Raw genomic sequence first — 72089 nt, forward strand, 5'->3', positions numbered from 1 at the left:
CAAAGTGCTGGAATTACAGGCGTGAGCCACTGCACTGGGCCTTATTTTTTAAATGTATGATTATTGTGAAAATTTCATTAAAATTGTGGAAAATGTTTTTTTTTCTTTTAATGTATAGGTCACTTAAGAAATCCGTACTGGCCAGGTGTGGTGGCTCACGCTGGTAATCTCAACACTTTGGGAAACTGAGGCAGGTGGATAACTTCAGGTCAGAAGTTTGAGACCAGCCTGGCCAACGTGGTGAAACCCAGTCTCTACTAAAAATACAAAATTAGCCAGGCGTGGTGGCCCATGCCTGTAATCCCAGATAATTGGGAGGCTGAGGCAGGAGAATTGTTTGAACCCGAGAGGCAGAGGTTGCAGTGAGCCAGGATCACTCCACTGCACTCCAGCCTGGGTGACATGAGTGAAATTCTGTTTCAAAAAGAAAAAAAAAATCCTCATTTAGGCTCAGAAAGGTCCATATGTACCCACCTATGTGGAGGACATTTCCACATGAGTCTCCTGCCAGCCTGCAGGGCTCAATTAAAACTCATCTTTGTCTTCCCAAATACACTCTTTTAAACTCTTTTATCTTCTATTTTCCATGGCACTTTTAGAATTCAAAGTCCAGAGATTTGAACTCATCTCTTTAACAACTAATAACATAGACCTGTTGAGTCTATATTTTAGATGTTTCTCAACTGTGGTTTTCTCTTCCTTTTCAATATCGTAAGACTGGTTGAATCTTTTGATCCCTCATGCCTTCAGTATCAGAGATGCTTCCAAATCATTCTCCCCACCTCCAGTCTCTCCCTTATTTCCATCCCAGACTTTACGTAGACAAATAGCCCTAAAATGTCATGGCCATCATGCAATTTTTTTGTTCATTGCATTTTAGTCTACCGAGGTTGAAAGAAATGTTAAAGGCTACTTACTATAATATCCTTTCTGAAATTTGAATTTCTAATTTCTAGAGTTCTACAGATTTATAACTGAAGCTTCTTTTCATTAGGGTAAAATTAGCTGATAACTATATAGCTGGTTCAGAAAGGAAAAGGATCGAATTCATGAAAGAGGACACCAGGTTTTTGAAAGGTGGGAAAGAGGGATATCATATCTTTGTCTAAGTGGATCTGTAGACAGGAAAATCCATCTGTCCATGAACTCTCTTTACCTAGATGAGTCTTGTTTATCTTCCAGACCTAATTTTAGTCTTCCCTTCCTTTGAGAAGAGTTATCTCACAACCTAAAGCAGGTGCCACTAAGACATGGTCTTATACCTCTCAGGAATTTTTCTCCATAGCCCTGTGAAGCGATTAACCAACCTCTCACTGTATCAAAGTCTTCAATGTGATACCCAACAGGGAGATTGTCTATGCCCTTTACCATTTTCTCACCAGTACTTAGCACAGTCCGTGTGTGTTCAATACTCATTAAATGAATGGATGGATGAATGAACACATTAAGGGAAAAGGATAGACTAATTTTGGTGACAATTTGTCAAAAACCTTGGGAGCTCACAATTGTTACATGCCCACAAGCACCACGCTAAGGACTTTAAAAAGAATGCTTCCCCTTAGAGAGTGATTAATATCTCATTTTATAGAAGAAAAAAACTGAGACTCAATGAGGAAAAGTAGCTGGTCCCAGATCGTTGACAGATGCTGAACCGTATGTGAAGACATATACACTATAGCACAAACCATCAAAGTTTACACCAAGAACAAGGATGAGCTGTTTAAAGCATTTCATCATAGAAAAAGAGTTTTCTGATAACCATGAGATTATTGCTGTGCTAGATATAAGAAAATGGTGTTTTTAGCCATTATTGGTGCCATCAATGGTACTTTTAATTTCACATTTTTTAGAAATACTAGTTCATGGTCCCTTTTAATTAGAATAACTAAAGAAACATCAGCAACGTAGCTGACCAGAAGTGCTGAGCATGCATCTCATTGACAAAGAAAGACCCAAACAACGGACAACTACGTGTCAAACAGAGTAAATAAATGCCTCCACTGTTACAGCTTCTTTTTTCCTTCCATATCTTTGAATTTAGAGAAATTTCCATCCTTGTTCAGGCATGCAGGTGAACTACAGGCTTTTTAGACCTTCTTATGCCCAGAGGCAATAAGGGAAATCAGACTAGTTTCAGAGCTGTCTCTACATCTTGAGGAATTTGGGATTTGTTTCATTTAAGATTCAATCAAAACTCAAATGTATTTGGCCAAACACTCTCTCCCTTTAGGTTTTAATTCCCAGGTGCAATTTAAAGAAAACTTAATCCCTGGATTTGATTCACAAAATGTGATTTCATGTAAGATATTTGATATCTTCTTTTGAATTTTTTTCTTTCAAACACCAAAAGATTAGAGTTGATACATTTTGGTTTTAAAAAGTACAAATCCAAAATTCTTCGAATTCTTAACGTGGAAAAATATATTTGGGCTTTGTAGGTTGATATATAGTTTTTCTGTTATCTGGGTGACCTTTTCCCACTTTCTCTATTTCTCTATAATTTTCCCCATAATTCTCTAACCTCAGATTTAAAAACAAACAAACAAACAAAAACTAAAACAATACCACCACCAAACTATGAAAATTGATTATTGTAACATTATTTTTTATCTGTGGTTTATAAAGGCCTATACTTTAGAAAACCTTTTTATGTTCTTTTGTGTTTTATAAAAGTTTCTGAAATTAATTTTTTTTCAGCAGCTATAGTCTGAAATATTTTGTTTATACCTTGAAACTGGCTTTTTTTCCTGCATCGTCTTTTATTTGTGGGGGTAGGAAGTGGCCTCAGGTACAAAACATTCAGGTCCCATTTTAGAGGACAAGTGGTAGCTTACAGTTTTACTTTCAGAATAGTTTTCTATTTACATAAAAAATTAAAAATGGTGCAGACAGCTCCTATATCTTCCTTCCTCAGTTCCTCTATTATTAACACTTTTCATTATTATGATACATTTATTATAAAGGGCTAACATGGACACATTGCAATTAATTAAATGCCAATTTCTATTTGTTGCTTTATTCCATGAGTTACTGGAGTACAAGTGGTATTAGGTTACATGAGTAAGTTGTTTAGTGACGATTTGTGAGATTTTGATGCACCCATACCCAAGCAGTATACACTGTACCATATCTGTAGTCTTTTATCCCTTGCCCCCCTCCCACTCTTCCCCCCAAGTCCCCAAAGCCCATTGTATCATTCTTGTGCCTTTGCATCCTCCTAGCTTAACTCCAACATATCAGTGAGAACATATGATGTTTGGTTTTTCATTTCTGAGCTATTTCACTTAGAATAATAGTCTCCAATCTCATCCAGGTTGCCGCAAATGTTAATTCACTCTTTCTTATGGCTGAGGAGTAGTCCATTGTGTATATATATATATATATATATATATATATATATACACACCACAGTTTCTTTATCTACTCATTGATTGATGGGCATTTGGATTGGTTCTGTGATTTTGCAATTGTGAATTGTGCTGCTATAAACATGTGTGTACAAGTATGTTTTTTGTATAATGACTTCTTTTTCTCTGGGTAGATACCCAGTAGTGGGATTGCTGGATCAAATGGTAGTTCTACTTTTAGTTCTTTAAGGAATCTTCACACTGTTTTCCATAGTGGCTATACTAGTTTACATTTCCACAAGCAGTGTAGAAGTGTTCCCTGATCACTGCATCCACACCAACATCTACTGGTTTTTTTTTGTTTTTTTATTATAGCCATTCTTGCAGGAGTAAGGTAGTATTGCCTTGTGGTTCTGATTTGCGCTTCCCTGATCTTCAGTGATGTTGAGCATTTTTCCCTATGTTTGTCGGCCATTTGTATATCTTCTTTTGAGAATCGTCTATTCATGTTCTTAACCCACTTTTTTATGGGATTGTTTGTTTTTATTCTTACTGATTTGTTTGAGTTTGTTGTAGATTCTGGATATTAGTCCTTTGTCACATGTATAGATTGTGAAGATTTTCTCCCACTCTGTGGGTTGTCTGTTTACTCTGCTGACTGTTCCTTTTGCCTTGCAAAAGCTGTTTAGTTTAATTAGGTCTCAACTATTTATCTTTGTTTTTATTGCATTAGCTTTTGGGTTCTTGATCATGAAATACTTGCTTAAGCCAATGTCTAGAAGGGTTTCTTCAATGTTATCTTCTAGAATTTTTATAGTTTCAAGTCTTAGATTTAAGTTGATTTTTTGTATAAAGTGAAAGATGAGGATCCATTTTCATTCTCCTATATGTGGCTAGCCAATTATTCCAACACCATTTGTTGAAAAGGGTGTCCTTTCCCCACTCTATGTTTTTGTTTGCTTTGTTGAAGATCTGTTGGCTGTAAGTATTTGGGTTTATTTCTGCATTCTCTATTCTGTTCCATTGGTCTATGTGCCTATTTTTATACTAGTACCACACTGTTTTGGTGACTATGGGCTTATAGTACAGTGTGAAATCAGGTAGTGTGATGTCTTCAGATTTGTTCTTTTTGTTTAGTCTTGCTTTGGCTATATGGGCTCTTTTTTGGTTTCATAGGAATTTCAGAATTGTTTTTTCTAATTCTGTGAAGAATGATAGTGGTGTTTTGATGGAGATTGCATTGAATTTGTAGATTGGTTTTGTCAGTATGGTCATTTTCACAATATTGATTCTACCCACCCATGAGCATGGGATGTATTTCCATTTCTTTGTGTCATCTGTGATTTCTTTTAACAGTGTTTTGTAGTTTACCTTGTAAAGGTCTTTTGACTCCTTGGTTAGGTATATTCCTAAGTATTTTATTTTATTTTATTTTATTTTTGCAGTATTGTAAAAGGGTTTGAGTTCTTGATCTGATTCTCCGCTTGGTCGCTATTGGTATATAGAAGAGCTACTGATTTGTGTTCATTAATCTTGTATCCAGAAACTTTGCTGAATTCTTTTATCAGCAAACTGGAGGAGTCTTGAGGATTTTCAAGGTAAATGATCATATTGTCAGCAAACAGTGACTTTTTTACTTCCTCTTTATTGATTTGGATGCCCTTTATTTCTTTTTCCTGTCTGATTGCTCTTGCTAGGACTTCCAGTGCTATGTTGAAAAGGAGTGATGAGAATGGACATCCTTGTCCTGTTCCAGTTTGCAGAGGGGATGCTTTCAACTTTTCTCCATTCAGTATTATGTCATCTGTGGGTTTGTTGTATATAGCTTTTATTACATTGTGGTATGTCCTTTGTATGCTGATTTTGCTGAGAGTTTTAATCATAAAGCGATGCTGGATTTTGTTGAATTTTTTTTCTGCATCTATTGAGATGGTCATGTGATTTCTGTTTTCAATTCTGTTTGTGTGGTGTATCACTTTTATTGACTTGCACATGTTAAACCATCCCTGCATCCCTCATATGAAACCCACTTGATCATGGTGGATTATCTTCTTGATATTTTGTTGGATTCGGTTAGCTAGTATTTTGTTAAGGATTTTAGCATCTATGTTCATCAAGAATATCAGTCTGTAGTTTTCTTTTTTTGGTTATGTCCTGCCCTGGTTTTGGCATTAGGGCTATGCTGGCTTCATAGGATGAATTAGGGAGGGTTCTTTCTTTCTCTATCTTTTAGAATAGTGTCAAAAGAATTGGTACCAATTCTTCTTTGAATGTTTGGTAGAATTTTGCTGTGAATCCATCTGGTTCTGGACTTTTTTTGTCAGTAATTTTTTAGTTACCATTTCAATCTCACTGCTTGTTATTCGTCTGTTCAGGATATCTAATTCTTCCCGATTTAAGCTAGGAGGGTTATATTTTTCCAGGAATTTATCCATCTCCCCTAGGTTTTCTAGTTTATGTGCATAAAGATGTTCATAGTAGCCTTGAATAATCTTTTGTATTTCAGTGATGTCAGTTGTAATATCTCCTGTTTTGTTTCTTAGTGAGGCTATTTGGATTTTCTCTCTTCTTTTCTTGGTTAATCTTGATAATGGTCTATCAATTTTATTTATCTTTTCAAAGAAACAGCTTCTTGTTTCATCTATCATTTTTATTTTTTTGTTGTTCGTTCGTTTGTTTCAATTTCATTTAGTTCTGCCTTGATCTTAGTTATTTCCTTCCTTCTGCTGGGGTTGGGTTTGGTTTGTTCTAGTTTCTTTAGTTCCTTGATGTGTGACATTATGATGTCAGTTTGTGCTCTTTCATTCTTTCTGATGTAGTTGTTTAGGGCTATGCACTTTTCTTTTAGCACTACCTTTGCCGTATCCCAGAGGTTTTGATAGGTTGTGTCATTACTGTCATTCAGTTCGAAGATTTTTTAAATTTCCATCTTGATTTCGTTTTCGACCCAATGCTCATTCAGGAGCAGGCTATTTAATTTCCATGTATTTGCATGGTTTTGAAGGTTCCTTTTGGAGTTAATTTCCAATTTTATTCCACTGTGGTCCGAAAGAATGCTTTATGTAATTTTAATTTTCTTAAAATTATTGAGGCTCATTTCATGGCCTATCATATGGTCTATCTTGGAGAAAGTTCCATGTGCTGTTGAATAGAATGTGTATTCTGTGGTTGTTGGATGAAATGTTCTGTATATATCTGTTAAGTCCATTTATTCCAAGATATAGTTTAAATTCATCGTTTTTATTTGTTGACATTTTGTCTTGATGACCTGTCTTGTGCTGTCAGTAGAGTATTGAAGTCCCCCACTATTATTGTGTTGCTGTCTATCTCATTTCTTAGATTTATTAGTAATTGTTTTATAAATTTGGGAGCTCCAGTGTTAGGTGCACATATGTTTAGGATTGTCATATTTTCCTGTTGAACAAGGCCTTTCACCATTATGTAATGTCCCTCTTTGTCTCTTTTAACTGCTGTTGGTTTAAAGTTTGTTTGGTCTGATGAAAGAATAGCTATCCCTGCTTGCTTTTGGTGTTCATTTGTGTGAAATGCCCTTTTCCACCCATTTACTTTAAGTTTATGTGAGTCCTTAGGTGTTAGGTGAGTCTCCTGAAGGCAGCAGATGGTTGGTGAGCTCTTATCCATTCTGGAGTTCCGTATATTTTAAGTGGAGCATTTAGGTCATTTACATTCAATGTTAGTGTTGAGATGTGAGGTACCATTGCATTCATCATGCTATTTGTTGCCCGTGTACTTTGTTTTTTGGTTTTGCTTCTTGTATTTTTGTTTTATAGGCCCTGTGTGATTTATGCCTTAAAGAGGTTCTATTCTGATGTGTTTCCAGGATTTGTTTCAAGATTTAGAGCTCCTTTTAGCAGTTCTTGTAGTGGTGGCTTGATATTGGTGAATTCTCTCTCAGGATTTGTTTGTCTGAAAAATGCTGTATCTTTCTTTCATACGTGATGCTTAGTTTTGCTGGATACAAAATTATTGGCTGATAATGGTTTTGTTTGAGGAGGCTGAAGACAAGGCTCCTCTCTCTTCTAGCTTGTAGGGTTTCTGCTGAGAATTCTGCTGTTAATCTGATAGATTTTCCTTTATAGGTAACCTGGTGCTTCTGTCTCTCACAGCTCTTAAGATTTTTCCCTTTGTCTTAACTTTGGATAACCTGATGACAATGTGCCTAGGCAATGATCTTTTTCCAATGAATTTTGCAGATGTTCTTTGTGCTTCTATATTCGAATGTCTAGGCCAGGGGAGCTTTCCTTGATTATTCCTCCAAATGTGTTTTCCAAGCTTTTAGAATTCTCTTCTTCCTCAGGAACACCGATTATTCTTAGGTTTGGTTGTTTACCATAATCCCCAACTTCTTGGAGGCTTTGTTCATTTTTTTAAATTCTTCTTTATTTGTCTCTGTTGGATTGGGTTAAATTCAAAGACCTTGTCTTCAAGCTCTGAATTTCTTTCTTCTATTTGCTCAATTCTATTTCTAGACTTTCCAGAGCATTTTGCATTTCTATAGGTGTGTCCAATGTTTCCTGAATTTTTGATTGATTGTTTTTTCTTTGAGCTATCTATTTCTTTCAATGTTTCTCCCTTCACTTCTTGTATCATTTTTTGGATTTCCTTGCATTGGGCTTTGCCTTTCTCTGGTGCCTCCCTCTTTAGCTTAATGACTAACCTCCTGAATTTTTTTTTTTCAAGTAAATCAGGGATTTCATCTTGGTTTGGATCCATTGCTGGTGAACTAGTGTAATTTTTGGGGGTGGTAAAGAGCCTTGTTTTTTTTTTTTTTTTTTTTTTTTTTTCTGTATTACCGGAGTTGGTTTTCTGGTTCCTTCTCATTTTGGTAAGCTCTGTTAGAGGGAAAGTCTTGGGCTGAAGGCTGTTGTTCAGATTCTTTTGTCCCATAGGGTGTTCCCTGCTGTAGTACACTCCGCCTTTTCCTATGGATGTGGCTTCCTGTAAGCCAAACTACAGTGATCGTTATTTTTCTTCTGGGTGTAGCCACCCAGCAAGTTTGCCCCGCTCTGGGCTGGTAGTGGGGGTTGTCTGCACAGATTCCTGTGATGTGAGCAATCTGTGGGTCTCTCAGCTGTGGATACCAGCTCCTATTGGGATGGAGGTGGCGGGGTTGGGGAGGGTGTTTGTGCAATGGACTCCATGAGAGTTCTTAGATTTGGTGGTTTAATGATCTATTTTTGTGCTGGTTGGCCTCCTGCCGGGAGGTGGCATTTTCCAGAGAGCATCAGCTGTGGTAGTATAAAAGGATCCAGTGGTGGGCAGGGCCCTAGAACTCCCAAGATTATATGTCCTTTGTCTTCTAATACTAGGATGGGTAGGGAAGGACCCATCCAGTAGGGGCAGTGCTAGATGTGTCTGAGCTCAAGCTCTCTTTGGGTGGGTCTTGCTGCAGCTGAGTATTTGGGGTATCTCCCAGGTCCTGCAGGAGCAGTCCGCTTCCTTTGTAGGGTCTGTGGGTCCTCTCAGGAGTGCTGATTTGTTCTTGCAGTCCATCTGGAGCTAAAGTTCACAATGTGAGCCTTCCAATGCTGCTCAGTTGGTCCAAGTTGGAGCTGCAATCTAGTCCTGTTTTCCATCCACCTCATGTGAGAATCTGCTTTCCCCCACGTTTCTCTCCAGCCTCTTTCAGGCTTCCTACCCCACCACCCCAACATCGCTGCTCAGACTCTCTCCTTCCTAGTGGGAGCTGAGGATCCTCAGACTCCATCCAGCACTTCTTTCCTTCAGCAATGGGTTCATGTCAGCGGCAGCTGTGGTCCCAAATTTAATTTGGATTTCATTAGTTTTCCTTAATATCTTGTTCCTGTTCCAGAATTTCATCCAGGATACCACATTACATTTAGTTGACAAATCTCTTTAGATTACTTTGTACTGTGACAGTTTCTCAGACTTTTTTATGCTCTTGTCAGTATTGAGGAATACAAGTCAGGCATTTTATAGAACGTGGCTTAGTCTGGGTTTCTTTGATGTTTTCCTCATAGTGAAACTGTGGTTATGGGTTATGAGTTTACGGAGGGAAAATCTCAGAGATGAAGTGTCATTCTCATCACAGTATATCAAGGGTACATGCTAGCAACATGATTTATCACTGAGGATGTTAACCTTGATGACCCTACCAATAGTGTTTGCCAGGATGGAAATTGATTAATTTTCAACCAACTCTTTTTTAGCATTCAGAGAAGCAACAGGACAGAAGTTTGAGGTATGTAATCCGAAGTCAATACATGTAAGCTCTTATTTTGGCCTTACCAACTTCCTGTGGAACTTCACCCCTCCACGTCTCATCTGTATTCTACAGGGTTTAGAGAATTATTAAAAGGAAAAAGGAAACATCCTGAGTTCTTCTTTATTTCTTAAATTTTATGTTCTCACTTTGTTTGTTTATCCCACTTTTATCAGTCAGAGTCTCATCAGAAAGAACGATGTGTAATTTGAGGAGAATATAATAAAAGAAGTATTGACAATGGTGAGGGCTGGACATAGGGAAACTCAAAGTTTGAGGGCAGCCTGCTAGGTCTAGTATGAGCAGTGTGCCTGTGCTGATGGATGAGAGGAAGATGTTCTGTGGAGACCCCAGAGACACACATGCAGCAGGTAAAAAGCTGCCTGGAAAGGGCTGTGAGAATCACCCAAAGAACACAGCCAGCCCTTGGCAATCCTGGAGGCAGAGAGCCGATGGGTTAAGTCCCCTGACCTCATGCTCCTTCCCCCTTTCTCCCTCTAATCTTTGGGATGAGTCTAACCAGAAGCTAGAAGGCAAGGAGGGGCATGGAGATCAGACACCTGGGCCACAGGGAAGGGTGCAGAAGGTTAGAAAGTGTATCTGGAGAGACCTGTCCAAGATATCCAGCACACCTGTATTTTGAATGCTATGAGTTACAACGGAATCAATTTAGCTCAGCATATAGCATGTTCAACATTACTTACTACAACGTTTACTTGCATATTTGCAGAGTCAGAGGACTCAACGAATTCCCAGACAGCCCATGTCAATGTGGTATAGTTCAAATTATTGAAGTCTGCCAACTACGTTTTCTATTATTTAATCTCAGACAATAGGTCTGATTTCTCTTCCATGTCATAACTTGAAATATGTGCAAATAGCTCCAGCAGGCTCTCTGGAACAGCAGACGTTCTGTTCTTCAGCTAAAAACCCCAAGTTCTTTCAAGATAAGGTAGGATATTGAACCAGCACTTTAAAGATTCACCCATATCTCAGATCTGTAATTCACTGGAAGTGCAAACCACTTTTCCCAAAAGATTTATAACTGTAAGTTTCATTGATGTTGCATTAAGAATTAACATAAAGAGAAAAAAAAGAATTAACATAAAGAGATTAACTGAAAGAAGATCAAAATCCTGAGGATATGGGTCAAAAAACGAGGATTAACTGCCTCTGTAAGTGTCATGTATACAACAAAATGTCAATCAAAATAGCACTGGGAAGGGGAGGGGGTAATTTGAGCCATGTGGCAAGTGAATCAGGAATTTCCAGTTGCATCAGATAGCCAACTGTCCATTACACAGAAATGACACAATCTTGAATTTGATTTGAAGGAAAAAGGGAAATAATATGAAAAATAAACTTTGAACATGTTGCTTTACATTTGACAGAGCCTGAATATGTCTTACGTCACTTGCAAGATTGTGATGTAGACATTATTATGTCCATCACAAAGATGAAGAAAAAGAGGCTTGACTCACTAAGCACCTGGTCCAAAGTCACACTGTCCTAGCACAGGGCCAGGCACATACTGGACACTCAGCAAACCAGTCTGAAGGAATGAAGCTTAATTAGCTTAAGTGCTGAGCTAATCTAGAAAGGGCTGCCTGACCAGTTTCTACTTCCTGGCACAATTGTTGGGCACAGAGAGAAGTCAGCCAGAGCTCTTTTTTCGTATTGTAGCCAAAGAGACTCATTTGGACACCTGAATGAAAGTAATTTTTATATTCTCTAATTACTATAACTCACTTTCTATTACTTAATAAATGCGATGAATAAAAGAGTCCTTGTGAAGCCAGATAGCATTTGCAAATGGGCTGCTGTGACTTGACAGATGGATTTGGAGCCTGAAACAGGGACCCCAGTTGCTGAAAGCTGCAGGTGTCAGCGGAAACTGACTTCCGAGCCATTCCTCTTTCCTTGGACGGTGATAATCTGGGCTTTTTAAATGATTAGAAAATCTTAAAAGTGCTGCTTAATTTTTTTAGTTTGTATATGAGCATCAGCTAACTGTTGGAGTACAGAAAGCTTTTTTTCTTCACCCTTCCTAGCTAGTTCTAGCTTCTCTCCTCACTTTGAGAACCATTTAGCACTCTGAAAATAAGGTCATGAGGCCTAAAGGATTAGACTCATCTGAGAATATCCTGTATACCTTTGCTAGGAACTGGAGAACTCAGGAGAAGCCACAGTATTCCTTTGTTTTTGTTTTTTTGTTTTTTTTTTTTTTACAAGCTATGCATTGTTTAGTTTGTTGAGTTTCTGAGATATTTTACGTATTCTAAGAAAAGATGGATTGGGTTCTTTAAATAGTATCCCATGGTCAGTATAACAGAAAAGAACCTGGGTTTGGAGTTAAGAATCCTAGGATTTTTAACATATCACTTATATCGGTTTTTTTTTAATTGGCCTGTTTCTAATTTTTAAAAATGTCTCCGTGTCCTTTATGAAAAAGGTACTTTGTTTCAGAACTCACACTTTAGCACAGTGGTTCTCAATTTGGGCTGCACATTAGAATCTCCTGGGGAGCTTTTAAAAACTACAAATGCCCAAGTTAATTAAAGCCTGTGTGTGAGACCAAGGTATTTAAAGATACAACACTCGCATGCATCTAAATTAATAAGCTACTGCTTAGCCAATCAGAATGGAAGGTTCAGTTTTACAGGGACACAGAAATTTTCTCTCTCTCTCTTTTTTTTTTTTTTTGAGACAGAGTCTCGCTCTGTCACCAGGCTGGAGTGCAGTGGCTGGATCTCAGCTCACTGCAAGCTCTGCCTTCTGGGTTCAAGCGATTCTTCTGCCTCAGCCTCCCAAATAGCTTGGACCACAGGCATACACCACAACACCCAGCTAATTTTTGTATTTTTGGTAGAGACGGGGTTTCATTATGTTGGCCACGATGGTCTCAATCTCCTTACCTTGTGATCCACCCACCTCGGCCTCCCAAAGTGCTGGGCCGGGACACAGAAGTTTTCAATGGTTACTCTAAGCCTCCCATAGATGGGAAAGTTGAAGCTCAGAGAGGTTCATGAGCTTGCCCAGAACGATACAACTTGAAGCAGAATTCAGGTCTCCTGAAATTTAGGTCATAATATTTCCTGTGGTAGTATAACATTAGTCTGAGTTGCTCATAAGCTGCCCAGAGAAAATAACAGAGTTTGGGACAACAATGGCTTAATAAAATAATCTAGAGGGAGGCTAGCAGTGAAGTTAGCCTCTATAATGGCCTGCACTCTGATTACCAACGCACAAAACCTTGGATTTGACATAAACCAAGAACCGTGTAATCACATGTCCACCAGTGAGGTCAAGCAGACAACTGAACTGCATAGGATAGCACAGAGAAATAGGAACCAGGATGAAATGGAGAGTCGTGTCCACCCAAAATCTTTAAACTTCCAATTTGTAACAGATTTCAGAGTAAACAAGTCAAACTGATGAACTGAATTCCCTTATAGGCTACTGGTTTGCAACCTTTGACTTCAATGTCAACTGATACATTACAAATTTCAGTCCTAGATTTAGGAGGAACTGCACAGTATGATGTGATCCGGCATTTTGCCTTTAGTCTGATTTTGTATCATCTCCATTCTAGATCTAAGGAAACCAGGGGCTGAAGATGTTGAATACAGGTACAAAGTCTCATGACAAGTGGATAAGAACTAGGAGAGAAGTCTTTGAATTCCCTGCTTCATGCTCTTCTGGGTGTTGGAAGAGCATGAAACCTGATGTTGGAAAGAAAGAGATTCAAAATAATAGTGACACCACTTCCTAGCTGGGAGACTGGGGCCAAGTTATATTTGCCTTAGCAAGCCTTGGCTTTTTCCACTATGAAATTTAAAATAATAAAAGTAATGACTTCATAATGTCGTAGGGGGTTAAATAAAACAACACGTTAAATTTGTTTAGCCCAGTGCCAAGTACAGCATGAGGATTTCTGAGCTGATGCTTTGTCATTGTTGTTTTGTTGTGCCTTGTTGCTTCCTATTTCAAAGTAATGCATTCTTAGAGTTCCTGATTTTTTAAGGACCAGCTAATTTCAAATTGGCTCTCTCTCCCCCAGCAAGCCTACTGTCTCTGCCACCAGAGTGCAAACACACTTGAGTTCACCATATTGAGAGCTCCACATGCAGTATGTTCTAACTGGCAGTGTGGTGTTTGGAACTAGGACATCACAGTTTTAGGGCTGACTGGTATGTACCTGAGGTCAGGGACCTGGTACACAGCCACACCAAGATGTGACAGCCCCTTTTTGTAATGTATTCATGAGAAAAGATGTAGTTATATGAAGAGACTAAAGGGAATCAGAAGCTTGAAAATCTTCAGACCTCCTGGACCCTGGAAATGACTTACTTTTCCCATGGCCTGAGTGAGAGGAGTTTGGTCTGGAAAGTTGGCTTGTCTTCGTTCCATCTCTGTCTCCAGTGTCTTGCCCCAGCCTGGTCCCATCTGTCATCAGCTAGCAGACTTAAGGAGAGACATGTGAGTGTGGAGTGATGGGGGTGGACACATTTTGCAAGACTCCAGGAAGCCCCAAACTGTGTTACTAGAGTCCACTCTTGGTGATTCTATGCAGGATGAGGCTTCCAAGGGTTATGGGACGTGGACTTGAAAGGAAACTCCTGTTTCCCATTCAGTGCATCCAGCCTCAGGGGAGGGAAGAATAAACGGACATCTTCTGATGTGGGATGCTGTGTTGCACAGCCTCTTCCCTGTCCTTGGTGCGGTCCATGTTGATAACCACAAGGTGGCATCGCAGATTAAAGTGAAATGCCACAAACTTGCTTCCCTGTTCCCAGGTGAGGCTGTGGTATTAATTCCACACCTGGGAGTTAAGAGGATATTTATCACAATCTGTTCATTTTACAGATGATTATATTGAGGCCAGGAACAAGGCGTAACCTGCCTGAGCGAGTTGTGGTATAGAACATAAATCACCCAAGTACTAATCAGAAAGGGAAATGCATTACCCATTACTAAGCACCCAGGTAATGGAACTTGCCCCTCAATTTAACAAAGTGTGAAATATGTCAATGTGTATTTTAAAGAATTATCAGTATAAGAAATTCAAATGTATCCACCATGAGGGCAGGGATTGTTCCTATTTTGCTTGCCACATAGAAGATCCTGGAGGTTTTTTGTCTGTTTGTTTTGTTTTTGGAGGATTGGTTTATGTTTCCTAACTTGTATAGATTTAGATTTTTCAGCTCTAAATTAGAAGTTGATGGGGGCACAAATTACTTTCCCCCTTATCTCTCACTCACTCAATTAACAAGAAGCCAACAAATTTGGGAGATGGGTTGTGCCCTTACTAGGACCCTGGCCCTATTTTTGGTACTCAGGGGATGACAAAGGGACACTGAGGACCCTGCCCTGCTCTTATATGTCCACTGTGAACTCACCCATTGACTTTTCAAGATGATAGAGATGGAACAGGGATGTTTAGGCTGCCTTAACCCTTACCTTAACTCTCACTCTCCGGCTCCTCCACAGAAATCAGGGTCCAGCTTAGTTTCTGACTCTAGGAGAGGTCAAGTGGTCTCTGAAGTCCATTGGTAGCATCCAGACCTCTGGATGAGCTTCCTGACATCGCTCTGCTGCAATACTAATACACAAAGGTTCCTTCTCATTCCAAGTTTGTCACTCTCTGGGATGCCTTAAAAAAAGTTACTTTTCTTTGGGCCTCAGTTTCCCTGTGTTTCTCAAAGCCAAACATCCTAATTTTCTAGATCATCTAATACCCTCCTGTCATGAAGTCTGTTAGCAATTGAATTGCCTCTCCTACTGCTTCTGCTTCTGTTCAGATTCCTTTATAGCAAAACATTGGCTGTGCAATGAGGAGTCCCTAATGACTGAATGTGGAATGTTTATTCTTTGGAAAGCTCTGAGGTTGGGACTTCAGGGAAAAAGAAATGCCATCATGCTGTTTTAGAAAAATGCTCTCCCATCAGAGGAAGAGTCAATGATTCTCAGTCGGAAAAGTTAAAAAAAAAACAAAACAAATCATGTGCCCAGATGAAGCTTAGTTTTGTTTTGTATTTTAATGCTCAAATAAGCCAAGTGTCCTCACTCGGGACACTGAAATTCTTAGAGTGATATTCAAGAGTAGAAAGATTTTCTGATCCCAAATTTGAAAATTCCCATGGGTAAAAATCTCCACAGCAAGTAAAACCACCAGTGTTGGGGAGGGGAATAAAATTAAATCATTACAGGTGTGGGTATTTTTTAAAGTGATACATACTAATCTTACCTATTGATGTAGTGCTTGTGATACATTCACACAATGTGTAATCACTGAAGCAGGGTATTTAGGCTATCCATCACCTCTACCATTTATTATTCATTTGTTCTGGGAACATTTTAAATCTTCTTTTCTACTTATTTGAAATATATAATATATTGTTGTTAACTATAGTCACCCAACTGTGCTATGAAACCCTGGCATGTATTTCTTCTATCTACCTGTATGTCTGTACCCATTGACCAACATCTCTTCATCTTACTCTATTCTTCCCAGTCTCTGGTAACTATCATTCTACTATCTACCTCCATGAGATCAATTTCTTTGGCTCCCACATGTTCTTACTCAAGAACATGCCATATTTGTCTTTCTCTGCTTGGCTTATTTCACTTAACATAATGTCCTCCCGTTTCATCCATGTCGCTGCAAATGACGTGATTTCATTCTTTTTATGGCTGAGTCATATTTCATTGTGTGTATTTAACACATTTTCTTTATTCATTCATCTGTTAATGGACACTTAGTTTCCTTATCTTTGCTACTGTGAACGGTGCTGCAGTGAAAATGGGAGTACAGATATCACTTCGATATACTGGTTTTCTTTACTTTGCATAAATACCCAGTAGTGCGATTGCTGGGTCATATAGTAGTTCTATTTTTAATTTTTTGAGGAACCTCCATATGTTTTTTTATAATGGCTGTACTAATTTACATTTCCATCTATAATGTATAAGAGTCCCCCTTTCTCTGCATCCATGCTAGCATTTTATTTTGTCTTTTTTTATAATAGCCATTGTAACTGGGGTGAGATGGTAACTCATTGTGGTTTTGATTGCATTTCTCTGATCATCAGTGATGTTGCACATTTTTTATGTACTTTTTGGCTATTTGTGTGTCTTCTTTTGGTTTAGTTTTAGCAAAATCCTTCCTTCGTGTAACTGAGCTCTGGATTTAGTCTCCCAAGGCACAAGGAAATTTAACTGACAGTTCTCATGCTGTCCTGGCATCCTCACTTCAGCTCTGAGTGTTCCAGTATTCTAGCTTAGAGCTCTTTTTGTTCTTTCACTAGTTTCTCATATAACATTGTTTCTAGGCCCCTTTCCATCTGCTCCAGTTGTCCAATGTCCTTTTTGAACAGTGGTGGCCAGAACTGCAAAATCCTCATGTAGTTCCCCTGTGCAATTTATTTGTGTCCATCTCTGTGCTAAGCAAAAACAATAAGGAGATATAGAAGACATGGCCTGTGTTTTTGAGGAGCTCTTCTACAAAACAAAGCTATCAAGTGGCAGGTAAACACAGAAACAGAAACAAAAGGCAAAAGTTTTAAAGTGGTTTTCCATGGATGGGACAGAAATTAGCACAGATAGCAGACAAAAGGATCTTAGTACTCACTTGTGTTGTCAAGTTTCTGGGTGTTCTCATTTTATTCTTAATACAGTATGCCATTAAAATGCATGTCTACATTTATTGGCAATGAATGTTACCCACATGAATATTAAAGGAAAATAAATTCCCAGTGGAGAGCAAGGCTGGTTATATTCTTTCTTTTGTTTCCCCTCTTTCTTCTTTTAAGTCAGGGATAGCCAAGTGCTCAGAGTAGACATTTTGTTTCATTAATCCCTTTCTTTTTTGAATATTGACACAGCTGAGACTCAGCGAGGGAATGGTGTTTTCACCCAACCCAGAATGGACCAAAGTGCTAGATTTCCTTTGCAAAGAAACTCATCTTTGCAGTAAATGTTTGTCTCTTTTTTTGTTGCTGACTGCACTTGTGAGATCATCAGGCTCTGGGTGTGAATGCAGCTTAATGGCCTCAACTTTTGCATCTTTGCTGTCTAAGCACTGCTCTTGGCTGTTCAAGGCATAGGTGGAGGGAGGAATAATTACCCAGCTAATTCAGAGATCCCTTTGTTTTCCCTGTAATTAGTGTAGAACCCACATCTTGGCCACACGTTTGTAGACCATGCTACTGGTTACAGAGCAAAGTCATATCCACCATTTTATTTCCTCCTCATCATTGCCCTGTGAGACAGGTGAGAATACCACCACTTATACCTAAGGAGACTGAAACTTTCAGATTGCAAGAGATAGGTCCTATACCATGCAGCAAAGACCAGGCAAAGGGGCAGAGGCTGAATTTGATCTCATGGCTTTTGACCTCAAAGCACTTGGTAAATTTTTACAGTTTATGGCTGCCTCCAAAACATTCACCTATGTGTATAATGTGTAACCACCTGCAAAGCCCCTGACACGTAATTCTAGTTCAGTTATGCCTCACAACAGCCATATGTGTTGATGTGCCTATTTTACAACCAAGGTGCATTAGCTTTCCTTGAATTTCTTCACTTTGTGTTTGGGAGAAATAGGACAATTATATAAAGTTGAAGAATGGAATTGTGTGTGTGTGTGCATGTGTGTGTGCATGTGTGTGTGCATATATGTATGTATGTGTGTTTAATCCGCACAAATCTCCTTCCTGTGTTCTAGAAAACATAGTGGGGCAAAATTAGAAGCAACTCAATTTCCTCTGCTTCTCTTCAGTCCAGGACAGTGAAAATTTTCATTCACAAAAAATGTACCCCAAACCATATAAGATACAAAATGTTTAAACAAAATTTACATTATTTTCAATATAATCCTCTCCATGAGTAAAAACTGGAATTATGTGGTTTTTAAAGATGCTAAATATGTTAATCAAAGTTTGATTCTCTCAGTTAACAATAACTTATGCTTGCTGGTAATTTACAATTGACCAAAAGATTTTGAATATAATGTATTTAATTCTTCCAGGAATCGCACAAGGTAGATATTATCATTTCCACTTTACAGATGCAGAAAGCAAGGCGTAGAGATGATCATAAATTTCCCAACCACTGAGTGACAGAGCTCAGTCATGCAGAACTCAGGTTTGCATGACTCAAATTAGGCACAAGTTCTTGGAATTTTCCATAAGGGACAACTGCATCTTTTGCCCCTTAACAACTAGAAATGACTCAACGACTTTCTGTGAGCAAATGTCAAGGTCTTAACCGTTTTAGTTCACGGAAGTTCCTTTTTTCTTTTCAAAAATCAGGTTGCTGGAGATGGTACACAAAATAAGAGAAAGAAGGCCTGATTCATTCTGTCAGCTCAACTTGCAGTCACTTGACATGTGAAAATTACAGATGACAGCTTCTCTATCTGTGACTCTGACACACTAAATCATAAATGTGCCTCTCACATCTTTGCTGAAACAGCAGGAACAATGAGTGTCCAATTGCTGCACTGGTAAGCAGTCAGGACCAAAATTATTAGAGGTATCAGTGTAAGTAATATTCATCCCACCCAGTACAAACCAGTTTTCAGATTTGGCAGTGAACTTCTGAGAGCCTGGGCTTGGGTTGCACCAGACCCTGGAGTTAGAGTGGACTCTTTGAGGAATAACATAAAAATCATCAAAGCATTTCATCCTATGGTGTGATAAGTTCAATAACATTATGTAATTAGAAGAGACCTTAGTCAGCTTCTAATTCCTTCATTCTATGTCGCAGATAAAATTACAGAGGCCCAGGGAGGGAAATGATCTGCCTAATATCCCACAACAGGCCAATTGTGAAGCTGGACATTTGCCTCCTATAGAGACATTTTCTCTTCCATTACACAGTAGCGATTCACTGAACTCCCATCCTATATCTGGTCCTTGAGACACTAAAGAAATAACAAAACAAACACATGAACCTGCCCTTCAGGCTGATTAGAAAAACCAATGAGTTAATAGAATAATGATGCATGTAACAATGACTACAATAATTTAAAATAATAACACCAGTCAACATATATTGAATGGAATCTATTATTCTTATAGTGACCCCAAGAGGTAGATGTGTCATTATCTTAAATAGGTAAAAGGAAATAGGATTGTGGAGGTTAAGTATCAAACCAAAGTTATGGTCATCAAGTAACGGAGCTGGGACTATGTGTACAACTTGTGCTTTTGGTAATCAGAGGAGGGGAAACACCCATAGCATCCTAGGAAGAAGGAAAAAGTGATGCCTGCCTGCACTGGGTTTTCAAGGAAAAATAGAAATTAGACAGGTAAGGAAGGAAAAAGAATGGTAGAGACTGAGGAAGAGCATATAAAAAGTTAGAAACGTTTGTGCCACATCAAGCAACTGGAGGAAATTTATTTTTATTGGAATATTGGATTTGTGTGGGAGAACAATGATGGCTGAGGATTGGTTGGCAAATTTGGGAATCTCAGATTATGAAGGGTCTTGGTAAACACTTCTAAAGAGCTTAAATTTTATTTTAATGCAATTTATTAAGGGCAATGGGGTGTTTTAAGCAAATGAGACAGCATGACCAGATTTCCATCTTAGATTGATATTTTTAACTAACAAGTAGAGGTAGGGTGGTCTGAAGAGCTTAGGAAAGAGTAAGGTAACCCACTGCAGAAGAATTTACATCAACAAGGATGTGCTGATGAGTACACTCCATGGATAGGAATTAAAAGTCAAACCATAACTGTTGTATACCTGGCATAATGTGTCTGCATGCATTCGCATTCATTTCATGTATACATATTGTATATATTATGATGTCATAATACATATGACATACAAATAGATAATATACATATAGATGTACAGGCATACAGTATAGATCGATTACAATTATTCCAGTAATGCATAGTCACTCTTCTTACAACAAAAATGAAAAAGGATACTTTCTAAACACTGTAATCCAACTCACAAAGCTTTTTGTGTCTGTACCTGTTCACCAATCTGACCTCATTCTTCACCAACCTATCCCCAGTCTACCCTCTAGGAACACTGTGCTTCATTTTTTACCCCTTCTAAGAAGCTATACTCTTTTTTATTTCTCCTCCCCTCATTATTTCCTACTCAACATTCAGATCTCAATGTAGATGTCACTTTCTCTAGGAAGCAAGTCTGCCCTAACTGTCCATATTAACTTAGGGGGCCCTGCTATATGATTTCAAAGTACACTCTGCATTTATCCATTATAGCGCCTATTGTGCTCTACGATAAAGCCTGTTCTCAACATTGCCATGTCCTTATTTTTAGCTCCATGATTATAGCTCTCTTTTGTCTTCTTTACTTCTTAATTCTTATTGCCTGTGCCTAAATAGAGGGTAAGAAATGAGGTTTATATGGCCAATAGTAGGCAATCAGTAAATATTTGTTTATATTTACTTTAAATAAAGAAGCAAACTAATGAATAAGTAAATAAGGAAATGAATGGAGTACAGATACACCAGCCAATAAAACTAAAGTATTAGAGTCCTCACAGACTCAATTACATTTCACTATTTGCTGGTATTTGAAGCAATTCTGAAATGTCTACCTTCTTCCCTATGCTAACCTACCACTGGGTTTCTAAGGATCCATTCTATGGCAAAAAACTCTTACTCGAAAATTTTTAGGAAGTGCTTGAAAGAGATGAACCTGCCTTTAGTCACCTGGAAATACTGGGTTGAGCTTTACACACTGAGCTGTGACAGGCACAGGCTAGAGGAGGCTTTTAAAAGTTTATTTATTTATTTTTTTACTTTATTAGCACTTTTCTTGGTTTTAATAGGCTTCATTCAATCACTTTCAAAGAGTAGAATCATTGCTACTGCATCAGTCACGCAGTGGAGATCTTCACAAGTGATGACCAGATACCAATTATTATTTGAATACTTGATATTTTGGCAATTTTCAGAGGTTAAAATGCCTCCAGAGTGTCTAACCAATTTTTTAAGTTATTCTATTGTATTACATTATATTCCATTCTATCCTAGACTCCCTGATTCTATTCTATCCTATTCTCTTCTAGTTTATCCATTTCCAATCTATTCTATTCTTTTTCATTTACATTTTCCATGCCATGACTCACACTAGGTATTAGCCAAAGTTGTGGTGGTAGCAAAAAAAAAAATAATCCTTCACCTCAATACTTCAGTAAAAGTATTAATTTACAAAAATATTTCAAATATATGTTGATATATGCTCTATTCAACCTTGTGCAAAGTTCAGATATACACAGAAGAATCCATTTATTTTTATAACATCAAAGTTATTGTTTTGGAGAAGATAATAAAAGAAACATTGTTTATAAGGGTGAGTAGGAGTTTGTTAAAAAAAAGACTACAGAAGGTCATATTCTAGTCAGTGAGAACAGAATATTGAAAGTGATAGACAGGTGAAACACAACGATATGCTCAAAAATCTATAACTAATGACATTTTGCTAGTATACAAAGTGCAAGGTGCTTCTTCCTTTAGAAAGATTTGGCAACCATCTCCAGCTTCTTCCAAATTCATCAGTCAAACCACATTCAAAATAATAATAGTATAATACCATATACAATGGCATGTACTTAGGTGACTTAACAAATTGAAATTCAAAGTGAAAGTTATGTCTTAGTACTTCAAGTTTCCATACATTTGGATCTTATATTTTTAATTTTAATCTAAATCCCTTAAGTACAGTGACTGCATCTTTAGTCATCTTCATAGCCATCAGATCAATGTACACACTGATCTCAAACTGTGTGCAGGATTTTTCTTTTCTATATAAAAATCTACATGTATAAGATAATAGAGGATACTGTTGTAATAGAGAGTATGTTTAGCAACATAGACCATATAATTATTTATTCAACCAGTAACAATCACTTAATATGATCTAGCACATTTTAATCTAAAAGACGTGTGCCAGACCACAATGACACATTGATACAGGTTTGCAGAGGAATGGCTAAATGGTTGACAATGAACTTAGGAAACATTCCTGGTTCTCTACTAATCCAAAGACAACACTAGTAAGCAGATGGAGTATCTAATTACAAAAAAAAAAAAAAAAAAAAAAAAAAAACGAGGACACTCATCTCAACTAGGTTTCCTGTCATTAAAAAACTGAAACATCACATGTATAGTAAACAACTGTTTTCAGATATTGAGCAAAAGGTAAAGCATAATGGCGATCACTAAGAAACGGGAAACAAATGTAGTGAATCCTCAAATCAACAGGCTTACAACCAGGGAATACATTTTGGCCCACAGGGCAGGAAGTATTCCAATATGGAGCTGAAGGAACAGAACTTATAGTTCCAAACTGCTGGTCCAAGCTCTAGAGAAAGAGTTGTATGGAAATGTGGAAATCTCCATAACAGAAATTTGGATCTCTCTTTGAGTATTTGGCTGAATACTTAGTTGAACCTACCATAGAGCCTGCAACTCTTGGCAAGAAATAAAATAAAGCAATAAGAAGACAACTACTAGGGGGATATTAGCTAAACATCTATGAGCTATGAGATTCTTAAGTTTGTACAAAGCAAGCCAGAATGGAGAGATATTATCCATCTTAGATGAAATTCTAAACAGCTTTCACCTTAGGAATAGGACTAATCAATTCACAGAGTATAGGCTAATCTACATGAACCTAAGAACACTTAGAAAAAAGCCTCAGATGAAGAAAGAGACTTACATAAAAGTCTCAGAAGAAATTAACACCTGGCAAAGGAAACATCAAGTATTTAAGTAAAGGCAATAAAATCCAGACACTCAGTAATGAAGTATCCACATGTTCATGTACATAATTCAAAATTACTAGACTTGGAAAGAAGCAGAAAATTTTGACTGACAATCAGTAGAAAGACTAGTCAACAAAAAATGCCCACAAATAATACAACTAATGGAATTACCACACAAGGACTTTAAATCAGTTACTATAAATGTTTACAAGGACTTAAAGGAAAATGTGAACATAACTAGAAAGCAGATACGGATCTCAATGTAGAAGTAAAAATTATGTTTAAAAAAACAAATTATAGACTATTAAATCCAATATCTGAAATAAAGGCTATTAACTGAATGTATTTAACAGCAGACTGGATGCTGCAGAAAATGTGATAAGCAGCCTTGAATGCATAGCCATAGAAGTTATATCGATAATCATTCTAATTAAAAAGCAGAGATTAAAACGACTTTAAATTATGAATATACCTTCAAAGATCTGAGGGATAATAGCAAGCAGTCTAATATATGTGTAATTGGAGTTTTAGAAAGAGGGAAGAAAGAGATCAAGAAGAGAATATATTTCTTTAAATACTGGCTAAAAATCCCCCAGTTTAATAAAAAAATGAATAAACCCATGTATTCAAGAATCTCAATAAAGCTAAGAAAGACTAACACAAAGAAAACTACATTTAAGCACATCGTGTTCACACTGATGAAAACTCAAGACAAAGAGAAAATCTTAAAAGCAGTCATCAGGAATAGTGATAACAATTATCAGTAACTTTTCATTAGAAACAGGCCAAACAGTATCTGGAAGATAAAAGAACAACATCTTTAAAGTTCTAAAGTAACATGGAATTCTGCATCCAACAATAAAATATTTTAAATAAAAAATATTCCTTATGAATGAAAAAGACAGTCAAACGCTAAAACAATTTGTCACCAGCAAACATGTTAAAATAATATATAAGAAGGAAGTTAAAGGAAGTTTTTCAGGCTAAAGGAAAGTGATGCTAGGTGGGAAACAATCTATACAAATGAACCACACTAGAAATGAAACTTTAAAATATGTGTTTTCTCATTCCATAATTCCTGTAAAGATAATTGGCTGTTCAGTGAAAAAAGCAATAACAATCTATGGTTGGATTTATAACATATGAAGAAGTAAAAAGTATGTAAACCAATTATTGCAGGCAATGTGTTTTAAGTTAAAAGATACATACAGGCTACAAGTATAAGAATAAAAAATATTTATAAAGCAGTCATTGATTATAAGAAAACTGGAATGCTAGGAGTGCCAGGTTAATATCAGTCAAAATAAACATAAAAATGAATATTTCCAGAGAAAAATAGAGACGTTTCTTAATAATAAAGATGGTAATGTCAATTCACTGGGAAGACTGAATAATCCTAAATGTGCATGAACATAATAAGAGTTTCAAAATGAATAAGAACTAAGAGAAATAAATGGAGAAATATACATGTTTGTTGAAAATTTTAACATTCTGCTTTTAATAATTAATATAATGCATAGAAAATCAGTGAGAAAGTAGATGAGACAAAAAACTATCATATGAACTTGTTCTAATTGGAATTTATGGAACACTCCACTCAGCAGGAAACACATTATTTTCATGTATACATGGACTGTTCACCAAAATAAACCATTTACTGGGCAATAATAAAAGGGTCAATACATTTATTGGGGAAGAATAAAAGTGAAGTATTGAGATCTGATTTCATTTTTTTACATAAATTGATTATAGCTGCATTAAGTCATTAAAGTATCCAAATTAATATTATTAAAGTTCAAGTTTGTTGTTCTATTAACTCTTTGTGTGACTTGGCAAGTTTTTTTGTATCCCTGAACCTCAGTTTTCTCAAGCATCAATGTTTGGTTTTAACTAGACAATGTTTCCTTAAATTAATTTCTACTATCATTTATGAAAAGAGCACCCATCACAGTGTTTTGTTTATAGAAGAGCACCTCAACAAATATTTGTAAAAAAAGTTGAATAAATTAATAAAAGAGAGACTTTGACAGTACTCTGCTGCATTTCATCCTTTACATTTCTATTTTTAAAATATGCCTTCTTTCTAAAGTGCAATATACTAAGTCCAATAGGATAAGGAATTGGAATTTCTTATCCTTACTTAAATACTTGCCCTTTCCTAATGTATTCTAGATATGGAAATAGAGTACAATTTTCAGTTATCTGTTTATTGAAGTAATAGTATGATATCATTAGGTAAATGACAGTATTTATTTGCTGGAGTAGTACATAAAAACATGCTGGCTTTTCTGTTATACAATGTTATTAATGTCTGTGAAGTATAAAATGGCAATAATGGAATTAATGCAAAAAATTCAGATTATTACTATCTTTGGCCCCTATCTATGTATAATATCTTGCAAAGTCCATTTTGCTGTTGAAAGTGTGAATTCTGGGCTGGGTATGGTGGCTCATGCCCATAATCCCAGCACTTTGGGAGGCCAAGGTGGGAGGTCACCTGAGGTCAGGAGTTTGAGCCCAGCCTGGCCAACATGGTGAAGCCCCATCTCTACTAAAAATACAAAAATTAGCCTGGCATAGTGGCCGGCGCCTGTAATCCCAGCTACTTGGGAGGCTGAGACAGGAGAATCGCTTGAATTCAGGAGACAGAGGTTGCAGTGAGCCGAGATCACGCAATTGCACTCCAGCCTGGGCAGCAAGAGTGAAAAAAAAAAAAAAAAAAAAGAAAAAGAAAGAGAGAGAGAGAGAGAGAAAGAGAGAAAGGGAGAAAGGGAGAAAAAACAAAATATGAATTCCACAGGATTGCTACTTAAAGCGTAAATAACAGTGCATCAGTTGTTTTAAGAATGAAAGAAAGTATGCTATGATTTTGCATCTATTTTTGACCTAATTTTAGGATTAGGAATATTTAATTCAATATTCTTCAAAGTGTACTTTGTAAATCATAGTCCCACAGGCTATCAATATTATGGAGAGAGTAGAGAAGGAATGAATCCCAGTCTCAAATAAGTTTTGAAAATATTGACCTAAATAAATTCACTGACTTAATAGATCTTTTAAAATATTAATGTATATCATAAATCTCTAAAAGGTGGAAGGGAGATCATTGTATAAAGGGATCCCAAAACTTTTCACTGTGTGTATTAGAGTCCTGTGGCTGTAGTAACAAAGTAACACAAACTTGGTAGTTTAAAACAGCAGAAATGTATTCTTTTATAGTTCTAATGGCTGGAAGTCCAAAGCTAACATTACAGAAGAGCCACAGTTTTAACAGAATAGCCTCAAAAAAAGTTTTCTGCTAATCAATAAGTGTGCTTTAAAAAATGCTAAGCATTCAGTAAAGCATTTCAAAAAATATACAATGAATAAAATGTATCTTTTCTTTCACTAATTTAGCACATTTAGTAATTGGGCAAATGTTTTTAAGAATGTCATATTTTTCAAGAACTGAGATATAAAAGTTGATAAGTAAGACATGGTCCTTGCCTTTATGAAGCTTAGATATGCTTAGGAAAATAGATGTAAACATAAAAAGTCATCTTCAGAGTAATAAGATAGTCTATTAGAAATATAAAGCAACAAAACGAAATATAAAAAAAAATCATGGAGGTAACAGGTTAGCAAAATAAAACAGCTAAAATAAAGTTCTTATGGCAAATAAATGAAAGCATGAAATCAATGAAGAGTTAAAGAATCAAGTGGAAATTCAGACTAATTAATGTATATGGAAGATATTGGAAAGAAACATATTGATTAATGTTCTTTTAACTTAAGGAATGTAAAGGAGTAAAACAGAGTTGCCAATTTTTATATAATAGGAATATTGGAAAGAAGTTAGTGGGGGATGCATAAAAAACACACTTGAAGAAATAACAATTGAGACTGTCCTAAAATAAAAAGAAGCAAAATTCTCACTCTGAGAAAGGTCTCAGAGTGCTAAATCATGTGAATAAAGTAATCAAAACAAACAAGAAACAAAGAAGTAAACAAAAAAAGACTGTACAGTAAAATTAAAAACTTCAGTAAAGGAGAAAATTTTATCCAATTCTAGAGAAAAAAAGACTTGATCTATAGAGGAAGAGGAAATCAGGTAGAAACCAACATTGTGTGTGAAGCACCAGATGCAAGAGGACAGTGGAGAAATATTTCCAAAGTGCTAAAAAAAAAAAAAAGTATGTGTATATCAACTCTAAATGAAAAAGCCAAGTAATCATAGTCCTAGGCTTAAAAAGTCCCAAAAGTTTTAATACAAAAATACAATTTTTGCAGACATTTTTATACAAAATATTACAAGTAGACTATTAAATTCAGGAGAATTATAGAAGATCTTGCTAACAAAGTTAATTAATTACCTTAAGAACAGTTACTGTCTTAATAAATGATCTCTCACAAAATAAAAAAAAAGTGAGAAAAGAGAAATGTATAGGAATTCAAATTAAAACTCAGTATGTGCCGGGCGCGGTGGCTCACGCCTGTAATCCCAGCACTTTGGGAGGCCAAGGCTGGTGGATCACAAGGTCAGGAGATCAAGACCATCCTGGCTAACACAGTGAAACCCTGTCTCTACTAAAAAAAAGAAAATACAAAAAAAATAGCCGGGCGTGGTGGCGGGCGCCTATAGTCCCAGCTACTCAGGAGGCTGAGGCAGGAGAATGGCGTGAACCCGGGAGGCAGAGTTTGCAGTGAGCCAAGATCGCGCCACTGCACTCCAGTCTGGGTGACAGAGCGAGACTCTGTCTCAAAAACAAAAACAAGACAATGAAACTCAGTATGATACTATGAGAGAGTGAAGGAGAAGAGGATAAGTAAGAAGAGAATGGGCTAAAGTGTTTTTGTTGATCATGGAAGACATACACATTGAAAGTCTTAAAACTTGATGAGAAAATGACAAAACAATATAAAATTCTTAATAAATTTTATCATCAGAAATAATTCAATATAATTTTTCTAAACTTCACAATAAAATTTACTCCATTAATTGGAGGCAGGAAGGAAGATGAAAAGGGAAATAACCATGGCAAATACAACTATGAAATAAAGTTACAGAAATAAGTACAAATATAATCATGATACATTAAATGTTCATGGTTTAAATTTACTGTTCAAGACTCAGAGATTCTTAAATTGTACTTTTTAATGCCAAAATCCACTAATTTGTTATCTTTAAGAGAAAAATTAAAAACACAGGATATGGTTTACACAAAAAAAATAGAAACATATATATGAGGAAGATATGTACCACGGATGTCTGAGATAGCAATTTTTATAACATATTAATATAATTTTAAGTAAAGTGAGAAAAATAGTAAAATAACAACATAGTAATAGAACAACAGATCAAAAAAGAAACAATATTCATAAACATATATGCACCTAAGGAAATAGACACAGAATTAATAAAACAACACTATAAGAATATCAGAGAGAAATAAATGTGGCAATAACTGACATGGTGAGATTTTTACATGTTCCTCTAACAGATCAAATAGAGTTTCAAAATAAGCAAAAGTATTTTTGAAATTACAAAAATATGATTAGTAGATACTATCTAATATATACATACAGACCCAACAAAGAATACACATTTTTTAAGGACATATAAAACAGTGACAAATATTAACATGTAAGAGATTACATAGTGCTATTAAATAATAAAAAGTAGGGAAAGGGAATATAAAGTGTGGGAGCTGAAATTTCAAAAAGAGAATAAAAAGTTTGGGGTTGCAATTTTTTAAAGGTCTACAGTGAATTCTTCATTTATAAATTGACATTTGAATAAAGACTTGAAGGAGAGGGAGAGACCCATGTGAATGTCTGGGGGAAGAATATTTCAAGCAGAGATAACATATACTATTTTATATTTAGCTCATACTTACAATTGTGCCTTATTGTATATAGGGTGAGTGAGTTGATATGGTTAGGCTTTGTGTCCTGACCCATATCTCATCTTGAATTGTAATCCTCATGATACCCATAGGTCAAGGGAGAGACAAAGTGAAGGTAATTGAATGGGGGGCAGTTTTCTTCATGCTGTTCTCATGATAATGAGTTCTCACGAGATCTGATGGTTTTATAAGGAGTTCTTTCCACTTCCCTCCACAGCTCTCTTTCCTGCCACCTGTGAGGAAGGCGCTTTGCTTCCCCTTTGCTTTCCACCACGATTTAAGTTTCCTGAGACCTCCCCAGCCATGCTGAACTGTGAGTCAGTTAAACTTCTTTCCTTTATAAATTACCTAGTCTCAGGCAGTATGAAATAGTATATTTATAGCAGTATGAAAATGGATTAATACAGGAGTGAAATGGGAACCCACTCCCTCCCCTACAGGTGGGAGCCTGAACTGGTGTGGCCGATTTCGAGGGCAAATCTTGGTAATACTAAGTGAAATTGCATGTGTATATGGCCAGGGATGTAGGAATCCTACTCTTGGGTATCTACTCCAGAGAAAGCCATGCACAAGTCTATCAAGAGACATGCATGACATATTTATTCATAAGATATGTGTGGTAGTAAGGAAGTAGATCAATCTAAATGTCTATTACCAAAAGGTTGGGTAAATTAAAAAGAAGAGGGTGATCAATACAAAGCAGAATTACAGTCAGAAGACAAAAACTAGATGCCCTTGGAGGAATAAGGTTAAATGTTAAAAACACAGTATTTATTGAATAAATTAAGAAATAAAATAAATAACAAATGTATAATTTCATTTGTGAAAATTAAAAATGTATATTTACATAAAAAAACAACGTATGTGTTAAGCTTGACTGTATATCTAAGAAACATCAAATATGCTAGTCTGGATGTTTTGAGGAACAAAGGGGAAAAGGGGAGGGAGAGAAAATGAATAGAAGATAAAATACAAAGTAAAATAAAACAAGTATGAGGCCTTGAAAGAATTAGGATAATTATCATGAAATAGAGTAAGATTGACTCAATTATATGCTTCATCTAAGGTTGAAAACAAAAACAAAAACAACACAAACAACAAAACAGTTGAATATAAAATTATGCAGGTAGTATATAAAGATGAAAAATAAAAAGTTCAGACTAAAAACTAGAAAGAGACATATAGATCATATTTGTGTGTGTGTGTGTGTGTGTGTGAGTGTGTACATGCACACTCACACACATTTCCAGTTGGTGGTATATTGGTGTTTTATACTGTTTTTAGAACTTTACTTATTTTGTATATTACCACATTGAAGCTCCTTCCTTACAATCAGAGACAAGGAAAAAAGAAAAGAAAAAGTGCCTAAAGGCATCTATATTTCATTTTGACATTTTCCTTTTTAATGTCATAACATATAAAAATGTAAAGTGAATTAAAAGGATATTAAACAAAGAAAAAGGCTGATGAAATTATTAAACCAAATAGTCAAGAAAAGGCAAAGGCCTAACTTGTTTACATGTATACCTCCTGATTATAAGGCCAATACACAAGCAAGCTTGATTGCCTCTCAAAGCTAGTTTTTGCTGCATTGTTAACTGTTTCTCTAGCACACATCAAATTCAACATTTTACCCAAGCTCATTAGTTGAAAGACTAAATATGGAGCCTTTGGATCTCTCCTAAAAGGGTCTCATTACTATGACTAAAGTTTAAAAAGAGTATCATTACTAAGCCTGCAAAAATGGTCATGCCAATAATGAGATGGAAAAATCCAGACATGTGGTGCTTTCTAAAGAAACAATAATTTTTTAAAAGGGTAATTCCCTGATGTCAAGGCTTGGCCATTTTTAACCTCCACAAGCTATTTAAAAGATAGACTTTTGATCCTAAATCAAGAAATCCAGTTTAGACCCTCGCAATTTTGCTGCCTTGGGTCACTAAAACATAGGCTGTAGCTATCCTGGAATTCCAAGAAATTCACAAGTATAGAGCACTTGGTCCTAAGAGATGTTGGCAGACCTTTGTAAAATAAGGATGAAAGCAACTTCATCCCAATACCTCTTATGGTATCCTTTGGTAGAGACAAAGTCTACCAGGACTGTTCTGGGCTGAAAACTCTAAAAATTATTTCAAACTGATGGTATTTCCTTTTTCTTAATAATACACATATCACATTTTTTCTCATCTTTCTGTAACAATTTATCTTCTCCTCTTTCCCCTCCTTCCTCTCCTCCTCCTCTTTTTTCACCTTTTTCTTCTTCCTTCTCTTCATCTCCCTCATCCTTCTCCCCCTTTTCCTGTTCCTCCTCCCTTTTCTTCATCTTCTTTTTATGTCTTCTTACTTGTTTTTATGACTTTCTTCTTCATCAGAAAACTAGCTTCTAACTGACTCAAATACGTTTCAGGAAGTAGTGCTGGTTTTCAACAAAAGAGTTATTATGATGTCACCATTTTCATTATTTTAACAGACATATATTGAATATCAACTATGGCCAATAACTAGGCATACCATTTTCATAGACATGGCTACATCGTCAGATGCATTCTGTCCCCAAGATTCTAATTTTATAAATGGAAAAACGAATGTGCATTGTGTATTTCACTTAGGGTAGATTCTATGTTAAATTCTTTACTTATATCATTTCATAAAATATTAAGAACACCCTACTTATTATATCTAGTTAGACCATGATACAGATGAAAGAATTGCACTTCAAGAATATACTACATTTCAAAGTTCACAGAGTTAGAAAAAGATATATGTTTATCAACTGAATCCAGATTTGTCTCATGCCAAAACAAGTACTGTTTCTACTAGTAATTGCATTGCTCCCAAGAGATTGAAGGGAGATAAATAAAGTGGCAGAACTAGGTTTAAGACCAACTTATATCAAGTATAATTGACTTTCTACTTTAGTGCATTGATACCTTTCTATAATGTTATTTCAGCTTAACATGGAATTATATATTATTTTTGACATCCAGACTTTGAAATTTGTTCTATTTGTTTCTTCATCTGGGCAATGTAGGAACGCATGTTATAGTAGATAAATATCTTCCAAGAATATACACTTTGTAAAAAAAAAAAATTGTCAACATCAATATGAACTCATTATAAAATGATGGCTGGCAATTTTTGCCCCAGTGGCATATGGAGGACAATTCAGTTCAATTCAAGAAACATTTATTGGTTGGGTGCAGTGGTTCACACCTGTAATTCAAGCAGTTTGGGAAGCCAAGGCAGAAGGATTGCTTGAGCCCAGGATTTCAAGATCAGCCTGGGTAACTTGCCCAGACCCTGTGAGCTGTGTTCATGTCACTGCACTCCAGCCTGGGTGACGGAGAGAGACCCTGTCTTTAAAAAAGATTATGGAGCATCTGTTATGTGAAAGGCACCATGAGTCTTTCAGGATACAAAAATAAATAAATAAAAATATCTCTGATCTCAAAAAAAATACACTAAAACAGAGAATCACAATTAAATGTACCCATGCCAAGTTAAAGTTAAGCCCCGGGAGCTTTACCAGCATAGCAGAGGGAAGCCTAAATGTGCAAGGTGAGAATGAAGCGATGGCAAGGGTGATTCTCTGGAGAAGACAGTTGATGTTGAAATGTCAGTAACAAGAAAAAGTCAACTGGATTGAGAAGAGAACAGAAAGCTCTTAGAGGAAGTATTGTGAACAGAGGCCTAGGGGCCAGAAACACATGGAGAATTTAGAGGATGGTGATTAGATTGGTTCAACTTGAGCTTAGAGGTCTTGTCGAAGACTAGTGTAAAATGATAAGTGGAGGTTTTTCCTGTAAGGCCCTTTAAGTGAGACTGAGGGACCCGGGATGAATTCTCTGGACTGAGGATGGGGTCATTGTGAATTGGGATTGCTATTGGGAGCCACGGATCAGCAGTGTTCTCCTTTCTGTATTGTACATAAGAGAAATCTGCATCCCAGAGAGAGAAAGTGACTTTCTCCAAGTCTCACATCTAGTCAATTGGCAGAGCCGTTTATTCAGCCATTCAATAAATATAATAGATATTAAGTGCTGACAATGATAAGGATACTGCAAGACCCACAGTGTTCTACCTTCTAGATTTACCTGCCACTGAGCATTTAAAAATAACTACCATGTATTGAGCTTTTACAATGTCCCAGAAATAGTAAAGAGTAAGATAATTAAGTAAATTATCTTAATTTTAATAGAATTATCTTAATACATAATAGAATTCTTTAATAGAATTATCCTAATTTTAATATGAAAATTATCTCACATTCCCTACTTTCCACTAGATTCTAAACTTGCAACAATGGGCAACCTGTCTTATCTTGTTTCATTGATGTATTTTCAGACCCTAGAACTGTTCCTGGCATGTAGTAAGAGCCCAATAAATATTTCCATTAAAAAGGCCTCTTTATTAATTGACCACTTTTGTTAAACCCATTTTTTCATTAAGATTAAATAATCCTTCTGACTCTCAAGCCAGGGTTCTTGGCTCTGAGCAAATCTTTCCTCTCCTCAGTACATATCCCATCTCTCTTCACTCTCTGGGAAGCCAGATAAACAACTGCAAATATAATCTCATTTTCAAAGAGTTTCATCTTTCCTCCCAAGGCCCTGACATAATCCCCCAGATGTGCAGGAAGGCAAATGTGTTTCCCAGAAGCCTCTTCTAAGCAGGAGCAGTAGTCCCATGGTATGGCTTGCAGGTGGTACCCATTCTAACATCAGGGAGACAGAACTTGGAGAGAAGGTTTCAGCTTGGGACAGCATGGGAGAGCCCTGTGGGGGAAGATTCCCAGGGAACTGTGGAAAAAAACACTACAGAGGAATCTGAGGGTGGTTACAAGGACCCACCTCCAGAGGCTGCAGACCTGATGTAGAGACAGAGATGTCATCAACCCTTCCAGAGTGAATGCTGTGTGACTGTAACTTTGTGCACATGCTACTCTTTAAGCTCTCTGTAAGATTCATCTGTGACCCACGGCTGCTTACAGAATTCCAACCCACAATTGGTACCACTTGATCTCTCCAACTCCACCCCTCACTGGGTCCCACATACCCCCAGCCCACCCTGACAATCCTCTCCACCAATCCTTTGACTTTTCTTTGAATAGCATGTTTAAAATACTAAAAATGCATTTGGAATCTATGTAGTTATATGATCTCAAAGTTGGAAAGAAGCTAAAAGGTCACTGAGCCCAATGTCCCATTTAGTGCAGAAAAAAGGCCCTTCGAAGTGGCTTAAATCCTGGATGGTTAAAATGATGTGAACAAAATCAATGTTTATTAAGGAAATGTTTAGTTTTTTTCTGATACGTGGAATAAGTACACCTCAGAGCCAAGATGGGAAAAGAGGGAATCTTTGGTAAACAAAGATTGACTGAAACAGCAAGGATTTTTTTAATTTAACTGTGCATTAAGCTGGTCATTGAGTGAAAAATTTACAAAGCAATGCACAAGACTTCATAAGTAAATTGAATACTTTATACCAATAGAGTTATAATGTTCCTTGACATCTTTCAACACACACAAAAAAACCCACGGAAGTTCATTAAAGTGGCTAAAATATACAGGACTAAAGACAATTAGAATTTATTGAATTATCAATAGAACACATTAGATTTTTAATTTTTATCAAGCTGTTAGATGTAAAGTGGTCTCTCACTGTTGTTACGTTTGTTTCTGTTTTGGATTGTTCATTTTTACTTTTCCCTTATTACTGATGAGGTAAATCATATTTTTATATTTTTAGGCCATTATAAGCCATTATGTTTTCTCTTCTGTCAATTGGCTATATATAACCTTGGCTCATTTAAATTGACATTTGTATTGATTTTTAAGGTTCTTCATATATTATGAGTACCAATCTCCAATCTTTTATCTATCTATGAAATACTTTACAATAAAAGATTTTTAAAAGACCTGTAACAATCCCGTTATTTATTTTGTCCAAGAGACTTATTCGTTGTTACTATTTTCTTTTTTTGTCATTGAAGAAGATGATGATCAGCAATAAGTAGCAAGTTCATTACATAGGTCACATCCCTGCAATCTAGATTAATGGATGAGTCTGCATACACCCACTTTTTTCACTGAAGGAAGAGCCCCAGTCACTGGTTCTAGAGATCTCCTTCATCTTATCATCTTTCTTTGAGGAGTACAGGTTGCTTGTGAATCCACTAACACTGAGCCTTTGGGAAGAGGAGTAGGAGAAATAAAACCAGAGACTAATTAAATTCAGCATATCTGTTTTTTTGTCTGTTTTTTTAAATATAATTTTGTCTTATTTTTTGTTGAAGTACAATCAATAAATATTGCTCAGTATGTATTTAAGGTGCACAGTGTGATAATTTGATAAATGTGTATATTGTGAAACGATCATCAACATCAAGCTAATTTATACATCTGTCACCTTCTTTCGTGTGTGCGTGTGGTGAGGACACATAAGATCTACTGCCTTAGCACAATTCAAGTACACAATACAGTCTTGTTAACTACAGTCACCAACATTATTATGCTATGTTCGAGATCCCCAGAAGTTATTCATCTTATAGCTGAAAGTGTGTACATTTTGAACATCTCCCTATTTCTCCCACCTCCTACCCTCTGGCAATCACCTTTCTACTCTGCTTCTGTGAGTTTGACATTTTTACGTTCCACATGTAAGTGAGACCATGCCGAATTTGTCCTTCCGTATCTGGTTTATTTCACTTAGCCTAATATTCTTCACGTTCATCCCTGCTGTCGCAAGGCAGGGTTTCCTTCTTTTTTTCTGGCTGAATATATTTCATTGTGTATATATGCCACACTTCTTTTATCCATTCATCCATTGACAGACACTTTGGGTGTTTCCATATCTTGGCTATTGTGAATAATACTGCAATTAATGTGGGTGTGCAGATATTTCTTTGGCATCTTAAGTGCATTTCCTTTGCAATGGAATTAATAGCCATAAGTGGGATTTATGGAGCATTTTTTAGTGGTTCTACTATTCATTTTTTGAGAAACTTCCAAACTGTTCACCTTAATGGCCATGCCAATTACACTCTTACTAATAGTGTAAGGGTTCCCTTTTCTTCATACCCCCACCAACACTTGCTATCTCTTGTTTTTTTCAATAATAGCCAACCTAACAGGTGTGAGGTAATATCCCAATGTGATTTTTATTTGCAATTCCCTGATGATTAGTGCTGTTGAGCACTTTTTAACATACCCATTGGTCACTCATATGTCTCTTTGTGAGAAATATCTGTGCAAATCTTTTGCCTATTTGTAATTGGCTTGTATGTTGTTATTTTGTTTTATTTTCTTCTTAGAGTTTTGCTAAGTTGTATGAATTTTGAATGTATTTTTGATACTAGTTCCTTATCAAATGTATAGTTTGCAAATATTTTCTCCCATTCTGTGGGTTGTCTTTTCATTTTGTTGATTGTTTTATTTGCTGTGCAGAAACTTTTTAGTTTAATATAGTCCCATTTGTTTGTTTTTGGTGTCTGTGATTTTTGTGTCATATTTTTAAAAATCATTGCCAAGACCAAAAGAGATTTTTCCCTAAGTCAAAGAGCTTTTCCCTTATGTCTTTGTGTTGACATTACAGTTTCAGGTCTTACATTCTTTAATTCATTTCTAGCTAAGTTTTGCCTGTGATATAAGATAAGAGTTCAGTTCTATTCTTTTACTTGTGGATATCCAGTTTCCCAATACCATTTATTTGAAGACTGTACTTTCATCATTGTGTATTATTGGAGTTTTTGTCAAAGATATGACCTGATAGGCATGGGTTTATTTCTGGGTCCTGTATTCTGTACCATTAGTCCATATGTCTGTTTTTTTTATGCCAATGCCATATTTTTGAAATTACTATAGGTTTGTAATATAGTTTGAAATCACAGTGTATGATTCCTCTAGCTTTGTTCTTGCTTGAGATTGTTTGGTCTATTCAGGGTCTTTTGTGGTTTCAGGTGAAGTTTAGGACTGTTTTATCTATTTTCATGAAAAAAATGCCATTAAAATGTTTATATGGACTGCATTGAATCTGCAGCTAGCTTTGGGTAGTATGGATATTTTAACAGTATTACTTATTCCAGTCCATGCACATAAAACTTTCCATTTAGTTGTATCTTTTTCAACTTCTTTAATCAATATCTTATAGTATTCACTGAACACATCTTTCATTTCCTTGGTTAAAATTTTTCCAAAGTCTTTTATTTTTTGATGCTATTGGTAAATGACAATATTTTCTTAATTTTTTTCAAATAGTTTAATAGTATATATAAATGCAACTGATTTTTGTCAGCATCTTTTAATGAGGACACTGAGGAAGGGACAGAAGAACTGATATATAAGCAATAACTGCAATAAGAACACAAATTTTCTAGACAAATTGAGATTTATAATTTGCAAACACTTCATATTATTAGATCTTATCTCATTGGATCTTCCTAGAAATAGCCTTAGTATTTTCTGTTTCACCAAGAGGGAAATCAAGGTTTGGAGGAGTGTCTAACTAAGTTCGTACAGCTAACAATTAGCAAGGCAGGGGTTCAAAATTATTATCTTCTAGTCCTAGATCCTTTTGTCTGTTATTTGAGGGCAGATATATTTTAATGAATTGGCATATAAGCTGCCTATGCTAGAGCTTCAATTCACTAATGGAACCACAAAATACATTTTATAGTGTAAATTGCTTGTCCTGTTAAAATTGCATTTACTTTCCCAACTTTTAAAAAGTGAAAGGATGAACGCAAAAGCCAGTAAATTAAACGTAAAATTCTCTGCAAGCTGACCTGATACATGAGAGTCCAGACATTCATCAACTACTATTAAACGCTATTTACACAAGAATTTCTTTGCTCCACACAAGCAACCACATGAATTATCATTGTAATAATAATAATAATAATAATAATAATAATAATAACACTTGCTTTATTCATTCTTCACTAACCAGCCCTGGTACAGAAGCCAAACAGAACGTTTTACTTCCCTCAAATACACATTTTGATATATGTATTTTTTTTATAATGACAGCCAATACAGGCTAAATTTTGCATTGTTACATTCTCACAAACTGTCACCAAATGCCTGGCTCTGTGAGGATTTGTTGATCTTGGGGTCCACTCATAATGCTGCCCTTCAGAACCTGAATAAATTCAGATGCTCAGCCACAGCTTCCAGAATCCATTTCTCTCAAGTCCCATGGTCCCACGGTAAATATCTTTTTTTTTAATGTCCCCTTTTCATTTTATTTTTGCTTATTGAAATACCGTGTAAAGATTTGGCTCAAATAAAAACTTAAAGCCTTTCTCCAATACTGTTCCTTCCCTTTTGCATGTGCAAATGTCACTCTGTAAGTCATTGCCATCAGCACACTATACCAGCTGCTTGGGAATGATTTACCTGCCTTATAAGCCTGGAAGTTGCTTGAGGGAAGGGACTGATAGATCAGAGACAGCCTTTTGTAAGCCTGGACTATGTTCATGTTAATGTTCTTGCTCTTTGTTGAGGGCCAGAGTCATATATGCTACAGAGGATGTGCTATGTTTTCCTGCACTTAGGGGGGATGCAACTTCTGTTGAGGCTCTGAGTAGCAAGCGATGACCATAAAGGCATTTTACCACAACCTTCTCATCACCTCAGCAATCGGAAACACTGATCCCAAAGGAAAGACAATCATAGAGCACTCAGGGCAAAGAGACAGAGTGCTCACTCATTCAACAAATATCTATTGGGCATCTTCCATGTGCCAGATACTGTCTCAGGGGCTGGGGATAGGAGGCTAGAGGAGGGCCCAAGACTCATGGTGCCTATAATGAGAGGATAGATATAGACAATACATCAAATAAATAAGTGAAACGAGTCACATATTTAATGGGAGAAATCATATACAAAAAAATTAAATAAGGTGACTATAGTTAACATTAATTTGATTGTACATTTCAAAATAGCTAGAAGAGAATTAGTTGAATGTTTCTAGCATAATGAAAAGCTAAATATTTAAGGTGTTGGCTATCCTAATTACCCTGATTAGGATTATATGAAGGTATGAAATTATTACATGTACTCCCAAAATATGTACATCAAATATGTATCAATATAAATAAATAAATAATAAAGCAGGAAAAGGAGACAAGAGTTCAGTGGGAATATTATATAAGGTGGTCAGAAGGGGCTTTCTTGAGAAGATGTCTTTGGAGCAATGACCTGAAGAGGTGAAGAAGTGATCCAGGCACATATTTATGGTACCTTACCTCTAGTCAGAGGAATGGCTATTGCAGAGGCCCAAGGAGAGAGCAAGCATAGCATGTTGGAGGAGGGACAAAGAGTCTATGGAGACAGAAAGGAAAAGGTTATTGACATCATGGAGAGGCAGATTGGAGAGGGATTTGTAGGCCATGTTAAGGACAGACTTCCAGTCTGAGCAAGTTGCAAAATTGAAGAGAGTTTTAAGCTAAGGAGAGCTGTTATCTGATTTATGTTCTAAAAAAAGCTGCTCAGTCTTCTGCCTTGAAACTAGGGGAATTGGGTAGCCGCAAAGACATTATTAGTTAGGAGGCTCCTGCGCTAATGTAGCAAAACACGATGGCATCTTGCTGTGGAAGGGGGATAAGTGGATTGATTCTGTATTCATTAACGGATTGGAGATGGTAGGGGGATGTTGAACAAAAGAGGTCAGAGGTTACTCTAGCAACTGCAGGTTAGAACAGGCACTTCATGAGGTGGGGAAAACTACTAGAGAGCAAGTTTGTTTATTTGCTGTACATGTGGAAGATAAAAGGTTGGGTTGTAGTCATGTTAAGTTTGGGATGCTGATTAGACATACACAAAGAAATACTGATCAGGCAGTTCATTTGATAAACAAATCTGAAAGTCCAAGAAACAGGTCTGGGCTAAAAAAGAAAATGTTTTATATTTATCTGCAATAAGAATGCTTTTTCACCCAAAAATATTAACCCTAGATAAGAAAGTGTCCAAAGATGAAGACTTGGGCATTTCAATATTAAGAATTCCAAAGGAGACTAAGGTGTGAGCAGAAAGAACAAGAAAAACAAGGAGAGTTTGATGTTCTAGAAATAAGCAAACATAATATTTTAAGGGAAAGCCATTATAAGGTGGCTATAGCTTCTCAAGAAAACACAGTTGGTTGTTTGGTCCTTTAAGGCTGCTGCATCTCAAAACAGCCTGATAAAGGTAGGATAGAAAAATTGAAAAAGAAATGTATCTATCAACGTACTTCTCTGTTCCTGTTTTCCATTGACAAAAGTCTTCCTGGTGGGTAGATTCCTGGTTTGACTCTACCAAGTATCATCCAGGTGAATGTGAAAAGGGTTTTACCACCCAGTCTGTGTATGCGGCCAGAGGCTCCATGGATCCCATCGAGACTGGAGCTTCTCGGGCTCTAACTGCAGTGGTCCTGATGGAGGCCATGACCAAAACTAGTCCCTCACCCAGGAAAAGGTGAAAGCTGGGCTTTGTAACTGTCAGGATAGTTTGAACCACCTGTGATGCTATTCTGGATAGCAAACAAGGCAAGTGGATGAGCTTCAGGAAGCATTTAACACCAAGTAGATATGGAATGTGCTTAAACTTGGTCAGTTTCCTCTGTGACGGGAGGAGAAGTCATTCGTTGCATTGCTGTTTTCTTTCTCGATTCCACCAAAACAAACACTTATTGTCTTTCTTGCTTAGTCACATATCATGTCTTTCATAAAGCCTTTCTAAACAATTTCAGCCTTTCTTCCTCTTTTCTGTCTCAGTGCCTGAACTGGTGAATCAAGGATTTTATTTTCAATTTTAAAATTCTAGGAATCCAGGTTTGATTCTACCAACTATCAGCCAAGTGAATCTGAGTAGACCATTCTTCCTTTCTTTACATCATATCAATTTAGTACTTTGTGTAAGCTAGAGGAAATTATATTTGCTTGCAGTATCATCTAAGAAGATCATTAGGTTACCACATGTGATAATACTTTGATGAACCATAACATTGTGTACATCATCATCACCATCATAATTCTATCTTTGTTTCCTGTGATTGAGACTTTGAGGCCAAGAATGACGTGTCTTCTTTTATCTGTCCCCCAAATTTCTAGTGCAATGATACGCCACTCAGTGACAACTATTGGCCTAAACAAACTTGGAAAAGAAAAAAATATAAATCCTTTGCTTCAAATTCTTTGTGGAACTTGGTTAGCCATAAATAAATAAGCACATGAAAATAAATTACAAATCCAACTATGCGCCTTGCCCTGAACTCTGTGTTTGACGTTAAAAACCAAGCCTCCCTCTTTTAAAATTGAAATATGAAACATTACATATGATTATTTTTTCCCTTTTAAATACAGAGCTGTGGTTGCAGAAATAATTTAATATACTGCACTGCATTTCCCCTGCAAGTGTGCCAATTCTGATTACATGTTTCCAGATGCCCTTGTTTGTTGTGGTTCTTTCACTAGTACCTGGCCAAGGAGCTGAATGGCTTATCTCGTAGGTAGCTCTGGCCAGCAACACTCAGCCAATAGGTGCTCTACTTACAAAGAGCACCCGCAGGATCATTCATCCTGAGGTCAGTCCTCTGGACTCCGAAGCTCAGCACCTGTACTTTATGTTTAAGAGCCAAGAAATTGAGGAAGAAGTTGAACTGGCCAAGATAGTCCAGCAGGCAACAAGCCTAAAACAGATTTAATAAAAGATCTCATTCCTTTCCACCATGTTTTTGTGAGATATTTCATGGGAATTGCCACTTGGGAGGTACATGCAGCCAACCTGGAGCATAGCCAACCACAAGCTTAAGGCTTTCAAAGGCTGACTCCTGGTCTATATGCAGAAAACCTCAAGGAGTGGAGACTGCTCCCAAAATTCTCCAGCCCATGACTTTTTTGCAACAGTGTGAGAGTGGGCACTAGAAAGTATATTGTTTGAGTACAGAGATTTACATTCTAATTGAAATGCAACAATTTATTCACTATTACCTTGGACAAGTCCATTTTTCTCTGCAGGCCTCACTCAGTATTCCTATCTCTAAAATGGGAGGCCTCAGATATCTAAGGCATTTTGCAGTTATACTCTTTTGTAATATGCTATGTGGAGTCAAACAACTGTGTTATATGGCAAACAAACAAACAAACAAACAAACAAACAGCGCTCAATTTTGAGCCACACATCCTGGGTTCCTATCGGCTGTAGTATTTAATACCTTCTGGCTACATGATTTTACCCAAGTTTTCCCCTCCCTGAGCTTCAGTTTCCCCAAAATATAAAACAAAGAAGGAACTGAGCAAACACGCCAAGCTCCATTTTGATATTCTGGCATCCTAGTTCACTGTACTCCTTTGTTTTATATCGGACAGCAAGGCTGTATCCTATACCCCATCAGCTGCCACGTCTAGAGAAAAAGAAACCTGTGAAAACTTCCAAGGGGCAATCAGAGATGCTCTCTTTAAACCCTCTTACCTCAGAAAGGCTCGAAGTTTGGACTTCTCTCCCATAGTCCCTTAGCTCAGGAGAAGGGATTAAGGCATAGTCCTAGCTATAAGGATGCAGGAAAATGAGCTGCCTTGAGGTGAATCAAAATCTTCACCTTCTACTTTTGGTTTTGCACTTACCTGTGTGTACTGGGGAGTGGCGGTAGGGTTAAGACTCAGCATTTACTTCCTGAGTTTTGCAATTATTAAGTCTTGTCAGCTTTACACATGCATTCAGTGTCCCAATTACATCTTGGGTTCCAGCCCAAACACATTTGCTCTAGAAAACCTATGTGTCTTCTCTTGCCCAATGCTCTTCAATAGCAGATAATCATGATCATACTATTACTGCTAATACTAATAACAATAATAAAACAGCTATCATTTATTAAGTCATCATTATGTGAATAATAGTGCAGTGTGATTTACATGCATATCTCATCTCTCCTAAAGTTGGACTCTATGTAAAGATTTTTTGGTGTTTCTCACCTTGCCTAGGACAAGAAGAATGATAGGCACTCAAGAAACGATAGATTCAATTATCTCATTTAATCATCACATTGGATCGGAGGAAAATATGTCAAGAGATGCTCAGAATCTTCTCAAGGTCACACAGCTAATGTAAATGTCAGAGCTAAGATTCAAACAGAAGTCTGCAAGATCATAAATTTCATCAGGATCTGTATTGCAACAAAGTACCTACATAAACTTAAAGCTTTTTTTTTTTTTAAATCTCTCAGGGAAAAAGTCATCAGGTTGTAACGAGAGCTGGACAAACTGGGAATAGCTAGTAAAAGCAACCTGGACATTGAAGTTTCTACATGTGTGTTTCGTTAGAGAAATTGGAGGGAGCAGTGTACGTGGTAGCAGAAGAACTGCTGGTCAAATATCCTTTTCTCTTCCACTTGAAAGGCCTCTCTCTTTTAAGTACATATTGATTAGAGTCCAAATATCTCAATTCTATTCTTAGCACAGCACCTTAATTACAATGGATTCTCAGTTAAACCTGATGGTTCAGTTCCCCACCATCCTCCACCCCAAACCCCTTTTAACACAGAGATCAGAATAATGCATCAGAATGGCTTTCTTTTTTAAAGAAATGATGATCTATGAGAAAAGTATATTAATAACCTTATATTCATGTTAAACATTTTAACCTTAATGACCCAGAGTCATTTTTCTTGGCAGACAAAATTGCAATGCCTAACTTAAAAAACAGAGTTATGTAACATTTATGGTTAAATAATAATATTAATAACAGCAACAACAACAATAATAATCAGTTTTAAGCACTTGCTATGTAGCAGGCACTATGCCAAAATAATTATATGCATTATTTCATTAAATACAATCAACATCCTATATAGTAATTACCATTATTATGTTTACTTTGTAAAACTTGGCCTTAGAGAAGTGAAGAAATTTACCCGTGGCAGCTAGTGAGTGAAAGAATTTGCAATCTTTCTGGCCCTGGAGTCTGAGTTCTTAATTATTAACATAAACTGATTCTCCTAGTGAGAAACAGGATGATGCTTCAAGAGCTGTAAGATATAGATTTGGGACTCAGAGGGGTTAACTCCCAAAGGAAACAGACATAATATGAGTAGAATAAGAACATGCACATGCGAGTGCTTTTGATTTTTTTAAAGGATTAGAAAAATTTAAGCAACTGCTCTGTATGTCATAGAATTTTACGTCAGGGACAAGGAGACCTCCATGACCACCAGCAGCAGACCTTAATGCCTCTTTCACCTGAATATCAGTTTATAGTTATCCGGCAAAGCTTAATCCACAGTATAGTTGTATAGTTTCTTGTGAGTAGCTTAGTCGGACTTGGACACTGTAGTGCAGAATGCTTAAGTGTTCGGCTTCAGATCACAAAGTTAATACATGGAAGTGCCAGGTGTCAAATCTTTGTCATTCTGTTCCAGTTACAAGATTCTTTCTTACAGATAAAAAAGAGTTTGATGAATTTTAAGCATCTTGACTAAAAGTACAGTTATTTGGTAGCATTGTCAAAATGGTTTTTAGAGACACCGGGGCAAAACCAGAGAGAGCAAAAATGTGTTTTGGATAATTCATCAGAAATGTAACAACATTCAGGTCTTTCAGAAGGAGTGGCACACTATTAAATGCACCAAATCATGACCAGCAAATATGTAGGTTTTCTGGCTTTCAAAGACTGAAATTATGTAGCTTCTCCTGAACATGGGGAAAAGGATCCAGAATTTTCCTTCTTCACAAATAGGAATAAAATCACAGAAGATTTGGAGGTCAAGGACTTCAATTAAAATCTTGAACAGTTTTCTCTACAAGACTGTGAGATCCATCACTAGATCCTTTTGGGATACTAAGGCTGAGTTATGAGTATGAATTTAAGCAATGGGAACAACCCTGTGTGTGTACATCTATGAAAATGTTCAATCCAAATGGAATCCAGATCACAGGGGCAGAATACATCTGAGAGGCAGGATTGTTACTTATACCACAAATCATTATTTTTATCTTTCCATTTTATAAATTCCATTCCAGGATGAAACATTCAAGTTGTGGAAACATACAAGATCAGTTTCTCTTAGTGGCTATCATGGACATACTGAAGCAAGATGAAGACCGGCCTTGAGTCATCTTGTGGAAGCTTATTTGGGGTGTCAATTCCAGGTTTGGGTTTGAAACAGAATTTGGGGACATCAGTTCCAGGCTTCTATGTAACTTAGATTTTTTTGTGTGTATGTTTTTTATTCTATCCTGGTGATGTTTTCCAGACTGAATCCACTATTGTGGTTTCAATAGAAAAAGAGGAAAGCTGGAATAATAATACTGCATGGTGTATGTAGTTTCCTGCTCCATGTATGGAGTTAGAAAGTGAAGAGGAACAAACGTAACATAGTGTGGGCTACTCCAGCAGAGCAGGGGCTTAGGGAGGGGCTTAGGAATGGCTTTGGGAGGGTAGGCCCTGAATTGTGTGTTGGCAGAGAGGCTAGGATAGTCAAAGCATCACACTTTGGTTACCTTCTCTACCTGTCTCCCTGCTATTCCTTACATATGACAGGCATCCCCCTGCCTCAGGATCCTTGCACCAGCTGTGATCTCTACTCAGAATACTCTTCTTCAAAGCTGACTCCCATAACACCTACAATGCTCATTCAAATGCCATTTTTTTCAATGAGGCTCACTCTGATCACTCTATTTCAAACTGCAATTTGCATCCTCCCTAAAGCCTTGTTTTCCCCATACTGACTACTTTCTAACAAACTTGTGTATTTGTTTAAATTTGTTTTTAGTTCCCTTTTAGAAGGTATGCTCTGAAAAAAGAGGATTTCCATCTACTTTGTTCACTGATAAATCCTAAGCACATGCAATAGGGCTAGCATAGGATATAGGCACTCAAATATTTTTTAAATAAGTGGTTAATTTTTTTCATACTGTTTCCTTTAATTACTTTTTTATCACATTATGATGTAAAGCCTGTCAATATACTTCCTTTTTAAGTTATTTTTTTCTGCTGGGCATGATGGTTCATGTCTGTAATCCTAGCAATTTGGGAGGCCAAGGTGGGCCTATCACTTGGAGATCAGGAGTTCAAGACCAGCCTGCCAACATAGCAAAACCCTGTCTCTACAGAAAAATACAAAAATTAGCCAGGCCTGGTGGCACACGCCTGTAATTCCAGCTATTCGGGTGGCTGAGACAGGAGAATTGCTTGAACCTGGAAGGTGGAGGTTGTAGTGAGCCAAGATCACACCACTGCACTTCAGCCTGGACTACAGAGTGAGACCCTGTCTCAAAATAAAATAAAATAAAGTTATTTTTTTCAAAAGGTACCAATTTAGTAAACATGCTCAAGGGATACAACTGTACCTATGCCCAAGTCATTTTAGTTTTACAAATATATAATTAGTCAAATCAAAAAAGGCATGTCTGACAGATGAATGAATGTTAAGACAATGCTAAATAACCTTTAAGGGGAAAGGGTGAGGAGGCAGAGGTGCTTGTATATATCATCTTCCAGGAGCCAGGCATTGGCAAACACCACTATTAGAAATAAAAGCCTGAGATTCTGAAAATTTAAGTGACTTATGGAGGTTACACAGCTAATAAAAAGAAGCAGTATGATTTAGATTCATTATTCCTGACTCCAAATCCTATGATTTACTGCAACATAGTGTACTATCTTCAAACTGTAAATTCTTCAGAAATGGTTACTGTAGATAATTTACATGTTGGATGCAGTGGTGTGCCATGCAGATACCTTTCTTCAGGACTAAGGGGCTCCTATTCCCTGATGTTGGGATTGCTGTTCACTGTCAGCCCTCCAGCTACCAACTGCCCTCTACTTCAGGGAGCCTCCTCACCCTAGGTCACACCCCTTCCCATGGCCAGCCCATATCCAGTACTCTTCAATGTGGGGTACAAAAACATGGCCCCCTTGCCTCATGTGGAACAACTCTGAAGGCCATCCCAGCTCCAGTGATTCCAGTGGGACTGATGGAAGCCTCTGTTGTGACTGCATGAGACCCAACTCCTCCCTTTGCCCAGCCCTAGTGCCTTCACACTCCCACAGGTGTATCTCCCAAAAGCACTCCTTGATGAAATTCTGACACACAAATCCCAGCCTTGGAGTCTGTTTACAGGGAGCCTGATCAATGTCAATATAGTAGATGGTATTGTGGAGTTCAGAGATTAGTGAACTCAACAATACTAGTAGCATATTCCTTAGATAAGGTCCCAGACCATGCGCAGTGTTAGGAATGCCTAGTTTCACAAAATTTGAGGCACTCTCTCCTAACTTCCAGAAGCACTTTGGCAAAAACAACTACGATACACAATTTTGCCCTTTTGAGATCACCTGTTAACTTGACTACGTTGGTAGTACATCACCAATTTGACAGTTGTATTTGTCCATTCTCACATTGTGATAAAGAAATACCTGAGACTGGGTAATTTATAAAATAAAGAGGTTTAATTGGCTCATGATTCTGCAGGCTGTACAGGAAGCATAGCAGCTTCTGCTTTAGGGGAGGCCTCAGGAAGCTTCCAATCATGACAGCAGGAAAAGAGGGAGCAGGCATCTTACACGGCAGGAGCAGAAGCATGAGAGCGAAGGGGGAGATGCACACTTTTAAACAACCAGAACTCACAAGAACTCACTCATTACCATGAGAACAGCACCAAGGGAATGGTGCTAACCCATTCATAAGAAATCTACCCCCAAGATCCAATCACCTCCCACCATGTCCCACCTCCAACATTGGGGATTACAATTCAACAGGAGACTTGGTGGGGGGCAGGAGGGGAGGTGGACACAGATCCAAACCACATCAACAGTCATCACAGCCAGCAGGTAACTTACTCTGAAAGCTCCTACATTCGATAAATAAGACCAACTGTGAGCTGGGAATTATGCTGCATTACAAGAAAGTCAAAGATGCATAAACCTAGTTCTATCCTCAAGTAGCTCTTAGTTTAGAAGATGATTCTCTAACTTTTGTTCACCAGAACCACCCAACAAGCTTGTTAAAAATTCTTATGCTTTGTCTTGGAATTGGAACTAAGAATGATTTCTGCTGGGTTCTAATATTAATATTGTGATACAAGTTATTCATGAAGCACTTGTGGAGAAATTCAAATCCCAAAGATGACATAAAACATACATTGCTAGGTCTAACCTTACTAAGCACCACATACTGTGCTAGGATCTGTGAAGAATTTTAAAAAGCATGTGGAATGTAGTCCATATCCATGGACTATAGTCCAAAGTATATAAAGACATATAATCTACCAGGAGTGATAATATTCCAATAAATCTATGTCTGTTTTATAAAAAAAAATTACATATTAGATAACATGCTAGCCTCCAAGGCAGCACAAAGGTGAAAATACATGGTTCTTCTCCTCAAAAAGTTTCATTAGCCTTAGATAAGAATAATTAATTTCTGCCTTCACTCATATACCTATTTGACCTATTTGTTGCATCAATTAATTCATTCCTTTATGCATTTAATAAATATTTACAAAATAGCTGCCAAGTGAAATGTGCTATCATGATGGCAGGAAAATATATGGTGAGTACCTACAGAAAAGTACCAATATCACCAATATCGTACTATGGGAGGGTTGACACCTTAGCTTGCGTACATTTTTCCATATCTAAGTCTTGAATAACTAAAATGCTTCCTATGGCAATGAAATGCAGTCATCTTAAGGTAGTAATCACTGTTAATATATGTGTAATTGGATAACCCTAATTCACTTTAGCTTGAAAAATCTGTGGGAGGGAATTGGTGGTAAGAGTTTTCTTTGGTTTGGCTGATTCAAATGAACCATTTTTGAATTTGGAGAATTTCGTAATCACTAGCCTGACTGGCCCACAATAGCAGTTTTCTGGATTTCTAGGAAAATCTCTGGTATGTGTCATAGTGAAGAAGTGTTCCAACAAAGAAAGGGGATAAATGAAGAATCATAATCATTTAGAAAGAATTCACCGAGAAATAGAGGTCTGCGTGGTGTAACTGAGAATTGCACAATGCTGTTGCAGGGCATGCGGGATGCATGACAGGTGGGGCTGCCTGCTCTTTCCCCTCGCCCTCCCGAGGCATCGGGGTGAATCAATCTGAGTTCTCATTTCTTTAGAGCACAGTTGGATCACAGACTGAAAACAGACTACAGACATCCACTACCAGTTAATTAGAATTGGCATAAAAGATGTTATCTAGTTTCCATTCCTACTGCTGCCATTTGGATTTAAGAGTGTGGAGATTGGCCAGGCACGGTGGCTCATGCCTGTAATCCCAGCACTTTGGGAGGCCGAGGTGGGTGGATCACCTGAGGTCAGGAGTTCAAGACCAGCCTGACCACAATGGTGAAACCCCGTCTCTACTAAACAAAAAATTAGCCAGGCCCAGTGGCAAGCACCTGTATTCCCAGCTACTTGGGAGGCTGAGGCAGGAGAATCGCTTGAACCTGGGAGATGGAGGTTCCAGTGAGCAAAGATCACGCCACTTCTCTCTAGCCTGGGCAACAAGAGTAAAATTCCGTCTTAAAAAAAAAAAAGGTGGAGATTTGGAATTTAGGTCTAGTTCTACCAATGGGATATTTCCAGATATTTTCAACTGACTTAGTTTCTCTTGATATCAGCTCATTAGTTTTTCTAGTAGATTACCTATCTAACTAATGCCCCTCTGTGTTTATGAAGATCAGGAAAGAAAATAGGTGATTCAGCATTGAGGAAAGAAAGAGGGCAAAGGCTAACCTGCTCATGAATAACAGGGCTTTGTTTGACATGGTCCCTGACTTCCTCACTTCTGTGCCTTCTCTCCACTGGATGCCCCTGCTCACCTGCAATCTACCTTTTGGCCATTTTGAATTACTATCATTTTCCTGAAATTCTATTATTTTCCTTTCACTTTATCACTTATATGCTATAGTAAATGCTGTTTTCTTTGTCTGAATAAACATCTTCCTATTCTCACCTCTTTCTTCACCCCTTGCCAAATTCAGGACTACTTATCACTTGACTACACGATGTATTGAAATTCGTTCTTTAGCTTTCATGGCCCGTCCTCTGACGTTCTCATTAGTGGCATCAGTCTGGGTCATACCACACATACCACATCCTTCCACCACTCCCTGCAGTACCCTTATCTCGGCAAGAGCCTTTGACTATCTCTTTTGTAATACACATTTTACATAATAAAATTACATGTTAGATTTTATAGAGCAGTGAATAATTTCAAAGAAACTCATAAAAAACAATGAAGGTTTGGTTATACATTTATCCCATTACCATTTACTAAGTCACGTCTCTATGCCATGAAATGGAAAAATTAAGAAGAAAATAGCACCACCTCTCCCATCAAAGTGTTCACAGCCTAGTAATAGAGACAGAATCAAAATATTTGACTTTAAAATAATGAAACTGGGTACTAATCATTTGTTCATATTAATGGAATATCTACAGATTTCATCTTTTCAGGCTGCTATGGCAAAATATTAATAGCTTAAACTGGATAATTAATAATCAACAGATTTTGCTGCTTATATTTCTGGAGGCTGGTAAGTCCAAGGTCAAGGCATTAGCAGATTCAGTGTCTGGTGAGGGCCTGTTCCTCTTAGATGGCACTTTCTGTATCCTCACATGGTGGAAGGGGCAAGATACCTTTCTTGAACCTTTTTTATAAGGACACTAATCCCATTCATGAGGGCAGAGCCCTAAGGACATAATAACTTCCCAAAAGGCCTCACCTCCTAATGCTATTATATCATGTTGGATTCTAACATATGAATTTTGCTGTTTGGTGGGGGGGTCACAAACATTCAGACCATAGCAACTACTATATGCCAGGCACTGTTCTAGGTAGTGGGGTATACAGGTAAGCAAAGCTAAGCCTCACACTCAGTGAGCTTCTAGAGCTTTCAGTGAGGGAAATCTGAAAAGCCATGAAGTTTACAGGAGGAAAAGCCTTATTCTGCCTAGGGTGGGAGTTTATACTGGCTTTTATGAGGAGATGACATATTCACTGCGCCCAGTAGAGCAAATGTGGTACTAACTTTTAAGGGTGAATGAATGCTCATTTAACTATGGAGCATCTAATGCATGATGAATGTGGTTGTAGGAGCAGAGTTCCTGGCATGAAGTAGGTACTTGATAAATGTATCATATTGGATCAATAGCCCAAATCCAAAAATGAGTACTCATTTGAGGGTCCCTTCCCTCAAGGATCATGCAGTCCAGTGGAGAAGTTCATCCACTCTCATTCACTCATAACAATATGGTGCATGAAAGGAGAAGCCAAGAGTGGACAGAATGGAAACTCTAAAACTCATACATTCCTCTCCTATCACCATCCTCCCAAACATCTGCTAGTCCCTCTGTTTCCTCCTCTGAAAACTTATATTCTTCTTGGGAGTTCTGAGTTCTCTGGTGTATCTGTTTCTTTTGCTGGGTGCTTCACCTTGGCTTCCTCCCAAATGCCTCCAGCAAATGTTTATTTTTATAAATGTTGTATACACAGGGCAGAAGATAGAGAAAGGGGTGAGCCAGAGTCATTTACGAAAGCACTTTGGCACTCTGCTCTGGAAATCATTTCCGCAGGAGGCTGCCCTGGACAGAGTGCACTTACTCTCAGACCTCCCATCCCCACTTCCAAGCAGAAGTCAATGCAATTTTTATTTACAGTCAGAAGCTCCATGAAATTCTGAGCCAAAAGGCTTCTTTCCTGAAAAGCTGGTAGTGGCCTCCAACATTTAGCTATCACCTTTAACAGGAACTTTTTGTTGTTTGCACCAAACAAATAACCAGACACCTGGGTCAGAAGCAGAATTAAGGACCTAATTCATCTCCATCCATGGACATTTAATGGATATCTACTCGTGCAAATCCTATCACAGCCACCGAGAACACAAGACATAGGATCCTAAAAGAGCAGGAAGAGGCTATTTTTATTGATGACATATCGTATATTGTCATGATTTACGTACATAAAAAAGATATTATCGTCTCGCTTTAGAGATTGAGGAAAGGAGGAAAGAAGGAAGGGGATGGAAGGGAAGAGGATGGAAGAGAAGGGAAGGGAGGGGAGAGGGAGAAATGGAAGGAGGGAGGAACAGAGGGAGGGAGGAACAGAGGGAGGGAGGAACAGAGGGAGGGAGGATTTGAGGTTCTGTAACTTGTATAAAACCCAGAGCTGATGAATAAGCTTTCTACTCATTTTCTCTTCATCATTCTTAAATCGCACTTTCACCTCTACTCTCCACCAAAATTGTTGTTATCAAGGTTATTATATATAAACCTAATTATTATAATAATGATTGACACCCACATTGCTAAACACAAAAGTGAAACATCAATTCTCATCTTGGTTCACTGATTAGCAACATATAATACAGTTGACTGCCACCTTGTCCTTGAAACGCTTTCTTCACTTGGCATCTGAGACATCTTACATGATCTGTTGGTTTTCCTGGTGCTTCACTGCCAGGAAAGAGTCTTTCTCAGTCTCTTTAGCTGGCTTCTGCTTCTCACTATCATCTTCTGCTATTGAAGTATCTCAGAACTCAGCCCTTGGACACCTTCTGTGCTTTATATACATTCACTCTCTTGGTGACCTCATTCCGTCTCATGCTTCAAATCCCACCTGCATACCAATAGCTCTAATTTCCTCTATTCTGTACCACTTCTCCAAACTTCAGCTTGATATATATGACAGCATACTTGCTATCTCTCCTTGGGTGTCTCAAACTTATCATTTTCAAAATTAAAGTCCCCATTTTTCTTCATTAAACCTACTACTCTGATGGACTCCCCAGTCTCAGTTCATGGCAACTTCATCTTTCCCGTTGCTCAGAACAAAAAGCCTCTTTTGATTACACCCCACACCCAATCTGATGGCAAACTGGTTTGTGTTACCCCCAAAGTATATCCTGGATCCAGCGATTTCTCATCATCTGCCCTGTGACCAGCCTGCTGCAACTCTGTCTTCTCTCACCCAGGTTACTTCTTGGAGGTTCTTCCTTTGTATTTGCCCCATACAGCCTGGTCTTAACTCAGTCACCAGTGTGATCCTAATAAACCTGTTAGACTTGTGGTTCCGGAGCTGACAGCTCTCCAAAGGCCTCTTGTTTTATTCAGAGTAAAATCCAAAGACCTTAACTAAAACAACTAACAGGACCATACTCCCTGTTCCCTCCCTGAACTCACCACTTACACCCCACCGCCATCCCTGCCACTCTGCTCTGGCCACACTAGCCTGCCTGCTGTCCCTTCTGTCTGAAATTCCATCCCCCAGAAACCTACACAGCTGATTTCCACATCTCCTTCAGGTCTTCACTCAGATGAGACTTTCTCAGCAAAGACGTACCTGACCCCTTTTCTTAAAATTAAAATCCTATCCCAACATTTATTTTCTGTTTCCCTCTCTTGTTTTATTTTTCTCCATAGCACTTACCTCCATCATGTATTCTATATATCTTATTTATTTTGTGTATTTTATCTCATTTCCCACACTAGAAAATAAGCTCCTAAGGGCAACACTGGTCCTCTCCACTGACATATATGTAACTAATCTAATAATACATAAATAATAAATATTGACAATGAATAATTGTGGGACATATATCTCACAGCACTTTAGAGAAGCATATGTCATGAGTATGGGACCTTCAATTAATATTGATTAAGTAAATAAATCCAAACAAGAAAGAAAAAGAGAGGCATCACTGAGGCTTGGCATAAGTAAGGAAGGCTTTGTGGAGAAGAAAATAAAAATAATTTTTGAGTACTTACTCTGTGCCAGATACTATGCTAAGTGTCTTACAGCTATTATCTCATTAAACACTCTTAATTGTGGAGAAGAAAATAAAAATAATTTTTGAGTACTTACTCTGTGCCAGATACTATGCTAAGTGTCTTACAGCTATTATCTCATTAAATCCTCCTAATAACTCTGTGAAATAAGTTCATAAAATTATTGTGTCCATTTTACAGATTAGAAAACTGTTGTGTCAAAAGGCTAACTCACTTTCTCAAAATCAGTGCAACAATTTATATAAGAGGCCAGGAGCCAGACCTTTATCTCTCTTGTTGCCAACCATGGGGTGCCATTTAAAAAATCTCTTTTAGAGATGAAACTATCCTACTTGAATTAAAGAGAGAAAAAAAATAAAAGAGAGTTACATTTGAAAATAACAACTAAGTGTTTATTAATATATTTCTTTGTTTATTCAATAACTGTTATTATTAGTTCCTTATAGCAATTCTATTATACTGTGTGCTGTACCCATAGGACAGAAAAATGAATGAAACATTGCCTGCTCTCAGTGAGCTTACAATCTAGCACAGCCTAGTTAGTGTAAAATTATCAGTATTTTAACAGCTTTGTGCTTTAAGAGCACAGAGGAGGGAGCAATTGATTTCCTTAGGGATGTAGTTATACAAAGAATATCTCAAAGACAGATGGCATCTAAACATAAGCCTACAGAATGGATTAAAACATTGCTAAATGCGGAAAGTGGTCTTCAGGCAGAGGCTGTAGCAAAAGTATGAGATCTACTCAAGGAAAAGAGCTTAGCAGGTAAAAATAAGGAGATGAAGATGCCTTAAGGGTGGTAGGAAGCCATTGCCACGTTTAATCTAGGTTGTGGGTTGGTCAGATCTGTGCTTCACTGAGGTCACTCTGACAGCCATAAGGGAAGATGGATGGCAAGGGATAAAAAGGGAGGCAGGATGCTGGGTTAGGGGCCTTGTGACATCTGGGACAAAATGGTGAAAACAGAGTTGATATGATCAGGCTTTGTGTCTCCAATCAAATATCATCTTTAATTGTAATCCCAATAATCCCCACATGTCAAGGGAGAGACCAGGTGGAGGTAATTGAATTATGGGGGCAGTTTCCCCCATGCTGTTTTCATGATAATGAGTGAGTTATCATGAGATCTGATGGTTTTATAAGTGATAGTTCTTCCTGCATTCATTCTCCTTCCTGCCACCTTGTGAGGAAGATGCCTTGCTTTCCCTTTGCCTTCCACTATGACTGTAAGTTTCCTGAGGCCTTCTCAGCCATGCAGAACTGTGTCAATTAAACCTCTTTCCTTTGTAAATTACCCAGTCTCAGCAGTTCTTTATAGCAGTGTGAAAATGGACTAATAGAAGTGCTAAGTCAGCAGAAGTGAGAATGATGACTCAGATATCCTTGCTTAGAGAATTAATCAGTTATTCTCAAATTTGGATGTCCATTGAATGATGCAGGGAGCTTTAAACAACTCTGGGACCTCGCACACAGCCCAAACCAATTGCAGCAGAAATTTTGGGCATGGGGCAGAGTATCAGTAGCTTGTAAGGCCCCACAGGTAATTCTAATGTGTAGCTAAGTTTGAGAATCACTGGTTTATGAATTACCGGGTCTGGATGACTAGTTGGCTATGACTGGGAAGGAAGAAGGAGGACATAAAGATAGATTTTCTAGCTCACATGACCTGGGGAAACGCTATTGGTTTAAGGTCTTGTCTCCGGAATCAGAGTGGCTACAACAGGTGCTTGATTGTAGCCTTGGGCAAATGACATACTTCTTGCCTAGAAATAATAGTAAACTCACTGTATAGAATTACTGTGAGGATTAAATGAGATAATGCACATAAAACACATAGCATGGTGCCAGAAACATGAGTGCTCAAAATTTTTATCGTATAAATTATTTAATTATGGTAGGCAAGAACAAGTCTACAGAAAAATGTGTTTTTCAGATGAGTGATATTAAGTTTGGTTCTCAACATGTTGATTTTACAGTGTTTATAGGCTATCTAGTAGTTGTTTGGAAATAATACTTGGTGTTCAAAAGGGAGTTCAATGCTAGAGGTACAAAATTGGTGCAGTTCAGTGGTATTGTTTAAATCACATAAATATATCATTCAGGGAAAGGGTAAAGTGAGATGAGAAGGTGAAAGACTAGTGTATCAGTTAGTTCTAATTGTTCTAAGCCTCAGGTGTCTTTGCTGTAGAGTGAAGATAATAGTATCATGTTTTACAACATTTGTGTAGTAATTAAATGTGATGATGCAGGTAAAAAACATTAAAACTATGAGGCATCCAGAGTGCAAGAAGCGAGATGAGAAGAAAGGGAAACAATTTTCAGAAAAGTAGTTGTCAAGGAATAAGAGTTTGAGACTTGGGGGAGTGATCTTTCATGTTAAATATACAAAATAAATAATTTTGGGACTTGATGTTCCCTTTGGTATAATGAACCCTTGAATTAAGGGGTATTTAGATAAGTATTAATTTATAGTCCAACTTTAAATATGAGCTTCCTAGCACAGAAAACAAAGAGGGAAATGCAATTAGTTACATGATTAAAATACTACTTCCCAAGAAGAAACAGTTATTTGCCTGTTTTGAAGCTGGAAATCAGTTTTGTTCCTAGGTCCTAATTGAAGGAAAAATGTGCAATATAATAGCACGTACCCTCTTCAATATCTCTAAAAAGCTTTTAAAAATGAGCTTTATGAGGCTGCTTCTCATAAAGTCTCTCTGTTTAACGCTACCCCATAAATGCATATTTACTAGGGACCAAATGATAATATTGTTTAATAATACCATAATGATGAAATAAGCTACCATTTAGCGAGCATTTATTATGTGTCAAACACTGTGCAAAGTATCTTATTTACATTGTTCTTATGCATCGCCAGAAGAAGAGAGAGGGCAAGTGTTATCCATGTTTTCCATATGGAAAATCTGAGGTTCCATGAGACTAAATGACTGCTCAAGCTTAAACCACCAGTAAGTAGTATGGCCAAGATTTAAAACCAAGTCTACTCACCTTCAGGGCCTGTGCTTTTGATACTGCTCTGCTCTAGCATTTAACCTACTGTTTTGTAAACATGGTTTTTTTGTTTGTTTGTTTTTTGAGAAGGAGTCTCACCCTGTCGCCCAGGCCGGAGTGCAGTGGTGTGATCTTGGCTCACTGCAACCTCTGCCTCCGGGGTTCAAGCAATTCTCCTGCCTCAGCCTCCCGAGTAGCTGGGATTACAGGCGCATACCACCACGTCTGGCTAACTTTTTTTTTCTTTAGTAGAGATGGGGTTTCACCATGTTGGTCAGGCTGATCTCCTCCTCGACCTCCTGACCTTAAGATCCACCCACCTCAGCCTCCCAAAGTGCTGGGATTACAGGCTAGAGCCACCACGCCCGGCCTTGTTAACATTGTTTTTAATGAGAGTGGTTGAGGCGGAAATCTACTGATTTTATTGATAAGGAAAAAGAGGCTCTGAGAGGTTGGAAGCTCTAGGATCCAGTGAGTTTTTGACAGCTGGTACCATATGCTGAGCCCCTTCCAGCTGCCATTTTATTACATTCTGCCCTGTCAGATATAATGCCGGTTGACATGAACACAGAACATAGGTTCTCATGTTCCAGCCTTCTTATGGACAGAGGATATTTTCAGAAAAGTATGGAAAATGTCAAGCAGATGATTTAGTCATAACTCCTGACCCCTATGCTATCAAAAAAAAAAAAAAATACTACTTTCTAGTTTTCTTTCTGAACAAAGTACTAGTTTTCCTTTTTTTTTTTTTTTTTTTTTTGAGACAGAGTCTCACTCTGTTGCCAGGCTGGAGTGCAGTGGCACAATCTCTGCTCACTGCAACCTCTGCCTCCCGAGTTCAAGCGATTCTCCTGCCTTAGCTTCCCCAGAAGTTGGTACTACAGGTATGCACCACCGCACCCAGCTAATTTTTGTATTTTTAGTAGAGATGGGTTTCAGCATATTGGCCAGGATGGTCTTGATATCTTGACTTTGTGATCCTCCGGCCTTGGCCTCCCAAAGTGCTGGGATTACAGGTGTGAGCCAAAGTGCCTGGCCCAGTTTTACTTTTAAGATGAGTCAATGGCCAATGAGAGAAGACTGAGTGGAGGAGTCTTCACCCAGCCCATCCGGTTCAGCAACACACAATAACGGCAATTTCTCTCCAGCGGAGCAACACCAGCCATTGCTGTGTTGAATCATTTTCCCTTAGCTCTCACAATTTATATTCTCTGTCTCTCTTTGGCTACAAAGAAAATCCCCCTTGCACTTCAAACAGCGAGCTCTGCCAAATACTCCACCTTCATCAATCTTCATTTAAATGCCAGCAACATGACCCCATGAATAAAGGTAGTGAGTTAAGAAATCAGCATCCTTTTAAAGAATTTTCTTTTAACTGACACGGAATTGGAATGACCACCTTAGAGGAAGAGGAAGTGATGAAATATGGCAGATTGTTTAGACCTGAGGACAGCCCAGCTTCAAATCAGGGCCCTGCTGTTTACCAGCCCTGTGACATAGAGCAAGTCCCTTACTGGATGAGTCTTGGGTTTTTGTTTTTGTTTTCTTCTTTGTAATAAGGGAAAATTAATTGCACTGTTTCCTATGGTAATTGAGAGTACTGTTGCCAGCAGAGGTGGGGGACTGTGTTTTCATGTGGAAGATGCCTATAAACAAACACTTCTAGGTCCTCTCCACCTCTCACATAACTTATTGGAACAAGGAGCTATATTCATAGCTCAGTACCATCCCTTTCCTCCTTGGAATCTTTCTGTCTTCACAGAAACTTTGCCTGGGTGTGCCCTCTGCCATGCAATGAACCGGGCAGTAAAGACCCTGGCCATGCCAGAGATATCTGGGGACGTCCATGATTGCTGTGACCAAGTGGGCACATCTGACTAATTCCAGAAGAAATCCACTGCACATTTTATACAGCTTTTTCAGTAATAAAGTGAACATTTGGCTTTCTATCCACTCAACTCATTTGTGTAACTTGGTTATACAAATTCAGAACTTGAGAAGCTCCCTAAAATCCCAACAAGTTGTAGATCAAGTGATTAATACAATGCTCCTGGTGCTATTTGGAGGCATACTTTCAGATTCTCTTCCTTCTAATGTAATTTTATGTGTCATTCTAATTGATGCACCTGCTTCCCATTATTAACAGTTAATAACTAATTATTAAGATTTTGTCTGGTACAAGGTTCTGTATATCAGACTGTGTACAATGTAGAGGTAAAAAAATAAAAATTAAAAAAAAAAAAACGGAGTCAACCTCACTTCCCAGGATTAATCAGGCTAGAGATGAGAAAAAGAAAAATGTATACATGTTTATACAAAGAGGTAGAAAAGAAATACAACACAAGAAAGACTCAGATGAACTGCTATGAAGGTTAGCACATAGTAGGTACAACTGTTTTTATTCAGTGAGGAAGCAATTTGTTTATTTTATTTTATTTTTATCATGAAATTGATATGAATAAGCTCCAACCCTTTTTTGGGCCTCTGGTTCTGCATCTGGAAATAGAGGAAGGCTATAGAATGGCATGGTCTATTAAGATCTTCCCTGGGCTGACTTGCTCTGCTCCATTCTCTTCTATATCTCAGGGTGTTGTAAAGACAGAAATCAGAAATGCAGGTTTAAGGTTCCTTGTTGGGACTAGGAGGCAGAGTGAGGAAGATCCCTGACTCCCAGGGCCCACCCTACCTCTGCAGAATTTCATTTTCCCCCAAGGCATCACCCAAAGAGATTCATGCACCTTCCTGAAGACATGCCACCACTCCCATCCTCCTGAGTACTGTCTGCACTTTGTCTTTAGCCAAAACTGAAACCAGTTTCAGAGGTAACAAGATGTGTCCCTGGTCTTGCCTACATAAACCATAATGGGGCAACACCAAATTTTAGCTCCATTTGTCTACAAGAAACGGCTTTCCAAAACAGACAGAAGTCCCACTTGGGGTGAGGTTTGCAGTTCCACGTGTTTCAGTGGGAGGGGGGGAAAACGATGGGATGAGGGGAGCAAAAACTGGATTCAAAAGACAGGAACTATTTAGTTCAGTATCCTAAGAGCTCACTGCTAAGACATTAGGGAATCCAGCCAACCCCTCTCCCCAGTAAATGCAAAATAGAAATAAATGACACTCACTCTCATTCCCACCCCTCATATCAGTGACCACATTAATGATAGAGAACAAAAAAATACTATGACGATAACTATTCTTTATTGAATTGATTCTATGTGCCAGGTACTGGGCTAAGTGCGTTATATATTGTCCCATTGAGTCCTTGTAATATTATGAGGTAGTTCTATTATTGTCATAATTTTATACATGAAGAAACTGAGGCACACAGTATTGTAGTAACTTGCCAAGGTCACCAAGCTGGGATGGAATATTTGTCTGTCTCCAAAACCTCTACTGTGGCATCCCTTCTACAAGATCTGTGTATGACAGGACGATTTTTCTCCTGTTTCTTTGCCTGAAAATTGGCTCTTTTCCTTTTCTATCTGCCTTCTTATTGCCATCATACTGACATTTCTCTGGTCCAGGGCATTACCACTTTCATCCCACTTACATCTGCCCCTTATCTCCACTTCCTCGACATCACCCTGGTTCAAGGCATTTTCACCTCTCATCTGAACTGGACACTCTGGGCCTGTCTCTTGCCAATTCATCTTCCATCATGTGGCATATGGGATCTTTCCCCAAACCAACATTGGCCATAGGTCTGACCCTTACTTTAGCTCTTCAATGGCTCTATTAGACATGGCCCCTTTAACATGTAAAACAAGGCTTTTCACATTCCAATTTGTGTACCCCTTCAGCCTCACTTATTGCTAGTCTCTCTATCTCTTTCTCTGTGTGTGTGTTTTACACTTTATTCTCCATTCACAATGTTTCTGCTGCCTCCATTAAGTGTCATAATTTTTTCTTGACTCTTTAATTGAGCATATGCTGGTCCCAATTCCACCCACCTCTGATAATTCTTTCTTATCCTTCAGCTATGAATTGGTGTTCATGGAGGGCATCCCTGTGTGCTCCATATCCAGGTTAGATGCCCTTTCCACGTGCTTCCACTTCATGCCACACAGACCTTTGTCATACCATCTCTCCCGCATCCATATTTACATCCTTTGTGCCCTTCACCCACTTGTCTGCTCCATTACAGGAAGAACTGTCTCTTTTTTATCACTGCGTCTCCTGTCCCTGCCTTCATTTCATTTGATGAATAAGTAAAGCAATAAACAAAGGAACAGATGAGAGAAATTTAAGTTGGAAATCATGAAAATTAAAACCCAGTACCATTGTTTCCTTTGTGCTCCAAAGGTTCTTGACAATTCAAAATATAAAAGTGGCAAACACACAAAGGGGATTACAACTTGCGTTGAAGTCACTAATATTATTAGTGCTTCTCCATATTGGACATTTGCTTCCCAAAGACAGCAAAGCTGGATGAATTAATGTTTCATCAATAGCCCCACGGTAAAATACCATAAGTAGTTTAGATAACAGAAAAGAAAGCTTTTCGCCCTTGAATGCACTTTGATGTTCACTGAGGTGGTAAGAATCTCTCAAAAACAAGGGGAAAAATAATCCTCAAAGTTTCTTATAACAAAGAGATTGAAATTCGCAAACTCTACCTCATTAAAAATACTGTACAGTTTCAAGTCCTCTGAAGACTCTCAATAAATATTAATTGAATTGAATGTGAATTGAATTAAGCAGAACACCTATGAATGACTCATTGTTTTCCTCAGAAAAATTTAAGGAGCTGTTAACACCTGCTTATTGCCCTAAGATAATGGAAATTTCTAGGCATTAGCCATGGAGAGAAGGGGAAAGAGGTGAGAGGAGAAAGACAGATTACAATTAAACAGAGGTCAGTTCAAATCCCAACCGTACCATTACATAGCTCTGCATCCTCAGGCAGCTTACTCAAATGAGCCTTGATTTGCTTGTCTTTAAACTGGAAATATTGATACTTGTTTTTTGGAGATTACAAGTTTATTGTGAGAGTAAAACATATGTGTGTTTTAACTCTAAATTAGAATATACACTAAAGAAATTACTTATCAATCCATACAAGTCATGCAATATATTGCCATGTCAATGTATTTGGACTTACTTGTCTCCGGAATTGCCTTACGAGTGGTGTGGTAAACTCACTACTCTCTCACTCTCACTCATTCTCTCTCTCTCTCTCTCTCTCTCTCTCTCTCTCTCTATATATATATATATATATATATATATATATACATATATGTATACATATACACACACATATATATACACATATATATGTATATATATATTCCCTGCCTGAGATTACATAGTACATGGAGGCAGGAGGCAGGATGAGGAGGGGAATTAGCATGAATTTGAGACACCAGAAGACTGAACTTCAATCCTGATTTCCCTGAATTCCCTTCTGTGTGACCTCAGGCAAATCATCCACTTTCTCAAAGCCTTAGTGTTATGGGAATTTAATATATAATGTATTTCCGTGGGTTTTGCAAAATACTGCATGAAAGCCTTGGTTCATATTATTTAAAGCAGGCGTTCTCAACTGGGGGCAATTTTATGCAAACAGCCCCTAGGGATATTTGGCAATGTCTAGAGGCATGTTTTTACACTGTAGGAAAGGGGAGTGCTACTGGCACCTAGGAGGTAGAGGCCAGGGATGCTGCTCCACATCCTGCAATGCACAGGGCAGTCTCTTTTCACTCCTCAGCAAAGAATAATCTGGCCCCAAATTTCAGTAGTATGGAGTTGAGAAACCCTGATTTAAATGTTGATATCATGAAAATTTAAAGGTGGTCTCTTAATAACAACATTCAAGAACATTTGTTTATTTCTTAAATGACCAGTTAATGACAGCCAGCATGATCAGCATCTCGTGGTGTATTTTTTCTTCTCCAGCTTTATTGGAGTATCATAGACAAATACAAGTAATATGTATTTTAGGTGTTCAACATTGTTTTGATATACTCATATATTGTGAAATGATTAACATCATTCATACGATTTGGCTGTGCCCCCACCCAAATCTCATCTTGAATTGTAGTTCCCATAATCCCCCACATGTCATGGGTAGGACCTGGTGGGGAGGAGGTAATTTAATCGTGGAGGAAGTTACCCTCACGCTATACTCATAATAGTGAGTTCTCACGAGATCTAATCGTTTTATAAGGGACTTTTCCCCTTTTTGCTTGGCACTTCTTGCTGCTGCACTTCACTCTGCACTTCACTCTTCACTCTGCACTTCTCTTTCCTGCTGTCATGTGAAGAAGGACATGTCTGCTTCATCTCCTGCCATGATTGTACATTTGCTGAGGCCTCCCAGTCATGCTGAACTATGAGTCAATTAAACCTCTTTTCTTTATAAATTACCCCAGTCCTAGGTATGTCTTTATTAGCAGTGTGAGAACGGACTAATACAATCATCAAACTAATTAAAATATCCATCAACTCACATAGTTACCTTGTGTGTGTGTGGAGAACATTTAAGATCTATTCTCAGCAAATTTCGAGTATTCAATACAGTATTTTAACTATAGTCACCATACTGTACATTAATCTCTAGAACATATTTCATCCCGAGTAACTGGAAGTTTGTACTCTTTGATCAACATCTGCCTATTTTCCCCACCCCCACACAGCTCCTGGCAACCACCATTCTACTCTCTGCTTCTCTGAATTTGATATTTTTAGGTTAAAAAACACACAACAATGAAACTATAGTCTCTCTATTAAATAGTAATGGGAAAACTGGATATCCACATGTTGAAAGAAATTAGACTTTTATCTCACATCATATATAAAAATTAACTCAAAAGGGCAAAAGGGATTAGACTTAAACATAAGATTTGAAACTGTAAAAATCACTGCAGAAAAACATAGGAAAAATTGTTTTCATATTAGCCTGGGCAATGATAACGCCCCAAAAAACAGGCAACAAAAGCAAAAATAGACAAATGGTATTGCAAGAAACTAAAAAGCTTCCGCACAGCAAAGGAAATGATCCATAGAGTGAAAATACAGCCTATGGAATGAGAGAAAGTATTTCCAAACTGTACATCGTGTAAGGTGTTAATATCCAAAATGCATAAGGAACCCAAATAACTCAATAGGAAGAAAACAAATAACCCAATTTAAAAACGGGCAAAGGACCTGACTAGACACTTACCAAAGAGGACATACAAATGGTCAACAGGAATATAAAAAAATTGTATACATCACTAATCATCAGAGAAATGCAAATTGAAACTACAATGAGATATTACTTCATACCTGTTAGAATGCTATTATTAAAAAAAAACAAAAAAAAACCTAAGTGTTGGTGACAATATCTAGAAGAGAGGTCCTCTGCACTTTGTTGGTGGGAAGGTAAATTGGTATAACCATTACGGAAAACAGTATGTAGGTTCCTCAAAACATTAAAACTAAAACTCCCATACAATCCAGCAATCCTACTCCTGGGTATACATCTAGAAGAAATAAAATCAATATGTTGAGGTATCAACAGTCCTATGTTCATTACAGCATTATTTGCAATTGACAAGATATTGAATCAACCGAAATATCCATGTATGAATGAATAAAGAAAATGTGGTATGTATACACAATACAATATCATTCATCCTTTTAAAAAGAAATCCTGCCGTTTATGACAGAATGGATAATTCTGTTTTTTTCAGATTCACCCATATCATGGGAGAAGATATTATGATTCTTTGATCTAATGGCCTTTCAAAAGAATGTGTTTCTGTGTGAACACATACATGTATATGTGTGTTCAACGTGTTCTTTGAGTGCTTTCTGCTTTTACCTGTAAAATAGAGCACCCCTGTAAGGTAAATAGAGCAGAAAGTATTACCCTCGTTTAACAAGTAAGAAAATCAATGTTCAGAGGCCGCACGACTTGACTGAAGTCACAAAGCTATTAAGTAGTGAAGGATTTTTTGTGTGTGTCTGGACATCAGAATTTAATAGCTCTATAGAAGCTGATGCAGATGGGCATTCATGCTGAGATTTAGTATTTGTTTTGATTCAACATTTCAGTTTAAATCAGCAAGAATTAGCTATTAACACTAAGTTTGTCATATCCAAATGACACAATCCTGCGGTCAAATTTTCAAAGACTAGGATAAATTTCTAATCTGAATATTGCATGAATATAATGATATTAAGGAAAAGTTGATTTCTAAATTACTAGGGTGAACAGGTGTTCAAATAAATGTTCTAGGAAAACTGTGTAATCACATGAAATTTAATTGAAAAGTTAATATAAATAATGAACTCTTTCCAACATAACATATGTGTTATGTACTCCAACACACATATATACAAATATGTGTTATATTCCCAAATGGATTTTAAGTCCTGCATAAATAGTGACTCTCATACCATGGTTAAGATGGTGCTTGGCTCATATTTGGTTCCTAATTTAAAGAAAATGTTTGGGGAGGGGAGGAGGGCAAAGAATAAATATATTGAAAAGATCATCTAGAAAACCAAGGAAGGATTACATTGATGGAGTAATAATTATATTTAAAATGTATGGTGGATTATTATTTTTAAAGGGTTCTCTATTATTAATAACATCCCTCCAGATAAATAGGACTTCCTTCACTGAATGAAATGCATGCATTTCCATGTATAAATTAAATGATCTGTCAGCATGGAATGGAGAAAAGTGAAACAAATCAAACTGAATTTCAACCCTGTACTGGACTTCATAGAGTTGTCCCTAAACCTCTTGGAACATTATTCAAATAGCCCCTAGCTCATTGAAGTGGATTCTGTTTCTTCACTTCACTTAGAGGACAGGATTGCTGTGAAATTCAAATAAAAACCCCTCTGTGAAAGCTGAACCATGAGGTAACTAGCATCCTAAACCTGCCTAACCTTCACACAGGCACCTGCCAGTCAACAGTTCTCCAAGAACTGATGAACTCATCATCAAGAACATACCAACTAGGCAGAAAAGGAATCTTAAATGAGCAGCTTCTTAAAAAAGGAGAAGAAATAGAAGAAGAAGGATGATGGAAAGGAGGAAGGGATATCCAAAACAGATTAGAGAGAAGAGAAAAAATACCTTCAATCATTTGACCCCTCTAATTTCTCCCTACCAGTCATGCCCAGACTTCCCTTTCCTCCCACAGCTTAGATCCTGGGTGCCCACTTTAAATAATTCCTTTATCAATAGAGTATTTTTACTTCCTCTACTATGCAATATTCACTGATTTGCTTTATTAATGTTACAGTCTGAACACTGCTGCTGAAAACTGAGAGAATTAAAAAAAGTGTCCAACCCTGTGAATTGGGGCTACAACAAATTGATAGTCTCAGACCTTACTTGAGCTCTCAACACTCTATGGATTTGTCTATTCAACACAGAGCAATCATTCATGTTTCTCCTACACACTCCTCTCAAGCTTCGTCCCTGGCCACTATTTCACTGACCCCAAGTGGGTCTGGAAGCTCTACCAATTCTTGGCTCTCCACAGATAAAACCTCCCTTTATTAGTAACAGAATCCAGGACAGGAAATTTCTTCAGTGTTCTCCCACAAGTCTTCAAGATAAGCTTCATTTCCATCCATTTTCCTCTCTTCTTTCCATCACAATATATGGCTGTGTCCCTTGCTATCTAAGGACAATCCCTCAATCTGTGCTCTGGTGAACTTCTCCAGAACTTGTCCCTTTGAGCTATCCCCAGGCCATTGTGTGTCATCAACCCCATCCTTCTTTCTCTCATGAATCCTTTCCATTAGCACTACACAGAGAATATGTTCACCCATGTTAAGATACTGAAGTTTCTCCCAGATAACAAACCACAAAACAAGCTGAGTATGTATCCTCTTCCAGTTACTAACATTTTTGTTTTCAGCCCTTCGCAACCTAACTTCTATAAGAATCGTGCATACTCCTAGTCTCTCATTTCACATCCTCTATTTTCAAATCAGCCCATTATCATCTGGCTTTCTTCCCTTCATTCATGTCTCATCCCAATGGCACATGCCATTGTGCAATATGTAATTCATAAATATTTGGTGAATGAATCAAACTTGCTTTGCCCCACCTCTCCACTATCTTTAGCCAAGTTTATCAAAGACCTCACTGTTGCTATATCCAATAAATGTTGCTCATTTCTTATCAAATGGGCTTATTCACAGCATATGACACTGCTGTCATCATGTCTCCTGGATTCCTCTTTTTTTTCCTATAACAGCTCGATCAAGCTAGAATTCACATGTCTTAAAATTCACCTTTTTTTGAAATGTACAATTAAGTGATTTGTAGTATATTCACAGAGTTATGCAATCTTAACCACTATCTAATTCCAGAACATTTACATCACTTCAAAGAAACCCCGTACCCTATAGCAGTCACTCCCAATTCTCTTCTTCCACCCATTCCCTGGCAACCACTAATCTACTTTCCGTCTCTTTGGATTTAACTACTCAGGACATTTTATATAAGTGAAGTCATTTAAAATGTGGTCTTTTGTGACTGGCTTATTTCACTTAGCATAATATTTTCAAGATTTATTCATGTTGTAGCATGTATCAGTGTGTCATTTTTAAATGGCTGAATAATATTCCATTGCATATATGTATCACATTTTGTGTATCCATTCACCTGTTGATGAACAATTGGGTTGCTTCTAATTTGTCACTATGAATAATGGTGTTACGGAAATGTGTGTATAAGTTTTTGTATGAAAGTGCATTTTTATTTTTCTTAGTTATATACCTAAGACTGGAATTGCTAGGTCATATAGTAACTATGTTTAACATTTTGAAGAACTGTCAAGTTTATTTCCAAAGGAGGTGCACCATTTAACATTTCTGCCAGCAATATATGACGGTATCATTTTCTCCACCATTTTCATCCTTGTCAAACTTTTTACTATCTTTTAAAATTTTAGCCATCCTAGTCAGTGTGAAGTAGTGTCTCACTGTAGTTCTGTTTTGAATTTTCCTCATGTCATATTATCTTGAACATCTTTTCATGGGTTTATTGGCCATTTCTATATCTTTGTTTGAAGAGGAATGCCTGCTCAGATATGTGCCCATTTTTTAATTGCATTATTTATCTTTATTGTTGAGTTGTGATCATTCCTTATATATTCTAGATGCAAGTCTCTTATGAAATATATGGTATTTGCAAACATTTTCTCTCATTATCTGGGTTGCCTTTTCACTTTCTTGGTGGTGACCTTTGAAGCAAAAACTTTTTAAACTCGATCTTATCCAGATTGCCTACTTATTCTGTCTTCACTTATGCTTCCAGTATCATATCTAAGAAACTTTTGCCTAACCCAAAGTCATGAATATATACTATTACATTTACTTATAAGAGTTTCATACTTTTATCTCTGATATTTAGGTCTATGATCCATTTTATGTTAGCTTTTCTGTACAGTGTGAGGAAGGGTCCACCTTCATTTTTTTTCCAGGTAGATAGCCAGTTGTTTCAGCACCACTTGTTGAAAAGACTATTCTTTTCATATCGATTTGTCTAGGCAACCTTGTCAAAAATCAATAAACTATATTGTAAGGATTTATTTCTGAATTTTCATTTCCACTGCATTAGTTTATAGCCTATCTTTATGCAAGTACAACATTTTCTTAAATACCATACTTTTGTTTAAGTTACGAAATTAAAAAGTGTGCATTTTTAACTTTATTTTCCTTTTTAAAAATCATTTTGGTCCTTCTTGGTCCCTTACATTTTCCTATAAGTTTTAAAATCAGTTTGTCAATTTCTGCAGAAAGTGGCACTAGGATTTTGATAGGGACTGCATTGAATTTATAGTTCAATTTGGGAAGTACTGCTATCTTAACAATATTAAATTTTTCAATCCATAAATGTGGTTAAATTTCAATTTATTTAGGTCTTCTTTAATTTCCTTCAGCAATGTCTTGTAGTTTCAGTGTACATGTCTTGCATTTCTAAGCCTTGTGGACTATGTATTTTTAAAAAATTAATTAATAAACTTTGGTACAGCAGAATTTAATCTAATAATTATAATAAGTTACCTGAATATACTCCCAATGAAGAATCTTTCTGTGTTTTTATTTTATTTCTTTAACATAGGGAACTCTTTTAATCCATGTACGATATTATTTAGTTTATAATTATGTGTTTGGGCCATACCTTCCTGTTTCTTAGTGTGCTTCACAGTTTCGTGTTGAAAACTGGACATTTTTCATAATCTAATGTGGCAACTCTGGAAATAAGATTCCTCGCTTCCCAGGGTTTTCTATTGTTACTGTTTGTTGTTCCTGCTGTTAGAAGTTTGTTTGGTGACTTTACTCAACTTATTATTTAAAGTCTGCACTGTGTTGTGTGTGGCCACTGAAGTCTCTGCTGAGTTAGCTTAGTGGTCAGGGAATGATTGGATAAAAATTTCCATGGATGACTTGAACCCATCGGTCTCTCACACTTTACCATGGAGCCCTGAGTGGATGTGTTGGGGCACCATTTCAACACTGCCAGTTTTCAACTCTGCCTTAGCTTTCAGTTCCCGCTTATGCAGATCCTCAGTGTCAGCCAGCATAACATATCGGGATCTTCTCAAGTCTTTCCCGAGCATTCTCACAGCCCTGCACATGTACATCATTTTCTAGATGCCCTGCAATAGTTGGAGTCTTTTAAAGCCCCCTGTAAATGTTTCATTTTTCAGCTTTTTCCTGTAAGAGTGTTAGCTAGCCTCTTATTTTCCCTAATTGATACAACTGGTATCACTACCTCAGGCAGCTTCAATTTAAATGATGGACACTGTTCATTATTCACAGACACCCTGGGGATACAGCATTTCCCCAGTGAATGAGCTCTGAGTCAGTTAAAATAAAGCCAGTCTCCATGAATGGGGCTTTCCAGGGAGTTGTCAGGCAGGTCAAATAGTGATAGTTCTCTGGGAATGGACTTTTGAGAGATCTCTAAACACTTTCTGTCCCCTCCAGTAGCTGTAAGACTGCTGGTTTCCACAATTACCATGCTTGTGAGGCTGTTGGTTTTCACTGCTACTGTGCAGGAAAACAGAAATAGGAATAGTGTGTGTTAAAATGTTACAAAGCTCTTTGCTATTCTTACAGAAATTCAGCTATTTTTCTTCAATAAACATTCTTCAGATTGTTACAAGCTTTTGATTAAGTTTTACAACTCTGTAAAAGTTTATTTTGTCAATTTTTTTTAGTGTTCTTTTTGCTGTTATGAAGTAGATTTTCAGAAGTCTTTACTCCAGCTTTCAGAAAGTGTTCCTTCTCCTAATTATCTCTATCTCTCTGGTTACTCTTGGAAGGTTTAAAGGGTTTTCTTCTTAATGCTTATGGCCCATAACTGGTTTTTGTTGTTGTTGTTAGAGTTCTATGTTCGAGGCTCTCCCCTGCTCTCTCACCTTTAATCAAGTCCTTGGATATCCTGATTCACTGCTATGGCTTCTGGTAGCATCTTTGTGAAGGTGACTTCTCATTTGTAACTCCAGCACAGGTGCTTCTTCTGAACTCCACACTCTTTTATCTAAGTATCTGTAGATATCTCTTGAAAGACTCACAGGCATCTTAAACCGAATCTGTTCAAAACTAAATGCATCATAAACTTTTTCCTCCAACCACATATCTGCATTTTGATGTTCCTTATCACAATTAATGGCACTACTATATACATAGTCAAAAAAATCAACCAACAGCAACCCTTCATACTTCCTTTCTCTATCCCATACAGCAGCTCAAGTGGTATTGTATCTGATAATCCCATTTTCCTGCATTTTGATAACATTACTTCCCATTTCTTGGCCACTTGCTACATTTAGAAGGGAATTAAAGTGCTTTAATGAAATCTACAAAGAACTTCAAGATTTGGATTCTGTCATGCTCTCCAGGATCATGTTTTTATACTCTGCCAGCCACCTTGAATTTTCATTTTCATATTTACCTTATCTTTAGTATTTGCTGTCCCGAGAGAAATCTCCATGTGCTTATATTAGATCTCACATATTTTTGCTTATGCTGCCTTGAGTTGGATTCTGTTACTTGCAACCAAAGAATCCTAAATAACAAAATAAGCTTCACAGCATAACTACAGCATTAGTTATCTTGCTTTACCCATTATTCTAATTTTTCTCACCAATATATCTACTCTTAGCTGAGCTGATGAGGCTGCTGTCACACCCAGTGTGGTCCAGACTCTTCCAGTCTATCTTCTTGTTATGTTCTTGACAGATCTCATCAGCAAATTCTCTCTTCACAGCTCATATTATGCCAAGATATCAGCCCTACCCATTAATTTAGTCTCTGAATAGAAAGTTGCTGTCTCTCTCATTTTTTTTTTTTCTCTTCTCAGACAAAGTCCCCCTTCTGTCAGGAAGAAAAAAAAATGATGTGTTTACTATTTACAACTAGTATATGAACTGTTATTGTCCTAGGAGCAAAACCTAATTGGACACTTTTCTCTTTTCTGTATCCAGTATATGTAGATTACATAACCCCTTTGAGAACTGTAAAATGGCACACAATGATTATTATTTATTCTAACTGCGGGGAGGCAGATTTAGGTTCTGGGATTATCATTTGTCTAAATTCATGTTCATTGATCATGGGGGCAGTTTAAGATAAAAATTGGTCCTTGGCTCTGACAAGCATGTGTTGCTAACCTGTTTCCTCTTACTGGCTAGTTTCTGATTTTGAAATAGTGGTTTTACCATTCTATCTCACTTTCTTTCTTTCTGTTTTTATTCTTTTTTTTTAATTTATAAAATCTAGTAAAGTCCATCAGAACTTGAGGATTGTTAGGAGAATTAACTATGTGAATGGACACAAAAAGCCTAATATGGGATCTTGTCAGTGATAGCCATTCAATAGATGACAGCTTAGTTTATTGTCATCGGCATGGTCATTCACCATGCAACCTCTGCTGTTAACAGATTTCAGACTGTAATCTTTTGTTTCTCCTTTCTAATCCTGCACTTCCTCTGACTGTTCCATTTTGGTTCCGAGCAAGCAGGCCGCTTGTGTCTGAATCTGGCCAATCCTGAAATCTCTGCTTGGCTTTGTCAGACAAGTTCAGGCATGTACAGACATGTCCATGAGTTTCTCAG

The 72089-nt window shown here is 37.4% G+C and overlaps 1 long non-coding RNA gene across 1 annotated transcript; it reads right to left on the minus strand.

The window, feature by feature from the left end:
* Positions 1-18589: 18589 nt before the first annotated feature.
* On the minus strand, positions 18590-52827 carry LOC101179190. The gene is made up of 3 exons (XR_178665.3): positions 52637-52827; positions 35151-35419; positions 18590-18906 (listed from the first exon to the last, which is right to left on the minus strand). It is a non-coding gene; the product is annotated as an uncharacterized LOC101179190 (long non-coding RNA).
* Positions 52828-72089: the final 19262 nt, after the last annotated feature.

The sequence above is a fragment of the Nomascus leucogenys genome, chromosome 8, assembly GCF_006542625.1.
Source record: "Nomascus leucogenys isolate Asia chromosome 8, Asia_NLE_v1, whole genome shotgun sequence".
In the NCBI taxonomy this organism is placed as follows: Eukaryota; Metazoa; Chordata; class Mammalia; order Primates; family Hylobatidae; genus Nomascus; species Nomascus leucogenys.